At 37.9% G+C, this 60948-nt stretch overlaps 1 protein-coding gene, 2 long non-coding RNA genes and 1 pseudogene across 4 annotated transcripts; 2 read left to right on the top strand and 2 right to left on the bottom strand.

The window, feature by feature from the left end:
* Positions 1–3534: 3534 nt before the first annotated feature.
* Positions 3535–5192, top strand: LOC118240134 (annotated as a pseudogene).
* An 18466-nt stretch (positions 5193–23658) lies between these two features.
* On the top strand, positions 23659–24562 carry LOC118243046. Of its 2 annotated transcripts, none has more exons than XR_004777160.1 (3): positions 23659–23734; positions 23888–23929; positions 24399–24562. It is a non-coding gene; the product is annotated as an uncharacterized LOC118243046 (long non-coding RNA). The 2 variants fall into 2 exon arrangements; XR_004777161.1 differs by lacking the exon at positions 24399–24562 and adding an exon at positions 24218–24283.
* Positions 24563–27817: 3255 nt separating this feature from the next.
* On the bottom strand, positions 27818–30703 carry LOC118240141. Its single transcript, XR_004775306.1, has 3 exons — positions 30596–30703; positions 29719–30036; positions 27818–27983 (listed from the first exon to the last, which is right to left on the bottom strand). It is a non-coding gene; the product is annotated as an uncharacterized LOC118240141 (long non-coding RNA).
* Positions 30704–39771: 9068 nt separating this feature from the next.
* On the bottom strand, positions 39772–51763 carry LOC113568758 (Fc receptor-like protein 5). The gene is made up of 9 exons (XM_035519997.1): positions 51733–51763; positions 45770–46042; positions 45227–45505; positions 43667–43945; positions 43260–43505; positions 43052–43159; positions 42590–42685; positions 39957–40031; positions 39772–39872 (listed from the first exon to the last, which is right to left on the bottom strand). Exons 1-9 carry the CDS (start codon positions 51761–51763, stop codon positions 39772–39774), a joined length of 1488 nt encoding a protein of 495 aa, XP_035375890.1.
* Between the last annotated feature and the right edge of the window lie 9185 nt (positions 51764–60948).

Below are 60948 nucleotides of genomic sequence, written 5' to 3'. Positions count from 1 at the left end.
AATATAATGATTGTGACAGTCTCTGAAGAAGGAACTTCAGAATATAATTGCAGAGCAGGAAGGGGACAATACTACACACATTACAGTGACGTAGTCAAGATAACAGCAGCTGGTAAGTCATGTTTTACATTTTCATCTGCATAGTGATTTATGTTTCTGCACTTTTGCCTCTACAAGCCCCTCTGCCACTCTCTTCTTCATTTTGTATTTCTCCTGTCCTGTATTTATTATTGTTTATTTAATGTTTATTTAATGACATTTTTGCACTACATTGGAGTGTTTGCACTTGTGTAGCATGTTGTCTGTTGCACTGTTGTTTTGTGTTGCACCATGGTCCTGGAGGAACATTGTCTCATTTTTGTTGTGTACTTGTATATAGCTGAAATGACAATAAAACCTCTTTGAACTTTGAACTTTGAAGTCACACACATGCATCAGTGTTGAGATTTCATAAATAAGCAAAGGCAGTATTCTGATATTTGATGTTGTAAATTGACGGAGATATAAATGTAACTGTTAAATGTAGACCACGTGTACCTAATAATGGGTATATTATTTAACCCCATACACTACACTGTGAGATACAGAATAGCAGTACTATAAGTTAAGGAATAATAAAGCAATCTATGTTCTATGAGATCTATGAGATATTAACACTTTCATAAATTGTCCATCCAAAGTGATAAGAATTTGGCACCACCCTGATTACCAGGGAAAATGAAATCATTTAAATTAATGTATTAATGATTATTAATTCAGTCTCAACCCATAAAGGTCACCACTTCGATAACATGATGTCTCATCTACCAAAAAGTAGAATACCACTCTTTACTCACAAGAGTTATTTCTAAGGGTATATTTATTGGATAAACAGAGATAGGAGAACATGCATATAAATCATTGATTAAGATTCTACTAATGACCAGAGGTACTGAGTTCACTAAAATCGCTGTAGTACAAAATACGTAACAAACACTGTAATGGAAACAAATTAACCCAAAGTAGATTCATGTGGACTGAAGTGGCTAACTGATAAATAAAGAAAAAGAATGGAAAGAAAATCAAATCTGTTTAAGTAACCTGTGAGAGTGGTTAACTGGGCAGAGCATGCTTATCAAACAATACCAAACAACATTCGTTTTGAGAGAGCGTGACAAAGTATAACTGGAAGACTTAGAAGAGTTAGACAACTTATTGAGACAACCTGAGAGAGAACTAATTAGGACTGAAGAGGCTGCTTAGCAGATGAAAGGAAGGAGTTAACTGACCAGTTTTGATGTATAAACAGTTAAATTAACTATTTATATCAGCTGGTAACATAAAAAGGAAATGTCTGTCCTTATGAGTCATTAGGCTCGACAATGTCAAACCATCTGGATAGCACTGAGAGAGAGAGTCCATTTTCCGTTATATCATCTGGATGGCCTTTAGAGAGAGTCTGTTTTCTAGTGCATTGACCCTGCATGAGTGATATAGGCCACTGACAATGAAATGACCAGGTTTTCTTGACCCATGGGATTGGAGTTAGGAGCTGGTTCAGTTAGAGTCAGAGGCCTTTTAGGTTAGGCCTTTCAGAAACAGGAGCTTTGGTATCAGTGGTTATGTGACCCATCCTTGCTCTTAATGACTGTTATAGAGGTTATTGGCTTAGTTTAAAAAGAAAAGTTTAACTCTTGATTTCTTCTTTGTTACATGCTCCTGGTTGATGGCAAGACAACAGGTTGTAACAGTCCTATGAGGTGTGTGTGTGTGTGTGTGTGTGTGTGTGTGTGTGTGTGTGTGTGTGTGTGTGTGTGTGTTCGTCAATTTGGCACGCCCAAATTGGCAGACATCAATGGTGAGAGCACATGGTTTAAGGAATGAGAGAAAATCTTGAGTGGTCAAGAAGTACAGGTGAACATTGTGGACGGTGCCAAAGAAACAAAAATAATAAAAGATCTTCCCTGCCTACCATATACCTTTCCAGTATTGGGTTATTTTGGCCTTGTTCCCAACAGGTTCCCAAGAGGTTTTCTCTAAACCTCTCTAAAAAGATTTTTTTTTTTTAATTAAAAAAAAAGATCTATCTATGTAGATCTATCTATGAGTTCACACTGTATATTTTTTATAGAAAGACACCAAATGCATTATTTGTGTACAGATGCAAATAAGGTAGGTACTATACTAGGTTGCTAGGTAGATAGCTAATGTTATTGTTAACATAGATATATAGCTAGCTAGCTAATATTAATTCTGTATTAATATTAATACAGAAAACACCTTAGTTAATTGTGTTAACATTAGAAAAATCCTCCATCATGATTCACAAACATTTAAATAATAAAGCAGTGCTAACTATAGCCAAAAAATAAAGGTGCACTTCATAGTTTAGCGAAATGTAGCGAGGTAGCTAGTTTGTAGATTGTAAAGCGCCTTTTGGTATTAGAAAGGCACTATATATGTGTAAATAATATTAATGATAATATCAAATTAAGACTCACATATCATGTGTTACCATCCATGGAAGTGAAAGAATGACAGTTTGCTGCCCATCACTCGTATCATAATATGCATTGATAAATAAAGCCCACTCTATAGATGATTTTAAAAAAAGATATTCACAAATACATTTTGGAAGGAAACCTTTGATTTATTTCAGTACTGAAGCTGGAAAGGTTTACATAAAACTGTGTGGAAAAGTGTAACATAAAACAAGCAGATAATTTGTATTGTAACCATTATAAACACATCACATATTTCTCATGTTTGCACAACCAAAACATTATTTTCTGTGTTTTTCAAAATACACATGTGTTTAATGTGTAGAAAATTTTAGATTTTTTCTTGAAAGGTATTTCATTATGTTTTTCATATAAAAGCACAACATTGAAAATAAAACAGTTTTAAAACTCCTTTGGCTGTGAATTAAGTTGCATGGCAGTAATGACATGGTGTTCTGATAATGAAAATGTTTTGGTGATGATATCAGTGAAAAACTGGCAATTTAAAATACAATAAAAACACACCAAATCAAATGTAACCAACATCATACTAAAACAGCAGAAAATGTAATTATTGCACATTTCTCTAAGGAGAAAAAATGGTAGTCCATATAGTTGGCATGTTTGGGTTAATACTTTAGCTAAACAATACTCAGCAATGTAACGGCTCGAATGCCGCAGGTCAAGCAGCAGGTCGCTCAGACTCCCTCGACGGTAATAGACATTTATTGAGAAACACAGAAGACAAGGGCACTCAAACTGTGAGAACGAAGCACATGAAACATCATGAACACTAACACTAACGAGCGACGACAAACGTACTTATACATGTTCAACGACTGACAAAACTGCATGTGCCAACATCAGTTTAAATATACACAACCGATACACACTAAACCATGTGCAGGTGTGTGCAGACACCAGAGGTGAGGCTCCAAACAAGAACAATAACAGGGAATTCCCACTGCAGGCTGCGGGCTGAACCATGTGACCAGTGCAAAGAGCAGCAGTCTGTGATAAGCAACTCACATCTAGCCGTCAAGGAGCTGCACTGATGGGAAACCCAGTGACTCTGTACTGTAAGCTGGAGCAGTCTGCTGGATGGAGGTTTTACTGGTCCAAACACACACAGAACCCTGAGAATGAGAACGACACTGCAACACGCTCCTACACCATCAGTGCAGAGGTGGCACAAGGCTGGTTTTGGCTCAGAGGCTGATATCTGCACACTCTTAGTAAACTACATAGACAGTGTGAGAGGCTTCACTGAATTCCAGCTACAGAAACAAGCAGGATCTCCCAGTGACATCATGTACGAGGTAGCACCTGCATGAGTGAGGGAGGACTGCTGCTTTTACACTGGAACAATAGAGTTAAGAAGACAATACAGTTAACATTACAGTGTTAGGAAGACAATACAGCTAACATTACACTGTATGAAGACAATGCAGTTAACAATACAGTGTTAAGAAGATAATACAGTTAACAATACAGTGTTAAGAAGAGAATACAGTTAACATTACACTGTATGAAGAGAATGCAGTTAACATTACAGTGTTAAGAAGACAATACAGCTAACATTACAGTGTTAAGAAGACAATACAGCTAACATTACAGTGTTAAGAAGAGAATACAGTTAACATTACAGTGTTAAGAAGAGAATACAGTTAACATTACACTATGAAGAGAATGCAGTTAACATTACAGTGTTAAGAAGAGAATACAGTTAACATTACACTGTATGAAGAGAATGCAGTTAACAATACAGGGTTATGAAAAAGATGAAGAACTAAGGACTGAGCTCAGGTGTGTACTGGGTTTGTTTAGGAGTAAGGTGGTTAAATACAGAAATAGCATCATTTAGTTATTTTTAAAGTACTGTAGAGTATGAATGTGAGTATTTTCTATCAGTTAAACCATCAGTTTTCCTGTAGTACAGTGAACAGTTCATGTATGTGGCATTAGTTTAACAGTATTGTGCAACATTTGATTTGTCTCATTTGGCAGATGTGTCTTCGCTAGTCTCTCTGATCATCATTCCTAACAGAACTCAACACTTCAGTGGTCACTCTCTCTCACTGAGCTGTGAGGACCAGAGGAACTCTACTACATGGAGTGTCATGCAATACACACAAGATAGGAGTGTGTCAGACTGTCCATCAGACAGGAGATCAGTTACAAGCTCTACATGCAACATCAGCTCTCTCTCCACAGCCCATACTGGAGTGTACTGGTGTCAGTCTAAGTCTTTAGGGAGCAGTAAACCTGTCAACATCACAGTGCATGGTGGGTCTCCAGTCATTTTATCACAGGAACCATAGGACTATTGATAGAATATAATAACTCTACTACTATATTTGTTTGTAGTATTAGATGAATAATATTTCATGCATGTGAAAATGCCTGTGTGTGTTTTCCCCATTTGATGTTTTCTGCATCTCTTTTTTACAGATGGTGATGTGATCCTAGACAGTCCTGTATATCCTGTGACTGAGGGAGATTCTCTGACTCTATGATGTTTATTGAACAAAACATCTTCTAATCTCATATCCTACTTCTATAAAGATGGATCACTCTGTTGGAACCAGACCACAGGACAGATAATCATCCATACCATCTCAAAATCAGATGAGGATCTCTACCACTGTGAATACCCAGAGAGTGTCACCACAGAGCTGGGTCTCAGTCAGAAATGAGAAATACATTTCATAAGATTTGATTTATTTTACATTATTTCAGTAAACAAAGTGCTCTGAATGTAAATTCAAACTTATGTCACTGCTTCCACAGTCTTAAGTCCTGGATCCAATGGTGTAATAGTTGGACCAGCTGTGGGAATCAGTTTAACCTTGTTGCTCATTATTATACTTATCCTGTTCCTGAGCTACAAGAAGAACAAAGGTTTGAAAGCATCCATTTATCTGTAGCATATGACAGTTATACACAATATAAAGACAATTTACTTATGTACACCATGGTGATTGTGCTCTTGCTGCCAGAAACATTGTCAATTTACAGCATAAAAAGTATTTTTATCCCTTTTCCATGAACTGTTAAATGAAAATGAAAAGTGATCCTATTAACGTTGCAACTGCTTTACTGTGAGAGGAGGTACAGGACCTCTGTCTCCCCCTACTGGACGTCAGGAGAACACTAGCCAGACCACGGGCCAGAGGCAGAGTTGGACTGGCCCTGGGAGCTCTCTTTCAGGAACCTCACTGCTGCAAGCAGGTTGGTCTGTTTCCGCTGAACCCACCAGCTTTTTGTTCAAATAAACACTTTTATTTACACGGCCTTCTTTCCTCTTTAATAGGAGGTGATCTGATTTATGCCAATGTTGGTAACAGGATTACAGGTAGAGTTCATCTCAAATACATTTACTACTTTAATGGCTGCCCTGTTATGTTTGTAATGATTTTACTGCTTCATCCAACAATGACACGTATGCATATGCTGTAAATAATAAAACAAAACACATAGGAAATAGTAAGAACTCTGCATATGTGCAGTAAGAACACTGACCTTTTGCTTTTCTGCTTATCTAAACTGACTTCTAAATATCTGACATCTGATGTTAATGTCAGATAATACATTAACAGGCCCAACCGATGGAACTTACTCAAATAAAAAAGCTGAAAAACTCGAAACTTCACAGTAAAGGTACATACCACCTAATACAAATTATTTTAAAAGAACACAAGACTGAATGGAGGGACACTTAACACTGTCTCTTTTTTCCATACAGTACCACCCTAAATTATGAACTCTATTATTATTATTATTATTATTATTATTATTATTATTATTATTATTTTAATCAGATGATACTATGTACGGGTCAAGTGTTGTGGTTTACTCAAAGGTTTAAAGCAAAAAACCCAAAAACAAAGGAATAAAGACCAATATCAACAAATACTACAATCGTGTGTGTGTGTGTGTGCGTGTGTGTGTGTGTGTGTGTAAGTGAGAGAGTTGGAGAGAAACTAACAGACTGTATCTTGCAGACTTACAGATACAAATATACAATCAGTTCTTGAATGTTTGGAATTTTTGCCCTTGTTTTTTTATGAGCTATAAGGCTGGCATGACTACTGTAACCTTAAGACATGTTGTTTACCACCATCAATAACTGTAACCCAGGGTTATAGTTCATTTAACGATTGCTGACAGATCATTCGCAGTAATATCAGTTGGACACCGGTAGCAGTCACAGTTGATGTACAGTATCTGTTTGGACACACCTACCGAAAATTAAATAATTTTCTTTCATATAGTAATTTTAACCTAATTATATACGTACAAATGCATAGACAACAGTTTATGAGAAAACAAAGATAACAGAAATGCTATAAATTATTCTCAAAACATACCCTAGTCTAAATACCTGAGATAATTATTTATATTTAGCAAGGTAGAGTAGATACCAAGGGATTTATATCAGTTAGGAAAATAGCAAAAGCTCTGAAAGTTGTTTTTGTTTGTTTGTTTGTTTGTTTGTTTTTTGTTTTTTTGGTTACAAATGCAGTGGCCAAAACCACCAGTTGCTGCAATGAAACTGGCTCCTATGCAGATACCCCAGGAAAGGAAGGTACCTCTACTGAAAAGGACAAACATATTAACGTCATTAGCCTAATAAATCACCAGTTAACAGCAACACAGATTTCATCTGAAATACATGCTTTACTGATCTCTAGCAGCTAGCAGGTCTTGGGCAAAAGAACGCAGCCAATGCACACTAGAACACTGGAAATCTGCTCTTTGGTCAGATGGCAGCATGTGTGGTCTGCATTGTGAAACATTATGGAGGGATGTAATTGTGTTTGTGGTGCTATGACAAAAGGTACCCCACAATCACCTGATCAGAACCCTATAGTGTTGGTTTGGGATGAGTTTGGCCATAAACATTTGGCCTGTAGTGTTGGAAATCAATGTATAAATATTACGTGATCCTCTTTGTTAGTATATTTGTCACTATAAATTTCAGAATAAAATGTGCTGTTTTTAGTCGGACTCAAAGATGGACTTTCAAACATGTGTAAAGAAAGCAACCTCTCACTCAAGCAAACCTTTCATCCCTCCAGTTCAAGCAATTTACTCCTTTCACATCCTCTCTCTGAAATATTTTACTTCTCTCACTGAAACCTCTCACTCCTCTTACTGAAACCTCTCACTCCTCTTACTGAAACCTCTCACTCCTCACACTCAAACCTCACATTCTTCTCACTCAAAGCTGTCAGTACACAGCATGTGCATGTAATATGAGCCAAATAATTCCCACCAAATCTGATCTGACTGCTATGACTTTGGAATATTTTAGGCTTTACAGTGTAGCTTGCAGGTGCACAAAGATACTTTAGCATATTTATTTCTCCCCTGGACTCAGTAATTCCACTAATTTACATGTTGCAGCTTTAAAAGATTATGAAATTAGAATGAAAATGAGGGAAAGCAGTTTGTTTCCTCTTTAACAGATGCTGGTGCAGGATCCAGTGATGTGACTTATGCTCAAATTAAAATGAAACCCAAGAAGAAACCAAAACAAACAGGTGGGGCGATGGGCTTGTGTATGAAATATATATACCTTGTTTTTTTGTGGTGAAAGCTAATGCATGTGTGTTCTGTACTGTTAGAGAAGACCAGGGAGGGCACTGATGTGATGTACTCAGAACTGAAACAGAAGTCAGAAAAGGGTAAGCAGTAGAACATCACAACTCCACTTCATAAATGCCAGATAAAGCAAGAAACTGGTTTTATTAAACACTAATTTACTTTTGCTCTTTATTTTGCATCTTGGAAATGTGTAAATTTGTCAGTGTTTCTAACAACATTAGTGACAAACGTGGCAACAAAAGTAGTGAAAATGTTCTTTTATATACTAAGTGATAAGATGCCAATGGAATCTGGACAATATAGAAATTCCTCGGGAAGACATAATCCGTGTTTTCTCTGGCCTCTGGGAAATTATAGACCACACAAAACACATCATTGTAATTGGTTGAGGACAGTAGTTTGTATTGGGTTAAGCTTTATAGTTAATGAGAGTAGTCTGTGTGGAGTTAAGCAGTGGAGTGTCTGCCTGATGGAAGACTACAGGGTGTGACTGGAGGCCTGTAGTGTGGGATGTCTGAGTAATGCCCTGCAGAGTTCTTTAAAAGGATTATGATGGTAAATGACTGTGGGGAAAGAATGAGGTTATTTTCTCTCTTTCACAGATGGTGCAGAACCCAGGGATGTGACTTATGCTGAAATTGAAATGAAAACAACGAAGAAACCAAAACAAACAGGTGAGACTGAGATTGAAAAATTGTATCTGAATATACTCTGTTGTGAATCATAGATTCATTTTTGCATTTAATAGACCGAATGCTTCCAGCTCCTGTGGTGTTAAAAAAGTCACTGTGGTAGTTGTTCTATAAGATGTTACTTTATTGTGTGAAAGCTAATTCATGTCTGTTGTGCACTGCTAGAGAAGACCAGGGAGGGCACTGATATGATGTACTCAGAACTAAAACAGAAGTCAGAAAATGGTATGCTTAGAACATGAGTGATAGAGGGCAGTGGTAGCTCAATGGTTAAGGTCCTTGACTTGTAATGGTATGGTTGACCAGTTGCCACTGTTGGGCCTCTGAGCAAAGCCTTTAGCCCTCAGTTGCTCAAGTTGTACTCAGTCATAATTGTAAGTCGCTTTGGATAAAAGCGTCAGCTAAATGCCATAAATGTAAACAGCTCTGCTTCATAAATGCTGGAATGTGGTGGTGGGCAATTGAACACTGAGCACCATTTAAAATGTATTTATTTACTTAATTTTCACTTTTGAAGAGAAAAGTACAATAGTCACAATAGTAGCAACAAAACTAGTTAAACTAAATAAATGAATGTAAACTCACTGCTAGGTGATGGGGGTTAGAATGTACACTGCTGGGTGATGGGGGGTAGAATGTACACTGCTGGGTGATGGGGGTAGTGAGCATGAGGGGAAAAAGATGAGACTGTCAGTGTGTGTGCTAATATACTGATATGTCTATATACATATGAATGTCTGTTCTGTAGGTGTGTGTGTGTGGAAGCAAGAGAACAAGTATGCATGTGTGTGTTGAGATGCCTGTGAATAGATGTTGCATGGTGCTGCTCAAGGATGTACTGCACCATAATAAGCTCTACACCACTGTACAGCTGTATGATCTTATCGAGCTGTGCCCACTTTCTGAAAACTCCAAAGTGTCTCTCTTTGCCCTGTGCTACTGCTGCTAGGGTAGCCAGCATTTCTGCTTTCTGTGTGGGGGCCATGGCAGGGCCCATGCCAGTAATGTTAAGTGGCCCCTAATAAACCTGGATGGGCTTCATGGGATGGTGGAGCAAGAAGGAAACTGGCATTTATTGGTGACTTCTTGCCAAGAGTGTTTAATGGGTGTTTAAATAATATAATACATAAGATGTTTGTTATATTAATACTATATCAGAGAATACCTAAGGACAAACAAGAAAGCAGACAATAGAAACAGGGTTGTGGAGAGCAGGTAAGATTAGTTTGGTGGTAAGTTTTAAGTTTTGAGATTTGTTTTGAATGTGCAGAGAATTGGATTGACAGACCTGTAGGAGGAGCAGCCTGGAGATGAGGAGTTAATCTGGAGGATGCTTGATCACCAAATTTATGGAGGTTGGAAGAAGGAACAGTTAGCAGATCAGCTGAAAATGAGCAGAGAGTACAGCTGGGTTTGTGAGGAAGGAGAAGGTCAGACAATCAGGAAGGAATGAAGTTATTAAGAGCTTTGCAAGTGAGCATAAGGATTTTGAATTGGATGCAATATTTTACAGGAAGTCAGTGAAAATCTTAGAGAACAGGTGTAATATGGTTGTGACAGCGAGTGTGAGTCAGAAGGTGCAACAACATTCTTGACCATTTGGACTGTTACCTACAAGAAGAGAAATACAATACTCCAAGTGACTAAAAACAAAGTCATGCACAAGAGACACAGCAGCAGGGTTAGAGATATTACGATATTGGCTATATTACAAAGATGAAAGTAGGAGGTTTTAACAACAGAACTGACATGTGTATTAAATGAGAAAGCTGAGGTGAGGGTGACACACAAATTGTTACCAGGATTGCATTATGTGGAATATGAACAAATTTCAGAGTCGTATATCCCATTTCAACAATGTTTTGCTCACTAGGGGGTATTCTGCAGTGTTTTTAGACATTGAGTCAGTGTAAAAGGCTTTGCATTCTACCTCTTTTCCAGGTGATTCCACTAAACCCACCGATTCAACATATGCTCAGGTTAGCAAAAGACACAGCAAAAAGAATAACAGGTAAGAATGATTCATTACAGACATGTTGATAAGACAGTTCACTAGCAATTCCTTAACATTTCCTAGATGAGAATGTAGGGTATTCTTAAAGATGTGCCTTATAGGGCATATCAAATTAACATTTGATCATTATCATTTATTATTGTATGTTAATGTTTGTTTGCTGTCATAAAAAACATTGCTATTAAAAACCCATTATTATTCCAAAAATGGAACTTTATAGGACACAACATTTCTTAACATATACTGTATATTTATAAGTTTGTAGGACAGGTCTATTGGTCCTGTCACGGAACGCTCGGCTCCCGCGAGGCACGTGGTTTGGCCAGCTATATGCAGTAGCAGGACCTTCGTATGTGGCCACGCCTGCACACACCTGTACCTCGTTTGTCTGTGTATTTAAACCCACATCAGGGAATGCACCATCGTTAGTCATTGTGGATGTAACGTAATAAATGTTTGATGTACTGTTCTTTTTGTCAAAGTTAAACGTATCTCTGTTTCTTGTCCATGTTTAATGTTAATTGTTGAATTCATTTTTTTAGTTGATTTTTATCTTGTAACTAATTTACTTAAGCAGTGCAAAGTAAAAATGTAATGCTTGAGGGCTAAGGCACTGAATTAATGCAAAAATATATATTTTTCCAAACACAAAAGTATTCATGTTCTGTTCTTCTTCACACGAATGGTAAAATTCTGCTCGTTGGCCAAGCAGATATTTGGTTTATTCATATTCCACACTAGCTCAGTATCTAATCAAATGCTGCACTTTGTTAAGAAATAGCACTTCGGTGTCTTCAGCACATGGGTCTGGGTATGTGTGAATGGTCATGATCAGCACTTAGAAACTGCATTCAGAGAATTTTAAAAGCCAGTATGGTTTATGTGAAAAGTCAAATATATTTAAATGATTAAATGAAAATCCTCATTTTAACCACAGGATGGTGTAATAAATTTAGCAAATCCTTTGTAGAGGGCCTTCAGTGTCAAACTTTATTAGAAAGTATAACTGCAGTCCAGGAGATCTGCTGCCTTGCAGAGTTTAGTTCCAGCACATATGATTGAGCTAATCATGCCTTTTAGTATTATCTGATTAACTGATTAGTAGAGCCAAATGTGTTGGATCCAAACTTCATTTTCCTAACATATAAGAGCATGCTGTGTAGGTGCAGCACTATGTGGTAGCTGCACCATCAAGGACAGAAGACCCTACAGTGGTCAGTGAAGACAGCAAAGAGTATCATCAGCATGTTTTTGTCCTCAGTCAGTATACATTAAACACTGCAGAGCCACCAGCATTGTAGAGGACCCCTCCCACCCCTCCCATGGACTATTCACCCTATCATCTGGTAGAAGGTACGGGAGTATCCGAGCTATCTCCACTAGAATGTGTAAGAGCTCAAACACCCATTGGACTATTGTTCAGTAACATTCAGCTGCTACTGTACACTGCATACAGCAAATCAAGCCACATTGCTCAGACTCTATTAGAATATTTTCTTTAAACCAGTCTGTGCCATGTTGCTACAAGTGATATTTACAGTAATTATGTAGTCAGTACTGTGTTTTTGCACTGTCCTGTATCCTGCACTGTGATGTGTCTTTCTACTTGTGTTTATTGTTTTGTCTCTGAACTTTATGTTGCATGTTGAACAATGAGTCCTGGAGGAATGATATTCATCCTATGGTATACTGCAAATAACTTAGACGACAGTAAAGGCCAACTTGACTATATGCTTACATAAGACTCTAACACTGCATGTATGAATGTAATTCTTCACCAGTGGTCATGTTAAATTACATTGAAAAAATACACATCTCTTCCACAGGAGTAAGTGTGAAGTTTGTGGTTGACCACTGTATGTGCATAAAATAGGTCAGAGCAGCTTGCGGTAACAGTAGACCACTGTACACTGATCACTGAGATCACTGAAATCAGATTTAACCATTTATTTTACAATAGGAAGGAGAAAAAGGCAGATCAGTGTGTGGAGAGTCAAAGAGACCCACATTAACTTATTTTCAAAGAGTATCATCTATGCCCCACATCCTCATTAGCAGCTGTTGCTACTTATTGTGAACTTTGAACATGCATGCATAAATAGTTACACACTGTTGCATGCACTAGAACAGCAAGAATGCCTCAGTCTTTTTTCATTTATTTAAGTACAATAAAAGGCATAAACTCTTGCAGCAAACCATCTCATTTTGGGGTCAGCCAAACACCACAACCAAGACTGAACAGAAAATGTAATGTCCAGTCTGCAGTGTGATAGTGTGGGAACAGTCACTGTTTTTAAGCCTCCCTGAGTGTATCTGAGTGCTTTAGTAGTGCTTTCTGGATGCCAGCAGCTGAAAAAGAGTGTGTCCTGGCTGTCTGTTGTACGTTGTATTTTTTGGTGCTTATTCTGGCCCTGTGAAGAGGAAGGTTTCATGCATAGGCAGGTAATCCTTGTCATGTGCACACACCCATTAGGCTTTACAAGGTTCGGGGTCCTATTATGGTGTATCTGTGTTGAATGACAGGCAGATTAAAGGACAGCCAGGGTCCTACAAGTGGGGGTTCACATTTAAGTGCGTGCTATAAGTTGGTGCTAGCAGTAGATGCCATTTGGATATGGTGCTACGAGGGGGTCGTGGGGGCCTCGTGTATGCTGAACATGATGGGTGAGCACTATTAGGGCATCTTTCCCTTTGGTAGCAAGGAGTGTATACTGCTTTGAGGCTTTGGAGTAATTCACATGTGTATTTTACTTTGGTCCTATTATCAGTCCCTGGAAGTTTGTAGTAGTTGAGTAGCTTGTGTCCTATGAATTCTCAGTCATGTGACCTTATTGCATTGTGATATGTATTTAATAAACTTTGCATATGCTTTTGCTCTTTGGAAATTGTTTTCTCTCAGTCTTTTTGAGCAATATGCCACCAACCACTACATGTGCCTGTGAAGAGGTCACGTGACCTCACCACTCTTTGTAAGTTCCTGTGGTTGAGATCATGATGACCACTGCACCAGGAACCCATGCAGCTGTACAGGATTCTCTCCATGGTGAATCTGTACAAGTCAGTGAAACCACACACATATTTAGGCAATGCATGCAAAAATATTTGTTGCATACATGTGCTTGATAAACATTCTCATTTATGTTGCTGATATTTGTCTTCTCATCCACCAACAGCAAATATTTATAAATCAGAACATAAGACACACAGTAAATGTGGAAAATGTTTTGTCACTTTGTCCCATACAAGCAGAAGTCCTGACGAAGAAAAACAGTGATAAAGGACAAGTAAGTCCCTTTCAGGAAATTGATTCAGGAAATTAATCTGTGGAGGTCTGTCTCTTCTTCATCACGTGGAGGACTGCCTCTTCTTCTTCAGGTTTCATACCTATATGCTTACAATACATAATGTACATAGTAGCACTTGCATAAATTATATCACAATAATATACTCCCCTTATTAATGTTTTAATACATTAATAAATGATCAAACTGTTCTATTAGCATATGGGAGTTGTGCAATATAATTGTAACCGTTTGCTCATACAATTTCTATCAAGAGAAAATGAGGAATTTGGTTTAGGATGCCCCAGTTTTTATTTGTGCAAAATATGGTCATTTGTGTCAAATAAACATATGGGTATTTAATACCTTTGAAGCCTGCTTTGATATGTTTAGAATTAACTTATTATTTTACAAGATGCAGTTGTGGTGTCACTATGATGCTGTAGTGTGTGAGAGACCATCTGATCTAAAAAATCAAACTTAGGTCTCTTACCCCAAGATAATCAATACAGTATATTGATCCACGTGTACAAACATTATAATCAACATTTCAGTGTGACAGCACAGCTATACATGTGTCCTTAGAATAACCATTCCAGCTTTTACTTGATAGATAGCGTTGGCTTTTACTAGATAAATAGCTATATAGGTTGCTCTGACTCTCTTTTTATCTATGCTGTTCCATAGGCTACTTGTCAAAGTTTCAGTCTTACCACTCAGATGTCTAAAAGAAACTGACACATTTGCAAATTGGAAATTCAATAAAAATGTGATTGCTTTGTATAGCAAGGCAGAGGTTCATGAAATTTGAAAAGCCAGTTTAAAGGAAGATTAAATATAGATACTGTTAACAACAATTGAATTTTCAAGATCCTTGAGTCCAACAACAATACTATGTGCTGTAGTATTCTCTTTATTCTCTGCCTTTGATTGTTTCACTCATTTGGTTTAAGCTCATTTTGACACATTGTGATACTGATACACCTGTGAGAAGTTGTTGCATTTGCATGGGGTTGTGTTGTGAGGGCTGTCGTACAGATGTTCTCACCTCTCAGCCTCTTCATATCTATTAGTGTCCTTCATTCTGGAGCTCACATGCTACAGAGATTTATGTTGTCTATAAAAGGAGCTGATCGCTCTAAATAAAATAATAATAATGACATTTTAAAAATGTAATAATTACTAATGTGTTTGTGATTTTCAACTCATCCCAATGAAAAAGACAGATATTGCAACAAAGACATTTTCTTAAAACTATTCATATTTATTTAAAATGTTTAACCTCTTAATAAATATGTTAATAAGAACACTTTTTTGTATAGATAGATACATTTAAAAAATGAAAAATGCATGAAATATTTGTTTCATAACTGTGAATAAAATATTAGAACAAATTAGGACAAAATGTATTAATTCTCTATAAATCATAGATTGCGGGGGTTTAGACAGTATGGGTTTAGATCGTGCTGCTATTTGTACCTTTTCAAATACCTACAGGAAACAAGTATATATTATTACACAGCAGATCCACGGTGAGTGAGCAAATTAGGTTTTTTTTTACCCAAGCTGAAGCATGAGAAAATGGTCATCTGCTAGCCACAAACAGCAATGAGAGCCCTTCATGGTGCTTCTTAGTCTGGTACACTGCTTCAGGACATGTGCCTTTACGTATGCTGTACATCAGCTAAGGCACATAATGACTTTCTGAAAGGACAAGGCTTTGTACAAAGTCTATAAAAGCTTCTCAGACAAAAAAAATTACTCATTTGTACAAAGTGATACATAAATTGTATCATTAAGTAGGCTTGTTTTTAGATCAAATGATAGCATTCAGTATACTGGCCATATCAGTAGGTTTCAATTCAGCTTTTATAAGTATCTATGTACTGTATAGAATTTAGAATATGTATAGAATAAGAAGATTGACGGACACACTAACTGGAACAGGCACAGAAACCAAAGGGGACAAAATGACTGGTCCAAACAACGTGACAGGGATAGACACAGTGACTGGGACGGGTACAACATTATTTAAAAAATTAACGTGTCCAGGTACGCCGGCGAGAGCTCTGGGCCCCAGTTGTTGGCTGGCCTGCAGTCCAACCCGCCTGTGGGAACTCGCCCCTCGTCGATTTGGGGGCCGGCTACCTTTGCTGTCCTGCCTCAGGAGGCGCTCCAACCACCTTTCCCGTCTCTGGGGTGGGCACTGGTGCTGCCTCCTTCCTGCCTCTACGAGAATTCGGGACGGGCGCACGAGTTCCGTGGTGTGACGAGTCGCATAAACAGAAACACGTTTTATTTTCACATATAACATACACGACGTAGCACGCAGGCTAATGGGGTCAAACACCGACAACAGAGACACATAAACTAATGACAATGAGGAGCAGGTGTGAGACACAGGGAGGGCGTGCCAAATTGACGAACACACACACACACACACACACACACACACACACGAGGAGATGTTCGAGGGGACGGGCCGTACCGTGATACATATGGGGTAATGTTTTTAATGTGTTTTATTCTGAGCTCATTTGGGAGGGCCTTATACCCTCAGCAGTCCAGAGTAAGACAAACCATATGCTAAGACAAAGCATAAATTCTAGAATGAATGGACCCATACATATTTGGAAACTCACTAAGCTGTGCAGGTTAATGTCACCTGCAAAAGCCATACAACCATATCCACTGCATCACTGCATCACCTGTCTGTGTCAAAAACCTTTAATTAAATTTTTGGATTCTATAACTTTTTTAAAAAAATGATCATGATTTTTCATCTTATTTTATCTTGAAGTAGGCTGGATGATGTTAGAAAAATGTAAATAAATCATTTTCCAGACCTGTAATGTTACTCCTTTTTTCTTGAGGACAGCTTCCTCAATAATGACATGCACACAGGGATGTTTAAAACAAGCAGTGCTTTAATCAGTTAATTGCCAGATACATAAAAGAAAGAGCAGTAATCTAGCACTGCTGTGATAATGTGATCATATCAGTTCATAATATAGAAAATTGTCTTGAACTGATAAAGCTGCAGCATCTCAAGAGAAGCCTCTTTTTCTCTCTGTACATTACTAACACTAGCTAGTGAACTACAAGCAAAATATTTAGAACAGAGAAACAGAATTAATAGAAATGAAGCATTCCTGGTATATTAAAACCAATAGTACCTTAGTAAGAGCTCTCCAACCCTGTACATTAAAAGCAGAAAATAATTAGGCCTACCATAGCTCATACTTAGCATGTGGTCATACACACAAACTAACTCAGCAGTGCGCAGACAGCATTGCTATTTTTGATAAAGTGAAGAAGATAATTGTAACGTCTGTGACGTTGGCGGCTCAGAGGACGCGAGAGGCGGGGTTGCGAAAAAGTGCTATTTATTCTCCATCAGGCTTTCAACGATGGATGCACTTAACAAAGCACAAAACAGAAATAGTAATCTTCTTCAGTGGAAATGCAGAGACTCTTCTTGACTGACGTGTCGTAGGACCACTAATGTGCAGCCCCATCTCCTGGGATCTGTAGGTTTAAATAAAGGTGGAAGCAATAAGGGAACAGGTGAACACTAATCCATATTCTGGAGATTGTGTGCGGGGCAGGTAAGAGGTTTGATCCCTAGCAGGAGTTGGCGTGTCCCTCCTGCTAGCCGGCCAACCAACCGTGACACTTGACTGACCAAACGTAATCGCTTGAAATGACTCAAACAGTGTCTATGTGCAAATGATTCACATTTGTAAATCAGTATATATGAACAAATTACTTTGTGTAGTGATTAGAACTAGTGGTGGATGAAAAAAAAACCAACTACAGATATTTGTGGTAAAATATTACTGCCAATTAAATACTACGTAGGCAGTTGTCTGTTATGGACCTCTGTTCCATTTCCCCTCATTAATAGTGATATATACAGCTAATAATAGGTATCATTACTCATAGCTAGCTAATTAAACATACCTGTGGCTTAATCTGATGGTGAAGTCTTAAAGGTTGAAAACATGCCTTATTGAGGCAAGCAAAATGGAGGAATAGCTTGCTTCTTTTGTTCCAGAAATGTAATAAATCAGGATATGAGGAAGATGACGAATCGTGTGACACTTTCAAGATTTTTTGAAGATTTTTCCAAACATACTTAGCTTGAGTGAGTTCTTGTGTGTCCAAGCAGTTGGGCTGCTGCTGAACATGTGAAAGCAAATTAGTTAAATAAAATGTGAGGAGTGGATGAATTAATATTTAGGCAATTCACTAAAACTCTTCATCTTGAGAGAACAAATGGACTGCAAAGCAGTAAGCATATTTTCATACCTAAAGACTCTCTCTGTGTGTCCCTCTGTTTCTCCCAGCATCTCTCTCTCTCTCTCTCTCTCTCTCTCTCTCTCTCTCTCTCTCTCTGTGTGTGTGTGTGTGTGTGAGTGTGTGTCCACACATGTACTGCCAGTCATCAGACAACCAGCAGGCACAGTAAGCCCAAAAATGCTAACTAGTGAACTACAAGCAAAATGGCTAACTGCCCTCAAGGTCAAGGTCAGAAAACTCCTCACACTGCATGCAGTGATCCATCCATCCAAAATCCAAAGATTACAACCTTTCTACAACCTGAAAGACAGGGAAGGACCCTACAAAGTGTAAAATGCATTGTCCAAGTTGACACATGAAACATCTATGAATACATAGAAACATTGAACCCCAAATGTGAGCTGATGAGAAAGTGCCTCAAACACACAGGGGACATGTATATCATATATGTATATCTTAGAATGTACCACTTACAGATAACACAGGTGAATGATATAAGACAATCCTACCAATGGCTGGAAGAGGCAGGACTGAAGGACATGCTGGTAAGAACAGAATACAGTAAGAAACTCAACCAAGTGATGGGGATCATATACAGCAATAGATGCAAGACATATGAGCTGGACAGCCCAAGTCCTAATAGTAAGATCCACAGAGAACGGAAGGAAACAACCAAGATCCAGTGGAATCTCTAGCCAAGAACTCATTTTAATAAAGAGATCTAAAAATGTCTTGATCCTTTAAAGCAGTGGTTGAAAAACTCATCATTAAAAGGCCAGAGTAGCTACAGGTTATATATCATCTAAGAGGGTGGGACCTTTGTATATATGACTTCCACAGTGACACACTGTGAGCTTGTGTAAAGCTTTGTGGTTGACTAGTGCACTGTGTATTGCTCAGTGTGCACAAAGAGCCCTCAGATCAGTCTGAATGGTTGATCATCCCTGCAGTAGCGTAAGAGGAAACAAAGACATCAGCATGTAGAGGGTCAGCCTGCCACATTGCAGTTTGGAGAACCACATCGATAAACCACTTCCTATTCTGCAGCTCGTACCACTTCTGGACTTTGAATATGCATGAACAAAAAGGTCAAATCATCCAAACTGGAACAGTAGAAATGCATTTTTACACAGAAGTATAACAATGTATAAAGGGTCTCATTAGCTCTTGCAGCAGGTCTTAGTAGGTAGGTAGGTAGTAATTAAAAGTAGGATATGTACAAAAAACATAATGAATACATAATCCATATTTGACAATTTTATTAGTACAATTACTTATCAAACAAAACTTTAGTTTGACACAATTATAGATTCTGGCTAATGAGAACAAAGTGTATGTGTCCAGACAACATCCACACAGCACACTAAAGTAAATGCTTTAGTTCTTCCCAAACATTACACTACACTGCAATGTCCTTATTTTGCAATAAAACTGTTGCCACTCTCATATCACCTTTCCATTACTGCATAAACTTCTATATTGCAGTGTCTTAGAGCTTGACTGTATACTACACATAATGTTTTATTCAGTGTAGATTTGTAGTGTTATTGAACTGTACATTGTTATTCAAGGTAAAGCACTGAACTCACACACCTGTGGGGTATAAATAGTCGTGCTAATAATGAGGTACAGGTGAGGGTGGTCATTGAAATGTGTACTGTGTGTGCTGTGTGGATCTGGGATGGTATCAGCCAAGGCATGACATCTCTTTAGAATCATAGCAGTGTCTTTTACCATGATGTATCATTTATCTTACCATTCTTAACATGGATGATATTGGAAAATATCATATATAAGATTTGTTTTCACTATAGCACTTCTATTCTAATATACCACCAAATTCAAACACATAATTGAAGTTGATTAATATTAAGGCTACATGCTGATTCTTGATCTGATACTACAGAGACACAACAGTGCAGAACCTAAACTAAGTCACCAAAATACAAACTGAAGTTTTTACACACTATAGATACAGATCACCTTTAACAACACAAGTTCAGGTGAGGGTCTGGTGTAGAGTTTTTATTACTACTTATCTGAGTCTTTGGCTACATAATAGTATTGGTTTATGCGGGGGCTCCTAATTTCAGTTAAGGCTTCTCCACATTCTGTTTCTCTGTTCATTAAACACTTAGATTCTTCCACTTGTGGCTGTGACCAACAAGCTGCAGGAGTGGCTCTAACAGATCTCAGAACTGACAACATCGATTTGATGTTGCACAATCCTAGGAACAGAAAAAATACACCAAAAAGCAAACATTTGTTTAGTTTAATTAATGTTGTTCTTATGACTAAACAAATTCAAATATTTATAAACAAGTGATGGTTCTCATAACGCACATACAGCATGTTACTCATTACTTAATGGATTTATATTATTGAGCCATAATCTTGTAATGAAACGATGCTAATTTTTGTTTAATCGTTTAATCACCTTTAAATAACAGTCAATGCAATGCACTGTGGGTACAGCCCAAAAAAAGTTATACTGTAGTTATTGGGCAACTTGCATGTTGCTGCTTTGCATCACTGCATGCTACTATGCTTAACAAAATGAATTCCCAAATTCAGCCAGACAGTGGTGCGCTGAAACTATTTAAGGTGGTTATAACATTGGTTCACAGTGCACATGTTTGCACTGTCTAGTAAATGACACCTGGACAGGAGGGAGCTCCGCCCCCTGGATCAGACGGGTTTACCAGAACAGAGAAAGAGAGAGGAAGTGAGCAAGGACAAGCCATAGGTAGTAAAGGAGGCTAGTCTGGTTTCACACTGTATATGACATGAACCTACGCGTTTATAGCACCATATAAAAGTACCCAAAGCAACTTTTACACCAAGTCAACACACCGGTGAGAAGCAGAAGCCAATTACACACAGTGTACTCTCAACCACAGCCCTGGGGGGACTGAATCAGGCACAGGAAGAGGAGAGAGGACAACAGCCAGGATCAAACACCATCTGAGCATACAGGCATACAGTTATACACACACACACACACACACACACACACACACACACACACACACACACACACACACAATAACTCATTGCACTGGTATGTAACTAATCAAGCTCTTCAGTAGCCTCTGTATAGAAATGTCTGTAATAAATTCTACTAGGTAGTACATCTCCAGGACCAATAATTTTAATCACTTTTTTCATTTTATACTTGACCTATTTATAATTACTCTAATTATTATAATAATGTCGTGGTGTTGCTATGCTGCCTGATAACACTGTGCAAAGTCATGAGAAGAGCACAGTGCTTCAGTAGAAGCTGTTTTACGGTTTCAGGAAATGTGTGGTCCTCCTGCTCTGAAACACGTCTCTTTCAGTGTGTAGCTACAGACTCTGAAGATGCCCCCTTGATGACAGTGCGTGTAGATGAAGACCCTGAAGATGCCCCCTTGAGGTGTCTGTTTTGTCTATGTTGACTAATATTCTTGTCTCGTGTATTTACCTTTATGTATATTTGCACATCGGAGTTTGGAGAAATGTAATCTCGTTCAGCTGTGCACTACTTGTATCGTCAAAGTCAGTCAACTTAAACTGATGTCTGAATGACAGTAAATTTATCATTAATCCATTTGAACGTGCTGTAGTACTTGATTCCATTCCTTTAGCACTAATCCAAGCTGTATTTACATATTTCCAATATTACTTTCTTAAAAATATTGAAAGTGCCTTTGTAACATCCATTGAAGGGAGCATCACACCTTGCTCTGTTAAAACAAATGATTGAGTAGAAATAAATCTAGAAAAGGGGTGATCATCAAGTTTCAACTTGGACCTCTTCCTATATTTGAGATATTTAGCTGTTTGTCAAGTGCACTTCATAGAATTCATTTTGAATTTACACTTCTGCATATAGTCACACAAGCATTCTGTAAGTCTTGCTTGTTTTTGGAGAGATGGTGCCAACTTCCTCTGAACTGTGTAAAAAAATAAAATAAAATCCTGGATCATATGACCAGCCAGTGAGTTATGATGGACGTCCAATTACTGAACTTTTGACCTCTGTTGTTTCTTATCTCTAAAAATATATGACAATATCTTGAAGTTTGTTTTTGACTCCTGTAGGTCTAAAGTCATTTTTCTTCTTAGTCACACTAAGAGACCTTTTGAAATATTTTTCGTCATACCATAACTCGAATTCAGTCCATCTATTGGAATGTGTGGCTGCCTGATTTGCGACTACACAAGGATGTTAAACCATTTGTATTGTGCGTGGTTATTTGCACATGGAGGCAGTTTACAAAGGTGGACACTAGAGGGCGCTAAAAGCCCACAGTAGTTGCTTACTATATCTCGGCACAATAAATTAAACTGCGGAAACTCCAACACCGTGTCTATTCAATTGCTGTGGCTAGTTACTCTGTCATGTACCTTAATGTGGCCTTACAGGCTATAGATGTAATACTTACATTTACCTGATGCTTTTATCCAAAGAGACTTACATTAGGCCTAAGTACAACTTGAGCAGTTGCGGGTTAAGGGGCCCAACACTGGCAACCTTCCGATTACAAGTCAAGTACCTTAACCACTGAACTACCACCGCCCTAATTACGTATATAGACCTACAATTATGACGTAGACCGATTCAAAGACCTTACATAGACAAACTACATGTACTCAGTTATTGTATTAATAGCCTGTATGCCAATTACAGATCATAAAGTGAAAGTTTTTCTGTTGACTAGATAAGGCCATAATTTTCAAACAACCACTTCAGTCCTGAATGATCACGTCTATGTAATGTCCATGTTTGTTAGATATGCATTTCCTGGCAATCGACCAAGTAATGCAATAACTAGTTAGGTTGCTGTGTGTTAGTTGGGAATTTGCTATAGCAATGATGTAATGCAGCCAGAACGTGTGCTGTGATCTTCTCTCTTACAGTGGCCTGTAGTGAGATGAAATTCCTAAACATTTTAACATGTACTGCTAATGTGATGCATATTTAAGGCTGGTTCAGCTCTATCAGCTGAACAAAGTATAATGTGCTGTTGAATGTGTGCTGTTTAACAGAGTTCTGTGTTCCCTCTTTTCTAGTTCTTCCTTCTGAGTCAGCTACAGTGACAGTGAAGTGTCATGATGCTGCTACTATCCCCTGCAGTCAGATGTGTTCTGGTCTGGTTTCATGGACTTTGTTCCATAAACCACATGACCTTCTGGCTCACTGTGACCAGACATCCTGCCAGTCAGAGCAGGGATTTCACATGTCTCATGAGCAGTACCTGAAGGGAGATCTCTCACTCACCATCACTGATGCGGATTTCACTAAGAGTGACTTTTACACCTGTGAATGTGATGGTGTAGACATCTGTGATGTGCAACTACAGGTTGAGGGTAAGTGTCCTCCTTTATTGCCCCAAATAAAATATTTGCAATTGGAGAATAAAAAATGGCTCCATTTGGTGGTTCTGTCTGTATCCATTTCATTTTGTTAGTAATGATTCTATCCATGTGATTTGTTTGCTAATAAGTCTGGTGTCATTGTAGGAACCAACACAAACACCACAACAACGTTGCCTCCAGTAAACGGTGAGTATTTATTATAATCTGCTGTTTTACATGTTCTTTATATAGAACTATATACATTAAGACAACTAATGGTGTGAATAATTTTTAAAGCTCATTACCTGAACAGTAATGTGACCTTTCCTATAGTTAGTTTTTCTCTCACATATGCTTATTTATTTATATGCCTACCAGATAACAGTGAAACCACATAAATAGAATTTGCTGTAACACATTAATATTTTGCTGCATGTGTAGTCTGAGGTTTAGTATTTAAATGTAAAATGCTGAGGGATCTGTTTCTCTGTTCAGGTGTAAATGAGAGCTGGGTGTACAGAGACTACATCTGGCTCATGGGGATGTTTGGGATTGTTGTGGTGTTGCTATGCTGCCTGATAAAACACTGGGGGGGGGGGGGGGAGTCAGGAGAGGAGCACAGTGCTTTAGCAGAAGCTGTTGTACGGTTGAGGGAAAGTGTGATCCTCCTGCCCAGGAACACACCTTTCAGTGTGCAGCTGCAGACTCTGAAGACGCCGCCTTGACGACAGCGCTTTAAGGTTTTATACCATTTGAAGGACGTGAACACATGGTTCATTCCTCACTTAGTGACACGTAATGATCTGTTGTTTCTTGGACCATCGTGGAGCCTCGCCACAAACCAACCGATCAGAGCAGAGCTCATTCAATTATAACAATTTTATAAGTTCATTTTTAAAAAGTCATAAAGACAAATGTTTAATGTACAATTACTGTTTGATTCTTAAAAATACTAATAAATCGTTTTAATATAATGACTTGCAGTTTTATGTTGAATTTTTAATACTGAACAGAATCTTATGAATATGTAAAGCAATCTAACATAAATTGTAAATATTTCTAAATGATTAACTTATTGTTCTTTCATTTTAGCATTTTAGCAAGACCAAGTCCAGCTCAACTTGGTATGTGGAAATGTCAAAGATGCTGCGTCAAGTTGAAATAAAATGCAGCCTGTGTAGGGATGGTACCCAAAGCAGGACCTGACAGCTCCTGTGGGACCTTCTTAGCATCTCACATCTGTGGTTATGCAACGGGCTGAAACGAAGGGATTATATTATATGGTCATCATACAACTCCAACAGTTTTGCTCAAAACATTCTCAGTGTAGTATCAGTAGGAACATTGCATTAAAAGATGAATATTTTTAAACTACATTTATTTACAAACATTTTGTAGGTTTTTTAATTTAGTTCACAATCAATAATTAAATTAAAGGCAGGGCCTGGGATGGCAGAGAACTTCCTGAAATACATGGAAGTCTAGTGGTCACAAAAGAAACTAGACAAAAGCTTGTTTTTATCACTTTTTTCATTTTATATTTGACCTGTTTATAATTACTATAATTATTATAATAATGTTCAGGTGTAAATCAGAGCTGGGTGTACAGAAACTACATCTGGCTCATTGGGATTGTTGTGGTTGTCGTGGTGTTGCTATGCTGCCTGATAACACACTGTGCAAAGTCATGAGAACCGCACAGTGCTTCAGCAGAGGCTGTTTTACAGTTTCAGGAAATGTCATCTTCCTACTCTGGACCACACCTCTTTCAAAACGCTGTGTAGCTGCAGACTCTGAAGGGGGTGTAGCTGAAGTCAGGGTGAAGTACTGGCAGCCAGTCCAGAGGCGAGAGAACTAATATGGTGACTGTAATATTCTAACTGGTCTCTGTACTTTGTCTCTATATTGCCTTACCATGATATCTAACCACCTCCTGGGCAGATACAAAGCGACATTTTGTTTGTTACCTCACTTGCTCATTCTCTGTGCAGGGGAAAAATTCATACTAGTTTTTCATGATTAACTGATTTGGTAAAATGTTCTATCTACCTATCTATGTTTGTCATTTGTCATTAAAAATAATCTTATGCTTGGTCTGGTTGTGTGTAATTGCTAAGCTTTGGTGGAGCTAGCACGTTCTAGCAGAACAACTGTCTACTCTGGTCTATATGCAGTTGTTAAAGTAACCATCACTTTTTAGGGGAACTGGTTCAAACAATTCTGTGGATGTACAAATGCAATAAAAGTATAATTCTATATGGAAAAGAATACCATCACCACCAGAAATGGATGTTTAATTTTAGTGGAGATCCAAACTGTGAAGGTGCTGCATTCCTCTTGTACTTATTTAAATTTGATTGCAAGGAGTGAAACTCAGTTACTGTGTGACTTCACTCAGTTCATCACTTTGAGATATTAAAAAAAAAAAAAAAAACTTTCTAGGACTTTTTTTTTTTTTTAATCAATACAACTTTTGTCATCATAAATAGGTTTTTAGTTCAGTACAGCTAATTTGTGTTACTTTAACAACAGTGTTGCTGCTGATCACTTTCACTGAGAAGTTTCAAGTTTGGTTTACTGTGTATGACTATGTATGTGACAAATAAACCAAACTTGAAACTTCTCAGTGAAAGTGATCAGCAGCAAGACTGTTATTAAAGTAACAAAGTAGCACCAATGATGACTCTGACATTCCTGTTTCAAACTGAAGACAAGCCATTCAAGTGCTCCAAGCCCTGCACTGAGTAGTGTACGGATCATTTGTATGTTGCTGAATTAATGTCAAATGTATTGTTTATAACCAACCTTCCAAGGCCTTTACAATAAAATACATGATGGGTCACCATGTGCTAGTAAAGAGAACAGTAATGCAGAGGCAGATATGATTTAAAGATTATTATAAAGGTGTTCTGTATTCGTTGCCCTGTAATTTCTTTTGGTGAAGTACTGGTTTATGGTATTTGGTGTTTAGCATGTTTGCCTCTCTGTGCTGTTGTCTTGGGTTTAAGTCCCTGTCTGAGTAGAGTTCCCACATTCTCCCTGTGCATGTGTGGGATTCTTTATCATTCCCTGGTTTCCTCCCACAGTCCAAAAACAAGAAGGTTGGATTGACTGGATATTCTAAATTGTCCTCCTGTGTGTGTGTATGTATGCGTATGCATGTATGCTTGTATGCGTATGTGTGCATGCATATGCATGCGTATGTGTGCATGCATGCATTGTTTTGTGGAACGTAACATCTGCATACACTGTATTCCCACAATCATGGAGTGCTGCATCTGATTAAAGTAAAATATAAACAATATGTTTTACCAGTTCATCTGTTGGGAGATGCACATTAAAGTGTACTAGTTCATGAGATAAATGTTAGTTAGTGGGAAACGGATCCTAAAATAGTTTATTCTATGGAACAACCTATAAACACAATGCTACATGATTACCTCTCTGTTTGGATGTGTGAGACATGTCAGACTTCACACCTCCATGAGATCTCCACCAGCAGCTCAGTGCAATGGATCTAGTAATTATAGTAGTAATAGCCATAATAGAATGAGCAGTGATTATAAGGTCATCGGTGGGATTTGGGAGTTGCTACGGGAAGACTAATGCTCCACCCACCAAAATGAGAATCTTTGATGTCCTGAGTTAAGAAGTATTGTATTCACCATTCTATGAGGCTATTTTATATCAAGAGTTGCATTAATAATAATAACAATAAATAATAAGTTATTATTGTTTCTTGTTGGTATTCTTTTTTTTAATTAGTAATATTATTAATTAGTTTAAATGATCAGTTTTACTAACATGCCTTTTAAAAATAAGAATTTAAATTATAAATGCTATTATAAGCTTTTTATATCTGTTGTACATTACAGAAAATATAATTCAATTATTACACACTCGAGTGATGATAGTAGTAGCAGCAGTAGTAGTACATTCAGACTTTATTTCAGTAAGCAGAACAGCAACAGGCACAGCTTACCTGTTGTTGGCTGCTCTTTGCATTTAAGTGGTTTGCTAGCAGTCTGATTGCTGAAATTGTTTGCTGCTTTGAAATTGTTTGCTGCTTTGTTTGCTGCTTTGTCGTCATCTTCAGGTGAGAAAGTGAAGTGCAGAAAAGCATCACTTCCATTCTGGTACCCTCTCCATGTGTAAGACGCACTTGGATCTTCAGAAGTTTGGCACCAAAGATGAACATCACAGGCCTTTATAGAATCCAGCCAGGTCTGGTTACTCTGAATAGTAAGGTTTTCAATCCAGGCTGCATATGAAGAGATTATTCAATGAAATGTTTTTGTGTGGTAGGACATATTAGGTGTTTGTAAAATATACAGTGATGCTTGAAAGTTTGTGAACCCCTTAGAAGTTTCTAGATTTCTGCATGACTTTGAGCCAAAAACCTCATCATATTGTCACTCAAGTCCTACAACGACCAAATCAAACAAATAAGACAAAAATATTAGTCAATGTAATTTATTTATTGAGGAGAATTAAACAATATTACATATCTGTGAGTAGCAAAAGTATGTAAACCTTTGCTTTCAGTATCTGGTGTGACCCCCTTATGCAGCAATAAATGAAAGTTTAATGTTTCTGATAATTGTTGATTAGTCCTGCACATGGGCTTGTTAGCACATTCCATAACATTTCTATTGGATTAAGGTCAGGACATTGACTTGGCCATTCCAAAACCTTAACTTTGCTTTTCTTTAAGCATTCTTAATAACTTGTGTGCTTAAGGTTGGTGCCTTCATGCAGGACCCATTGAAATTCTCTTGAGCTTCAGTTCACGAAGAGAGGGCCTGACATTTTGCTTTAGAATTTGTATAATTCAGAATTCATTCATTATTCATTCAAAGACCTTGCTTAGAAGTTTCTTTGGATTCCTTTGTGACCTAATGGACTATTACACACTTGCTCTTGGTGTGATCTTTGTTGGCCGACCACTCCTGGAAGGGTAAATTCCTTGAATTTTTCTTCCATTTGGACACAGTCTGTCTGTATGTGGATTGAAGGAGTCCACATGAAACCAACTCTTTAAGGTTTGGTTTTGTAACCTTTTCCAGCCTGATGAGCACCAACAACTCTTCTTCTGAGGTCCTCAGAAATCTCCTTTATTCATGCCATGATACACATGCAGAAACGTGTTGTGAAGGTCAGACTTTGCTAGATGCCTGTTCTTTAAAAAATAGGGTGCCCACATAATATTGGATAATTTTTCTCAATAAATAAATGTTTAATAAGTCTAATATTTTTGTGTCATTTGTTTGATTTGGTTCTCTAACTTTAGGAACTGTGACAATCTGATGAGGTTGTAGGTCCAAAAATATGCAGAAATATAGAAACTTGTAAAGGGTTCACAAACTTCAAGCATCACTGTAGGAGTATGATATACCTTCATAAATGAGAGCAGATCATTTCTAAAGCACAAAAGAATGACATAAGGGTTAAGGGCATGAGGGCCTCCAAAACCCATAGACCGAAATCAGAATAAAAAACACACATAGCCATGGCTTAATCATAACCATACATGCTTAACGATAGCCATACATGCTTAACCATAACCATACATGCTTAACCACAGACAAACATGCTTAACCATAGCCATACATGCTTACCCATAACCAAACATGCTTAACCATAGCCATACATGCTTAACCATAGCCATACATGCTTAACCATAGACAAACATGCTTAACCATAGACAAACATGCATAACCATAACCATACATGCTTAACCATAGCCATACATGCTTAACCATAACCATACATGCTTAACCATAGACAAACATGCTTAAGCATAGACAAACATATTTTGCTTACATTGCATGGTTTGTATGTAACAGTGTCATAAAAATAAAATGTCTAGAAATAAGTAAGTAATAAGTCCTGCAATAGTCTATGCAATAAAATCCAAAATGCCTCTATAAACTGTAGCTTTAAAAGCAGCCTGAAGGTCAAGAGATGACAGATAAAACATATACAGGTGTACTCACCATAGACTATCAAACTGGTAAACTTTGTTGGAAACTGTGAAGTCTCATCTGCAATAATAGAGAAGGTTCCAGAGTCTTGAACTTGAAGGGCTTCCACTTCTACAGTAAGATTAACATTGTCCACCTTTAATCTTCCCGTGAACTGGGGATTCAAACTAATATGGATTTGCTTATTGTCATAGGTAGCAATTCAATGCTCTTTAAATTTCCACAGTGTATATTTTACAGATTCTTTTTGGAGTGCAGGTGGTAACAGGAGGGAGCTCCCGGTAGCCCTGCGTACTGTCTCTGTGTTCTCATCAGCCAGAACACACAAACCTGCAGCAAGAAGCAAATTTATTAAAACCAAACATGATGAAGAGTCTCAGTCTCACTTCATAGCTTTATTAGAATAATGACACCAGTAAAATGGTGACTGAAAATTGCTGTCATCACTAATAATGGTGATTACTGTTTTCTTTTTTTTGTCTCTGCCACACAAACACATTTTCTTGAGGTTTGTAGAGCCTCAGAGATGGAAGTTACCAAAACAGGCGATACAGCATCAATATGTCAATCATGCTGCACAATACTCTTCTTCTACTAGTGTAGTCATGGAGGTCTTCACACATTTCAGTTCAAAACAAACCTAATTGCACTTTTAATAAAAATGTATGTATTTGTTTATTTATTTGTAGTACACAGTTTACTAAATGTTGGAGTGCATCTTCATAGAGCAGTTTGAATGTTTTATAATGCAAGTGTCTGAGTAGACAGTTTTTAAACTCCTTGTGTAACTATTTGTTTTCCAGGCTAAGAATAAGGAAGTTGACTTTTATGTGAATCAATAAAACAGAAAATCACTCAGTGTGTTAACTGTACACATACATGTACATACCCTGAATAATCCCAAGCAGCAATATTCCAGAGTATGAAACACAATATCCATGAAAAGCTTTCATTACTGTTTAAGCAAAGTTGACGACTGTTTCCTTCTGCTGCAGCTTGTCAGAAACGGTTTACTCAACACTACGGAAAAGGGCCAAGGAAAAAAATACACACGCACACACACACACACACACACACACACACACACACACACACACACACACACACACACACACACACACACTTCCTCACTCTCTGCAGGTGTGATAGATATTTTAAGGAGAAAGCCAAAAATGAAGTGCGTCAGCCACGTGCACTGAAACAACTGATACTTCTCATATATATTGTCTGAAAGGTAACATATTAGGAGTTTGTAAAATATACTGTGATGCTTAAAAGTTTGTGAACCCTTTAGAAGTGTCTAGATTTCTTCATGAATTTGATCCTAAAACTTCATCAGCTCACACACGTCTAAAAAAGTCCCAAAAGTACCAAATGAAACAAATGAGACAAAAAAGTATTTATTGAGGAAAAGTATCTAATATTACATATCTGTGAGTAGCAAAAGTATGTGAACCTTTGCTTTCAGTATCTGCTGTGACCCCCTTGTGCAGCAATAGCTGAAAATAAATGTTTCTTGTAATTGTTGATTAGTCCTGCACATCGTCTTGGAGGAATGTTAGCTCATTCCACAACATTTCTATTGGATTAAGGTCAGGATTTGCATAATATGCATAATATGCATTATACTGCAATGTGCAAGATACAAAGTGCAAATACAATATGCATTAACTGCTTCAGAGCATTTTTATACATGAAAAGCATTAATATTACATGTAATTTTGCAAACATACATGTTGCAAACGTGGTGAAGGCCTATTATAAAAGGAAAGAGTTTTGCTAAGCTTCCTGTGCCATCTTCTGGTTAACCTCCTTAATCCAGTGTTTTACAGCATCAGTCCCATGGGACTGTATGTTCAGCACATTTTATTTATCTAACAATGCTAGTTCATCTGCTAAGTGTTTCATGAACAGAGGAACAGAATATGGACAAGCCTTAACTGAGATTAGGAACCCCCGCATAAATCAGTGCTATTATGTAGTCAAAGACATCAGATGGGTATTAATAAACTCTACACCAGACCCTCACCTGAACTTGTGTTGCTAAAGGTGATCTGTATCTATAGTGTGTAAAAACTTCAGTTTGATCATTTTAGGTTCTGCACTGTTGTGTCTCTGTAGTATCAGATCAAGAATCAGCATGTAGCCTTAATATTAATCAACTTCAATTATGTGTTTGAATTTGGTGGTATATTAGAATAGAAGTGCTATAGTGAAAACAAATCTTATATATGATATTTTCCAATATCATCCATGTTAAGAATGGTAAGATAAATGATACATCATGGTAAAAGACACTGCTATGATTCTAAAGAGATGTCATGCCTTGGCTGATACCATCCCAGATCCACACAGCACACACAGTACACATTTCAATGACCACCCTCACCTGTACCTCATTATTAGCACGACTATTTATACCCCACAGGTGTGTGAGTTCAGTGCTTTACCTTGAATAACAATGTACAGTTCAAATAACACTACAAATCTACACTGAATAAAACATTATGTGTAGTATACAGTCAAGCTCTAAGACACTGCAATATAGAAGTTTATGCAGTAATGGAAAGGTGATATGAGAGTGGCAACAGTTTTATTGCAAAATAAGGACATTGCAGTGTAGTGTAATGTTTGGGAAGAACTAAAGCATTTACTTTAGTGTGCTGTGTGGATGTTGTCTGGACACATACACTTTGTTCTCATTAGCCAGAATCTATAATTGTGTCAAACTAAAGTTTTGTTTGATAAGTAATTGTACTAATAAAATTGTCAAAATATGGATTATGTATTCATTATGTTTTTTGTACATATCCTACTTTTAATTACTACCTACCTACCTACTAAGACCTGCTGCAAGAGCTAATGAGACCCTTTATACATTGTTATACTTCTGTGTAAAAATGCATTTCTACTGTTCCAGTTTGGATGATTTGACCTTTTTGTTCATGCATATTCAAAGTCCAGAAGTGGTACGAGCTGCAGAATAGGAAGTGGTTTATCGATGTGGTTCTCCAAACTGCAATGTGGCAGGCTGACCCTCTACATGCTGATGTCTTTGTTTCCTCTTACGCTACTGCAGGGATGATCAACCATTCAGACTGATCTGAGGGCTCTTTGTGCACACTGAGCAATACACAGTGCACTAGTCAACCACAAAGCTTTACACAAGCTCACAGTGTGTCACTGTGGAAGTCATATATACAAAGGTCCCACCCTCTTAGATGATATATAACCTGTAGCTACTCTGGCCTTTTAATGATGAGTTTTTCAACCACTGCTTTAAAGGATCAAGACATTTTTAGATCTCTTTATTAAAATGAGTTCTTGGCTAGAGATTCCACTGGATCTTGGTTGTTTCCTTCCGTTCTCTGTGGATCTTACTATTAGGACTTGGGCTGTCCAGCTCATATGTCTTGCATCTATTGCTGTATATGATCCCCATCACTTGGTTGAGTTTCTTACTGTATTCTGTTCTTACCAGCATGTCCTTCAGTCCTGCCTCTTCCAGCCATTGGTAGGATTGTCTTATATCATTCACCTGTGTTATCTGTAAGTGGTACATTCTAAGATATACATATATGATATACATGTCCCCTGTGTGTTTGAGGCACTTTCTCATCAGCTCACATTTGGGGTTCAATGTTTCTATGTATTCATAGATGTTTCATGTGTCAACTTGAACAATGCATTTTACACTTTGTAGCGTCCTTCCCTGTCTTTCACGTTGTAGTATAATCTTTGGATTTTGGATCTTGGATGGATCACTGCATGCAGTGTGAGGAGTTTTCTGACCTTGACCTTGAGGGCAGTTAGCCATTTTGCTTGTACTTCACTAGTTAGCATTTTTGGGCTTACTGTGCCCAGAGAGAGAGAGAGAGAGAGAGAGAGAGAGAGAGAGAGAGAGAGAGAGAGAGAGAGAGAGAGTATATATATATATATATATATACTGGGAGAAACAGAGGGACACACAGAGAGAGTCTTTAGGTATGAAAATATGCTTACTGCTTTGCAGTCCATTTGTTCTCTCAATATGAAGAGTTTTAGTGAGTTGCCTAAATATTAATTCATCCACTCCACACATTTTATTTAACTAATTTGCTTTGACATGTTCAGCAGCAGCCCAACTGCTTGGACACACAAGAACTCACTGAAGCTAAGTATGTTTGGAAAAATCTTCAAAAAATCTTGAAAGTGTCACACGATTCGTCATCTTCCTCATGTCCTGATTTATTACATTTCTGGAACAAAAGAAGCAAGCTATTCCTCCATTTTGCTTGCCTCAATAAAGGCATGTTTTCAACCTTTAAGACTTCACCATCAGATTAAGCCACAGGTATGTTTAATTAGCTAGCTATGAGTAATGATACCTATTATTAGCTGTACATATCACTATTAATGAGGGGAAATGGAACAGAGGTCCATAACAGACAACTGCCTACGTAGTATTTAATTGGCAGTAATATTTTACCACAAATATCTGTAGTTGGTTTTTATTTTCATCCACCACTAGTTCTAATCAGTACACAAAGTAATTTGTTCATATATACTGATTTACAAATGTGAATCATTTGCACATAGACACTGTTTGAGTCATTTCAAGCGATTACATTTGGTCAGTCAAGTGTCACGGCTGGTTGGCTGGCTAGCAGGAGGGACACGCCCACTCCTGCTAGGGATCAAACCTCTTACCTGCCCCGCACACAATCTCTAGAATACGGATTAGTGTTCACCTGTTCCCTTATTGCTTCCACCTTTATTTAAACCTACAGATCCCAGGAGATGGGGCTGCACATTAGTGGTCCTACGACACTTCAGTCAAGAAGAGTCTCTGCATTTCCACTGAAGAAGATTACTATTTCTGTTTTGTGTTTTGTTAAGTGCATCCATCGTTGAAAGCCTGATGGAGAATAAAGAGCACTTTTTCGCAACCCTGCCTCTCGCGTCCTCTGAGCCGCCAACGTCACAGACGTTACAATTATCTTCTTCACTTTATCAAAAATAGCAATGCTGTCTGCGCACTGCTCAGTTAGTTTGTGTGTATGACCACATGCTAAGTATGAGCTATGGTAGGCCTAATTATTTTCTGCTTTTAATGTACAGGGTTGGAGAGCTCTTACTAAGGTACTATTGGTTTTAATATACCAGGAATTCTTCATTTCTATTAATTCTGTTTCTCTGTTCTAGATATTTTGCTTGTAGTTCACTAGCTAGCATTAATAATGTACAGAGAGAAAAAGAGGCTTCTCTTGAGATGCTGCAGCTTTATCAGTTCAAGACAATTTTCTATATTATGAACTGATATGATCACATTATCACAGCAGTGCTAGATTACTGCTCTTTCTTTTATGTATCTGGCAATTAACTGATTAAAGCACTGCTTGTTTTAAACATCCCTGTGTGCATGTCATTATTGAGGAAGCAGTCCTCAAGAAAAAAGGAGTAACATTACAGGTCTGGAAAATGTCTCCCTTTGCTGGTGAGAGACACATTGCAGCCAAACTCTACAGTATTTCTATGTTCTCAGTTAAAGTATAAGCATGTAGCTTCAATAACCATAAATTTAGTTGAATTCTATGTTTCAAACGTAAAGACCTACAGAATATAAGGGTGGCACTGTACTGTATGGTGATTATTGAAATATGATTTATTTATATTTTTTTTAACATCATCCAGCCTACTTCAAGATAAAATAGCTCATGAAAAATCATGATTATTTTTTTTTTTAAAGTTATAGAATCCAAAAATTTAATTAAAGGTTTTTGACACAGACAGGTGATGCAGTGATGCAGTGGATATGGTTGTATGGCTTTTGCAGGTGACATTAACCTGCACAGCTTAGTGAGTTATCAAATATGTATGGGTCCATTCATTCTAGAATTTATGCTTCATACAGAAACGTGTTAGAGAAACCAAACCGGTTTGTCTTACTCTGGACTGCTGAGGGTATAAGGCCCTCCCAAATGAGCTCAGAATAAAACACATTAAAAACATTACCCCATATGTATCACGGTACGGCCCGTCCCCTCGAACATCTCCTCGTGTGTGTGTGTGTGTGTGTGTGTGTGTGTGTGTTCGTCAATTTGGCACGCCCTCCCTGTGTCTCACACCTGCTCCTCATTGTCATTAGTTTACGTGTCTCTGTTGTCGGTGTTTGACCCCATTAGCCTGCGTGCTACGTCGTGTATGTTATATGTGAAAATAAAACGTGTGTTTCTGTTTATGCGACTCGTCACACCACGGAACTTGTGCGCCCGTCCCGAAGCCTCGTAGAGGCAGGAAGGAGGCAGCACCAGTGCCCACCCCAGAGACGGGAAAGGTGGCTGGAGCGCCTCCTGAGGCAGGACAGCAAAGGTAGCCGGCCCCCAAATCGACGAGGGGCGAGTCCCCACAGGCGGGTTGGACTGCAGGCCAGCCAACAACTGGGGCCCAGAGCTCTCGCTGGCGTACCTGGACGCGTTAATTTAAATAACGTTGTACCCGTCCCAGTCACTGTGTCTATCCTGTCATGTTGTTTGTACCAGTCATTTTGTCCCCTTTGGTTTCTGTGCCTGTTCCAGTTAGTGTGTCCGTCAATCTTCTTATTCTATACATATTCTAAATTCTATACAGTACATAGATACTTATAAAAGCTGAATTGAAACCTACTGATATGGCCAGTATACTGAATGCTATCATTTGAACTAAAAACTTAGAATTTTTGTTAAGTATCTTCAATCTATGTATCATTTTGTAGAAATTAGTACAAGAACATTTTTTCTGAAGTTTTCAAAGACTTTGTACAAAGCCTTGTCCTTTCAGAAAGTCATTATGTGCCTTAGCTGATGTACAGCATACATAAAGTCACATGTTGTGAAGCAGTGTACCAGACTAAGAAGCACCATGAAGGGCTCTCATTGCTGTTTGTGGCTAGCAGATGACCATTTTCTCATGCTTCAGCTTGGGTAAAAAAAACCTAATTTGCTCACTCACCGTGGATCTGCTGTGTAATAATATATGCTTGTTTCCTGTAGGTATTTGAAAAGGCACAAATAGCAGAACTATAAAAACCCATACTGTCCAAACCCCCGCAATCTATGAATACATTTTGTCCTAATTTGTTCTAATATTTTATTCACTATTATGAAATAAATATTTCATGCATTTTTCATTTTTATCTATCTATACAACAAACGTTTTCTTATTAACATATTTATTAAGAGGCTAAACATTTTTAAATAAGTATGAATAGTTATAGGAAAATGTCTTTTTTGCCGTATCTGTCTTTTTCATTGGGATGAGTTGAAAATCACAACCACATGAATAATTATTACATTTTTAAAAATGTTATTATTTTTTTATTTAGAGCAATCAATTCCTTTTATAGATAACATCATTCTCTGTAGCATGTGAGCTCCAGAATGAAGGACACTAACAGATATGAAGAGGCTGAGAGGTGAGAACATCTGTACGACAGCCCTCACAACACAACCCCATGCAAATGCAAGAACAACTTCTCACAGGTGTATCAGTATCACAATGTCTCAAAATGAGCTAAAACCAAATGAGTGAAACAATCAAAGGCAGAGAATAAAGAGAATATTACAGCACATAGTATTGTTGGACTCAAGGATCTTGAAAATTCAATTGTTTGTTACTAGTATCTACATGTAATCTTCCTTTAAACTGGCTTTTCAAATTTCATGAACTTCTGCCTTGCTATACAAAGCAATCACATTTTTATTGAATTTCCACTTTGCAAATGTCTCAGATTCCTTTAGACATCTGAGTGGTAAGACTAAAACTTTGACAAGTAGCCTATGGAACAACATAGATAAAAGTTCTGGTTAAAATTTTGGATAGAGTAGAGTATTACTTCTTCTGTAAAGAATTTCATATTCCTTCATTGTCTGAAACTTTAATACCAATGTTTGCTTAAAGACCAAGGAACCCTCAATCTCTTATCTTCTGCTAATTAAATTAATTTTACACTTCCATGTATGCAATATGAATACTGTTCCAAAGTCCAATAAATGACAAATTTTGTTCCAGCAAAATTTCATACCTTTCCTTGTAAAATGGGTGGCGCTTTTGTAAGGATTCTATAAGCTTTACTCTCAACAGCCGGAAAGTTGCTGCCCCTCTCATATTCTCTGCCTTCCTGCTTTCAAACCCTCTTTGAGTCTGAGCAACCTATACAGCTATCTATCTAGTAAAAGCCAAAGCTATCTAGCTATCAAGTAAAAGATGGAATGGTTATTCTAAGGACACACACATAGCTGTCCTGTTACACTTAAATGTTGATTTTAATGTTTGTACATGTGGATCAATATACCGTATTGATTATCTTGGGATAACAGACCTAAGTTTGATTTTATAGATTTTATAGATCAGATGATCCTTCACACGTTAGAGCATCATAGTTACACCACATCTGCATCTTGTCGAATAACAAGTTAATTCTAAATGTATCAAAGCAGGCTTCACTGACCTTTTAAAGATACTAAATACCCATATGTTTATTTGACACAAATGACCATATTTTGCACAAATAAAAACTGTGGCATCCTAAACCAAAGTCCTCATTTTTTCTTGATGGAAATTGTATGAGGAGACTGTTTCAGTTATATTGCACAACTCACAAATACTAATAGAACATAATTAAAACATTAATAACAGGAGTATATTATTGTGATATAATTTATGCAAGTGCCACTATGTCACTATGTACATTTAAGTACTGTAAGCATATAGCTAGGAAACCTGAAGAAGAAGAGACAGACCTCCACAGATGAATTTCCTGAAAGGTACTCACTTGTCTTTTATCACTGTTTTTCTTCAACAGGACTTCTGCTTGTATGGAACAAAGTGACAAACACTTTCCACATTCACTGTGTGTCTTATGTTCTGATCTATAATTATTTGCTGTTGGTGGATGAGAAGACAAATATCTGCAACATAAATGAGAATGTTTATCAAGCACATGTATGCAACAAATATTTTTGCATGCATTGCCTAAATATGTGTGTAGTTTCACTGACTTGTACCGATTCACCATGGAGAGAATCCTGTACAGCTGCATGGGTTCCTGGTGCAGTGGTCTCAACCACATGATCTCAACCACAGGAACTTACAAAGAGTGGTGAGGTCACGTGACCTCTTCACAGGCAAATGTAGTGGTTGGTGACATATTGCTCAAAAAGGACTGAGAGAAAACAATAAGCATATGCAAAATTTATTAAATACACATCACAATGCAATAAGGCCACTTGACTGAGAATTCATAGGACACAAGCTACTCAACTACTACAAACTTCCAGGGACTGATAATAGGACCAAAGCAAAATACACCATGCAAATTACTCCAAAGTCTCAAAGCAGTATACACTCCATACTACCAAAGGGAAAGATGCCCTAATAGTGCTCACCCATCATGTTCAGCATACACGAGGCCCCCACGACCCCCTCGTAGCACCATATCCACACAGCATGTACTGCTAGCACCAACTTATAGCACGCACTTAAATGTGAACCCCCACTTGTAGGACCCTGCCTGCTGTTCAACACAGATACAGCAAGACAGGACCCTATCTGACACTTTACCTGCCAAACCTTGTAAAGCCTAATGGGTGCGTGCACATGACAAGGATTACCCGTCTATGCATGAAACTTCACACTTACTCATGTGGAAGAGATGCGTATTTTTCATTTTACTGTAACATTACATTAATGTAACATCTTCCATCAGGCAGACACTTCACTGCTTAACCCCACACAGACTACTCTCATTAACTATAAAGCTTAACCCAATACAAACTACTGTCCTCAACCAATTACAATGATGTGTTTTATGCGGTCTATAATTTCCCAGAGGCCAGAGAAAACACGAATTATGTCTTCCTGAGGAATTTCTATATTGTCCAGATTCCATTGGCATCTTATCACTTAGTATATAAAAGAACATTTTCACTACTTTTGTTGCCACGTTTGTCACTAATGTTGTTAGAAACACTGACAAATTTACACATTTCCAAGATGCAAAATAAAGAGCAAAAGTAAATTAGTGTTTAATAAAACCATTTTCTTGCTTTATCTGGCATTTATGAAGTGGAGCTGTGATGTTCTACTACTGTTTTCTGACTTCTGTTTCAGTTCTGAGAACATCACATCAGTGCCCTCCCTGGTCTTCTCTAACAGAGCACAACACACATGCATTAGCTTTCACCACAAAAAAACAAGGTATATATATTTCATACACAAGCCCATCGCCCCACCTGTTTGTTTTGGTTTCTTCTTGGATTTCATTTTAATTTGAGCATAAGTCACATCACTGGGTCCTGCACCAGCATCTATTAAAGAGAAAACAAACTTCTTTCCCTCATTTTCATTCTAATTTCATAATCTTTTAAAGCTGCAACATGTAAATTAGTGGAATTACTGAGTCCAGAGGAGAAATAAATACACTGTAAAGCTTAAAATATTCCAAAGTCATAGCAGTCAGATCAGATTTGGTGGGAATCTTTTGGTCCTTATCACATGCACATGCTGTGTACTGACAGCTTTGAGTGAGAAAAATGAGAGGCTTGAGTGAGAGGAGTGAGATGTTTTAGTGAGAGAAGTGAGAGGAGTGAGATGTTTTAGTGAGAGAAGTGAGAGGAGTGAGATGTTTTAGTGAGAGGAGTGAGATGTTTTAGTGAGAGAAGTGAGAGGAGTGAGATGTTTTAGTGAGAGGAGTGAGATGTTTTAGTGAGAGAGGTGAGAGGAGTGAGATGTTTTAGTGAGAGGAGTGAGATGTTTTAGTGAGAGAGGTGAGAGGAGTGAGATGTTTTAGTGAGAGGAGTGAGAGGAGTGAGAGGTTTTAGTGAGAGGAGTGAGATGTTTTAGTGAGAGAAGTGAGAGGAGTGAGATGTTTTAGTGAGAGAAGTGAGAGGAGTGAGATGTTTTAGTGAGAGGAGTGAGATGTTTTAGTGAGAGAAGTGAGAGGAGTGAGATGTTTTAGTGAGAGGAGTGAGATGTTTTAGTGAGAGAGGTGAGAGGAGTGAGATGTTTTAGTGAGAGGAGTGAGATGTTTTAGTGAGAAAAGTGAGAGGAGTGAGATGTTTTAGTGAGAGGAGTGAGAGGTTTTAGTGAGAGGAGTGAAATATATTTCAGAGAGAGGATGTGAAAGGAGTAAATTGCTTGAATGGGAGGGATGAAAGGTTTGCTTTGGTGAAAGGTTACTTTCTTTACAAATGTTTGCAAAGTCCATGTTTGAGTTTCAGACTAAAACAGCACATTTTAGTCTGAAATGTATAGTGACAAATATACTAACAAAGAGGATCACGTAATATTTATACATTGATTTCCAACACTACAGGACAAATGTTTATGGTCAAACTCATCCCAAACCAACACTATAGGGTTCTGATCAGGTGATTGTGGGGTACCTTTTGTCATAGCACCACAAACACAATTACATCATCTCCCAAATGTTTCACAATGCAGACCACACATGCTGCCATCTGACCAAAGAGCAGATTTCCAGTGTTCTAGTGTGCATTGGCTGCGTTCTTTTGCCCAAGACCTGCTAGCTGCTAGAGATCAGTAAAGCATGTATTTCAGATGAAATCTGTGTTGCTGTTAACTGGTGATTTATTAGGCTAATGATTTTAATATGCTTGTCCTTTTCAGTAGAGGTACCTTCCTTTCCTGGGGTATCTGCATAGGAGGCAGTTTCATTGCAGCAATTGGTGGTTTTGGCCACTGCATTTATTAAAAAAAAAACAAAAAACAAAAAAACAAACAAACAAAAAAAAAAAACAAAACAAAAAAACTTTCAGAGGTTTTGCTATTTTCCTAACTGACTAGCCATTACTTTTTAGATTAATTATGGTTTGACTTTGTCTTTGCTTAGTTCAATGTAAGATTTTGGCCAAATAAATACCTTGGTATCTACTTTACCTTGCTAAATATAAATAATTATCTCTGGTATTTAGACTAAGGACGGTTTTGAGAATTTAGAGCATTTCTGTTACCTTTGTATTCTTATAAACTGTTGTATTTTTGGTAGGTGTGTACAAACAGATACTGTACATCAAGTGTGACTGATACCGGCATCAAACAGACATTACGGCAAATAATCTGTCAACAATCATTAAATGAACTATAACCTTGGGTTACAGTTATTGATGATGGTCAAAAACATGTATTAACATTATAGTAGTCATGTGAACCTTATAGCTCATAAAACAAGGACAAATTCCAAACATCCAACAACTGATGGTATATTTGTATCTTTAAGTCTGCAAGATACAATCTGTTAGTTTCTGTCCAACTCTCTCTCTTACACACACACACACACACACACACACACACACACACACACACACACACACACACACACACACACACACACACACAAGATTGTAGTAAAATTGTTGATATTGGTCTTTATTCCTTTATTTTGGGTTTTTTTTGCTTTAAACCTTTGAGTAAACCACAACACTTGACCCATACCTAGTATCATCTGTTTATAATAATAATAATAATAATAATAATAATAATAATAATAATAATAATAATAATAATAGAGTTCATAATTTAGGGTGGTACTGTATGGAAAAAAGAGACAGTGTTAAGTGTCTCTCCATTCAGTCTTGTGTTCTTTTAAAATAATTTGTATTAAGTGGTATGTACCTTTACTGTGAAGTTTCAAGTTTTTCAGTTCTTTTTTTGAAAAAGTTCCATCAGTTGGGTCTGTTAATGTATTATCTGACATTAACATCAGATGTTCTTACCATTTCCTATGTGTTTTATTTTATTATTCACAGCATATACATACGTGTCATTGTTGGATGAAGCAGTAAAATCATTACAATCATTAAAATCATTACATTAAAGTAGTAAATCTATTTGAGATGAACTATACCTGTAATCCTGTTACCAACATTGGCATAAATCAGATCACCTCCTATTAAAGAGGAAAGAAGGCCGTGTAAATAAAAGTGTTCATTTGAACAAAAAGCTGGTGGGTTCAGCGAAAACAGACCAATCTGCTTGCAGCAGTGAGGTTCCTGAAAGAGAGCTCCCAGGCCCAGTCCAACTCTGCGGACCTCTGGCCCGTGGTCTGGCTAGTGTTCTCCTGACGTCCAGTAGGGGCAGACAGAGATCTTGTACCTCCTCACACAGTAAAGCAGTTGCAACGTTAATAGGATCACTTTTCACTTTCATTTAACAGTTCATGGAAAAGGGATAAAAATACTTTTTATGCTGTAAATTGACAATGTTTCTGGCAGCAAGAGCACAATCACCATGGTGTACATAAGTACTTTGTCTTTAAATAGTCTGTGTATAACTGTCATATGCTACAGATAAATGGATGCTTTCAAACCTTTGTTCTTGTAGCTCAGGAACAGGATAAGTATGATAATGAGCAACAAGGTTAAACTGATTCCCACAGCTGGTCCAACTATTACACCATTGGATCCAGGACTTAAGACTGTGGAAGCAGTGACATAAGTTTGAATTTACATTCAGAGCACTTTATGCTTACTGAAATAATGTAAAATAAATCAAAACTCATGAAATTTATTTCTCACCTCTGACTGAGACCCAGCTCTGCGGTGATGCTCTTCTTTCTGGGTATTCACAGCAGTAGAGACCCTCATCTGATTTTGAGATGACATGGATGGTTATCTGTCCTGTGGTCTGGTTCCAAAAGAGTGATCCATCTTTATAGAAGTAAGATATGAGGTTAGAAGATGTTTTGTTCAATAAACATCGTAGAGTCAGAGAATCTCCCTCAGTCACAGGATGTACAGGACTGTCTAGGATCACATCACCATCTGTAAAAGAGACGCAGAAAACACAAAACGTGGAAAATACACACAAGTATTTTCACATGCATGAAATATTATTCATCTAATTCTACAAACAAATATAGTAGAATTATTATATTCTATCACTAATCTTATATTTCATGAGGAAAAATTTACTGGAGACCCACCATGCACTGTGATGTTGACAGGTTTACTGCTCCCTCCAGATTTAGACTGACACCAGTACACTCCAGTATGGGCTGTGGAGAGAGAGCTGATGTTGCATGTAGAGCTTGTAACTGATCTCCTGTCTGATGGACAGTCTGACACACTCCTATCTTGTGAGTACTGCATGACTCTCCATGTAGTAGAGTTCCTCTGGTCCTCACAGCTCAGTGAGAGAGAGTGACCACTGAAGTGTTGAGTTCTGTTAGGAATGATGATCAGAGAGACTAGAGAAGACACACCTGCCAAATCAGACAAATCAAATGTTGCACAATACTGTTAAACTAATGCCACATACATGAACTGTTCACTGTACTACAGGAAAACTGATAGTTTAACTGAAAGAAAATACTCAGACATTCATACTCTACAGTACTTTAAAATAACAAAATGATGGTATTTCTGTATTTAACCACCTTACCCCTAAACAAACCCTGTACACACCTGAGCTCAGTTCTCATCTCCTCACACACTCTCTATTCACTCTGAGCCTTTTTGCAGTCCTTAATTCTACAGCTTTTTCTTAACACTGTAATGTTAACTGCATTGTCTTCTTAACACTGTATTGTTAACTGCATTGTCTTCTCAACACTGTATTGTTAACTGCATTGTCTTCATACACTGTATTGTTAACTGCATTGTCTTCATACAGTGCAATGTTAGCTGTATTGTATTCTTATGACTGTAATGTTAACTGCATTGTCTTCTTAACACTGTAATGTTAGCTGTATTGTCTTCTTAACACTGTAATGTTAGCTGTATTGTCTTCTTAACACTGTAATGTTAACTGTATTCTCTTCTTAATACTGTAATGTTAGCTGTATTGTATTCTTAACACTGTAATGTTAACTGCATTGTCTTCATACAGTGTAATGTTAGCTGTATTGTCTTCTTATGACTGTAATGTTAACTGTATTGTCTTCTTAACACTGTAATGTTAACTGTATTGTCTTCTTATGACTGTAATGTTAACTGTATTGTCTTCTTAACACTGTAATGTTAGCTGTATTGTATTCTTAACACTGTAATGTTAGCTGTATTGTCTTCTTAACACTGTAATGTTAACTGTATTGTATTCTTAACACTGTGATGTTAGCTGTATTGTCTTCTTAACACTGTAATGTTAACTGTATTGTATTCTTAACACTGTAATGTTAGCTGTATTGTCTTCTTAACACTGTAATGTTAACTGTATTGTCTTCTTAACACTGTAATGTTAGCTGTATTGTCTTCTTAACACTGTAATGTTAACTGCATTGTCTTCTTAACTCTATTGTTCCAGTGTAAAAGCAGCAGTCCTCCCTCACTCATGCAGGTGCTGCCTTGTACATGATGTCACTGGGAGATCCTGCTTGTTTCTGTAGCTGGAATTCAGTGAAGCCTCTCACACTGTCTATGTAGTTTACTAAGAGTGTGCAGATATCAGCCTTTGAGCCAAAACCAGCCTTGTGCCACCTCTGTTATCTGCATGTTGTTTATATGTTCAGCTGTATATAGTATCACTATCGCAGAAACTCCCTTACCAGTAATGTTTACCCAGAGCGCATCACTGTAGTGTGTGTAGTAGACTGGATTTCCTCTGCCAGCTCTACACCAGTACTGGCCTCCATCAGAAAGCTTCACTGCACTGATGGTGTAGGAGCGTGTTGCAGTGTTGGTCTCATTCTCAGGGTTCTGTGTGTGTTTGGACCAGTAAAACCTCCATCCAGCAGACTGCTCCAGCTTACAGTACAGAGTCACTGGGTTTCCCATCACTGCAGCTCCTTGAGGGCTAGATGTGAGTTCAGGTTTAGGTTTCACTGCTGATGGAAATGAAACAAACGGTTCAGGTCATAAATTAAGTTCACATGCTGCTTCCAGACGCTTTACCACAGTCATTATATAACAGAGTGACACAATCTATTAGGATGTAACATCTCAGCCAAAGTGCTGATACAGATCTGATCTCATGGTGACCTGAGGCTGATAGTGGAGGTAACTCAGACTGATGGACTGCAGATATTTGGTGTCATCTGTAGTCATATTATGTTGTGGTTAATAATAACTAAAGAGTTGAACACACTCACCTGGTACAGTCAGTCTAACAGCATCACTGGTGTGGGAGTAGCGGGATCCTCCTGCCTCTGTTCCTCTACAGGTGTAGTTACCTGTATGAGACTCTTCAGCACCACTGATTGTGTACACCTGTTCTCTGCTGACAGGACTGAGTGAACCCTCTTCATTCCAGCTGTACCGCCACATAGAGACACCTCTTCTCTGTATGTTACATCTGAGAGTGACAGTCTCTCCCTCAAATACCTGTGGATCAGGCTTTATGGAGGCCACAGCTTTTGGTCTTGCTGTGGAAAGATCATCAAATCCACTGAATAATTGCTTCTTTTAATGAAGTTGTTTTTATGTATATGCACAGAAAGAAGGTTATTTCTAAACTGTTACTAAAACAAATAATATGTAACAGTAGATAAGCATGAATATTTTCTCAAATTGTGAAAATGACAAATAAATGTTGTAAATAACCTCCCCAAATTGCATTAGGCACTACTAATATAAACAAGAGGGGGTGTTGATTTCCAGTAAAATTATTCATCTCAAATTTCAGCCAATGATATTATTCATCTAATATCTAAGCACAATGGTTAACATGGAAATGTTAAGGCCACATCAAGATCTGTTTACAAATGTGACAAAGGTGGGGCAGATGGTGGAGAAAGTTTTTGGGGTGCGTGATAAAATGAAATACAGCATATAGGAATTTCAGGTACACAAGTTAATACAATCTGATATTGTAAGGGTTGGCAGCAGGCCGAGGCCCCCTCCGGCCACCAGAGGGAGGCCTCGAGTCAGGCACACTACTAATCAGGCTGGGCTACACCTATATAAACTCAGTGACCCAGTCACTCAGTGTGGGGTCTTTGCTAAAGTGTTGAGCCAAGCTCCTAGCCGGTAACCTTTGTGTATTGAGGTCTGTGAGCCCTTGTGCTGCACCTCTCTTCAGCTCTGCGAGGGTGTCTTTGTTATTACACGTCCCCTCCCCTCTCCAGTTTTCCCTCTCAAGTCTGTCTCTCTCCCAGGGCTCTCCTTAGCCATTAAAGTTCCTCCCTGTTTTCTGGTTTTGTTTGGGAAGGTTAAGTTTTGTTTTCCCCAGGTCATCGAGGTTGCCGTTCTTCCCGTGTTGTGCTTTGTTCTCCCTTATTCCATGCTTGGAGTGGTGTTTAGTTTTTCCTCTCATTTTGCCTGTTCTAAGATCTAACTGTTTTGCACACGGGCCACCATCATTAAAGCGTGGTAGCTCACCCAGTAGACTGTTGGTGTCATCTGATCTGGGTCTGAGCCCCATTATAGATATTCACTTGAGAATAACTAAGGAGTCATTAACTGACCTCTCAAATGGCATTTTCAGTTGCTTTTAACTTTCACAAGCTGAATGCAACCTGACCCAAAAGAATGGTACTAGTAAATAATGAAAGGTTTTATGTCAATTTATGTTTCACATTCTGTGCCCCTCTGTACTCATCTCTGTACTGTGCTTATCTCTGTACTTATTCTAAAAAGTGCCAGTGGAGCAGCAAGGGATGCAGATAAATAAACTCTGTAGTAAATCATCATCATAAATTACCAAGCATTACTAAACAAGTATTTATGTCTGATGAGGGGGGATGAATCTGGCCTAAAACTCCACAAACACTGTAGCAGGAAAGGAAAACTAGCAGGTTTTATCACAGTGTGATGATAAATGGAATGGATGAGCCCTTCACAATTAAATCATTTATAAAGAAATAAAGTTTATAAAGTTTGCTCACTTTACCTATTATAAGATGAAAATTAAAATGATTAAAACCAACAACTGTAAATAAGATATTTTCTCAGTTTGATCACATTAAGGTTAATAGAGTGACTCCATTGTAAGGAAGTGTGTGTCTAATCACTCTCTCACTACAAAGGTACTGACTGCATGGTGAGATGAGGCTGAGTATTGATTTACTGAATATTGATCACACTCATTCCTCTAATGCCATTGCTCTCATTTAAATAATTTATGAAGAAATATTTAGGTTTGTGAATTGTTTGGTGTTTTTTTATTTTTTGCCTATAATACAGGAAATATTAAAATAATTAAAACAAAGCTTAAAAAGTTAAGAGAGTGACTCCATTGTACGAACGTGTGTGTCTATGTAACGGCCCGAGTGCCGCAGGATGAACATATCGGCACTAAGAGAAAACCAGGTAGGTGTCCACAGACAACAGGTTACAAACAATAATGTAGTTGAACATAATCAAACATGAACATGATCAACGACGGGCAACCCTGCACTCTCCTGCAACAGTTTAAATACACGCAGACATTAGACACGGAAGCCGGTAGAGGTGTGCGAACATGGTCATGGAGAATAAAGACTTTCACTCCAACTTTCACTAGCTAATTGCCCCTACATCACATGTTCATTAGTCAGTATTAACCTCTCTGATCAACTATTTACTATGTTTCAGGCAGTCAGTAAAATAATCATAAATTATGTTTATTTTAAATGTATATATTCTATGAAGTTTCAATATTAAATGAATTTTAGTAATAAAGTCTAATGTTATTTAAAATATATTTGGAATGAAGGTTTTTAAAACACAAAGACCTTCATGACTGTACTGTGAATTCCCTTTCGTAGACAAAGAGTTAAAATGCTAATCTTATGCTCACTGAAAATACTCTTCTTATTTTAACTTCAGAACAAATGAGAAACATTGAGCTCAGAATGTCACTGCCAGAATGCTTACATATACCAGGATGAGAGATCACATATACATCATGTATGTTTAAAACATGTCAATATTGCATTATTATTACTGGAGAATTTTAAGAATCTTATTCATCTGCATATTTGGAAGTTGTTCCCGGTTTCAGTCCACCCTCTTTGTGTATCTGTGCATGTGATTACCTGTCTCTGAGTCTACAACTTCACTTTCAGTTGTTTGGTCACTACTGACGAGAGGTTTCGGATCTGAAACCAAGAGACAATGGAGGAAAGCTGAAGTGTGCTAAGTTGCGAACTCTGGTGAGGAAGGCGGACCCCGACTCTCATGCATGAGTTCTGAGTGGCTCCCACCTGGCACCTGTATATTATGAGGTGAGAGTTCATTCTACCTGTATATTATGGGATGTGAGTTCATTCTACCTGTATATTATGGGGTGAGAGTTCATTCTACCTGTATATTATGGGGTGAGAGTTCATTCTACCTGTATATTATGGGGTGAGAGTTCATTCTACCTGTATATTATGGGATGTGAGTTCATTCTACCTGTATATTATGGGGTGAGAGTTCATTCTACCTGTATATTATGGGGTGAGAGTTCATTCTACCTGTATATTATGGGGTGAGAGTTCATTCTACCTGTATATTATGGGATGTGAGTTCATTCTACCTGTATATTATGGGATGTGAGTTCATTCTACCTGTATATTATGGGGTGAGAGTTCATTCTACCTGTATATTATGGGGTGAGAGTTCATTCTACCTGTATATTATGGGATGTGAGTTCATTCTACCTGTATATTATGGGATGTGAGTTCATTCTACCTGTATATTATGGGATGTGAGTTCATTCTACCTGTATATTATGGGGTGAGAGTTCATTCTACCTGTATATTATGGGGTGAGAGTTCATTCTACCTGTATATTATGGGATGTGAGTTCATTCTACCTGTATATTATGAGGTGAGAGTTCATTCTACCTGTATATTATGGGATGTGAGTTCATTCTACCTGTATATTATGGGGTGAGAGTTCATTCTACCTGTATATTATGGGGTGAGAGTTCATTCTACCTGTATATTATGGGATGTGAGTTCATTCTACCTGTATATTATGGGATGTGAGTTCATTCTACCTGTATATTATGGGATGTGAGTTCATTCTACCTGTATATTATGGGGTGAGAGTTCATTCTACCTGTATATTATGGGGTGAGAGTTCATTCTACCTGTATATTATGGGGTGAGAGTTCATTCTACCTGTATATTATGGGATGTGAGTTCATTCTACCTGTATATTATGGGATGTGAGTTCATTCTACCTGTATATTATGGGGTGAGAGTTCATTCTACCTGTATATTATGGGGTGAGAGTTCATTCTACCTGTATATTATGGGATATGAGTTCATTCTACCTGTATATTATGGGGTGAGAGTTCATTCTACCTGTATGTTATTGGGTGAAAGTTCCTTCTACCTGTATATTATGGGATGTGAGTTCATTCTACCTGTATATTATGGGATGTGAGTTAATTCTACCTGTATATTATGGGGTGAGAGTTCATTCTACCTGTATATTATGGGATATGAGTTCATTCTACCTGTATATTATTGGGTGAAAGTTCCTTCTACCTGTGCTGAAAGAACATCTTAGAGAAGTGGTGAGAGAGCTGCTCTGACAGATCTGTGAGGGCTGTAGGAAACAGACCAGCAGAACGAGCTGCTGCTCCTGGGAAACAGGTTTCGCTTCACAACCCTCAGCACCAAAAAGGACTCAAGTTAAGGAGTAAGTGGGAGCTGAGAGTTCAGGTAGGGTGCTTCAGTATGAAGACTGGCTACCAGGGTGCTTCAGTATGAAGACTGGCTACCAGGGTGCTTCAGTATGAAGACTGGCTACCAGGGTGCTTCAGTATGAAGACTGGCTACCAGGGTGCTTCAGTGTCTGTTAGATTAAACCTCAGGCTGTTCTGAGAGGCTGTTACACTTGATATTCAGGGTACATCAAGTCTTGTTTAAATAGCTGATATGCACACATGGATATACTGGTGTGTTAACATTTTGTTATTGTTACTGCTGTTTGTCAGCTGATTCTAAATGGATGAGCTAAACAGACCCAGAAACTCACACTGGCTCATATTATTCTTTTGCACATGTTTTGGAGGATTTTCTGTTCCTGTCTACCCTCTTCATGTATGTCTGTGCCTGGCATTACTTTTGTACTTCTCTTTCAGTTTCTGCCTTAGTATGGAGCTTGTGGCTATTTGCCAGTAAGTGTGAGGTATGTGTAATAAAGAGCAAAGACTCTGTTTCCTGTCTCTGAGTGGGTCTGCTTGCCATATGGCCACTACAACATTGAATGCAACTGCAATATTTCAATATATCTTTGGTGGTTGCAGGTTTTCATTCCAACCAAGGAGCAAACACATTGCTATTACACTCAACCAGCTGGTTTCAGTCTTCATTAAGTGGATTAATCATATTGGGAGTGGTCATTTTAGCTGTGTGCACTACCTTCAATGCACTTAACATCTGCAGACCCACTGGCCCGGGTGAATAAAACTGCCCACCTCTAAACGAAATGAAGATATGAGTATGAATCACCTTGAGCTTGTACAATGCAGATGAGCAGAAGTAGCACTAGAAATGTGGAGGAGTAAACAACAGTATGTATTAATATGAAATATTCACTTCTATCACAAGCTCCAAGTGTCTAGAAAAGCTGAATTTGACGAAGTTTCACAGAATCTGTATTAATGCTGTTTCAAACACTATGCTACATTATTCTCAGGTCCACATGTAAACTTATCCAAATCAATACTTGTTCATTTTGTACCCTGTTTTATCTGTTATCCTGTCAGTCACTCTTGTGAACAGAAATGTCTTCCAGGAACAGACTAAGTAACACCAATTTTTGAATATTTGTCACTAATGCATGATTAAAGTCCTGAAAACATTAACATACAAATGTACCAATATAAAAATATGCCAACAGATAAATCAAACACCTGATATAATCAATAAGTAACATTACAATCCAAATCTTTTCATTCAGCACTAGAACAAATCAGTTGGTCCTTATATTTCTTGAATAAAAACATGTCAAAAGTACCTTAAACTGAAACTCTCTACACTGACTTCAGCATAAAAATAACTTAAAATCCAGCTGAGCTACAAAGCTTGATTTAACCACACAGAACTTGATTACTCAGGATCCTCAGGCTACATATTAACAACATATTAGCATTCACTCTAATAATAACATAATAATGCCATAATTCACTCACAGAGCAGCACAGAGAGAGGACAGAAGTCCATACTGTCCTGCTAGCGACTGACTGACAGAATGAGAAATAATGAGCATTAAAGTCTCAGCACTTCCTGTTTTCTTACAGTTAGAGACAGAGAGGTGCAGATGAAAATTCACACATTTCTCATTTTTAGGAAATCTTATTCAAGTTACATTTGAGTACTGCAACATTAGCATATATAAAATATAAGCAATTGCTACTTCAGCAACTACTTCAATCCTTTCCAATAAATAAATAAGTGGTTCATCTTATTAAATGCAGGGCATACATTTTTGGAGATTATTAAATGAAGTCAGTCATCTACAGTACCTTACAGTCTGATACAGTAACAAAGTCAACTGGTCAATTAAAAACAGAACTGGCAAATTAGGGATTAATATAATTGCATATACTAAATACAAGTCAAGTAATGGCCATCTTCATGCACAGTACTTTGAAATCAGTGCTAAAATGTAGAATCCTAAAACTACATGTCCAAACATGGTGGTGAGGAGCAATAGCAACAGTAAGTTGCAGAGGAAGTACAGAGTGAACTGTTGCTGGCTCTGCATGTGAAGTGAGAAGGTTCTGACACCTCTAGTGACACCTCTAGTGTCGTGTCAGAGTGTGAAATGTCGTAGTATAAAATCAGTGTTTAAATATGTTGTGTTCATGGGGTTAAACTCTAAACTGCTTGTTGCTTTTACCCATAGAATTGTTAAAATGAGGTGTGAAATAAACTTTATCTATCCAGCTCCATCTGTCCTTACTGCGGTGTTCACCATGGAGATGCATGCTGGGACTGAGTGCTGCTGTGTGTCTCTGTTCTCTGTCCTTTACCTGGTGAGTTGGTGCTGAGGACCAGCATGTTGGTAAACTGAGACTGGCCAGTATGTAGGTGACAGTCTGGACTACCAAAACTATTTCAGGGTTGTATCCTTTTATTCCATAATGTGTAACTTTATATACAGGTATCTGAAGTTTAAAAAATAGATCAATTTAAAGAAGTCATTCACTGTGTTTCAGTTCCATCTCTGCTAGACCAAAATAGAACCTAAACCACATCCTCTTATAAAACAGTATGTCTCTGTCCAACATGTGAATGTGGTATGTAAGTTTGGATGATGTGCTTGTAACTTTAACTAAATTGGCCATGGGTGCTTTTTTGTAAAGTTATAAACACAAATATATTAATACACGTATTGGATGGTGGAATGCTTTTGTGTTCATGTCACTGATGACTTCACTGATTATCTCACTTGTGCACATCGGTCATGGTGCACTGAGCTTGCTGTGCTGACCTGCCTCTAATAAGTAAGACACTATAGTGTTCTCAAATATTACTGGTTGAAATAACAACAGGTAAAATTAGTGAGCCATTGGTTGCTCTGCCACTCTGTATGCTTCCCATCCCCAGACCAGAAGCCACAAACTGCTAAATCAAGGTTAACCTCCCCACAAACGACTAGCCACTGGTTTCCAGTCACTTCCCCATTACTGATTTGTAGCCTAGTTCTTTCTGTATCAGTGTTCAGAGAAATACAACTGCACAACAGGAGGCTTTTTAGATGTCTGTTGAAGGCATCATTATGGCTGTAAGAACTGCTTCTGTGTCCTACACATCTGCAGAAACGTTCGTGCCACCACACACTACAAAAAGGGAGCCATTATGCCGACTGCCTCTCCTCCAGTGCACTACATTTTTGTTCTATTACTCCTCTTCCCTGCCCCAGCTCATATCCTTTTATCGCCATCACCTGTGCCTCATTCCCAGACTCATTTACCCGCAGGTATACACTCCTCATTCATCTTCACCAGTTTTACCAAGTCTTTAAAGTAGGGCACTCAGTTACTGAGCTGTATCCAACTATTCTTGCCTGTTGTCTCCCTGGAACGTGGAGGAACATGGAACACAACTAGAGATTCTTTGTCCAGACTCTGTTCTGTGAAGTTCCTCTACAGCGGTAATGCATGTCCATGTCCTGTCAGAGATGAGGGTTATAAAACCACAATGTTCACTGTGGTCCTGCCCCACCACAAATGGTCAACTCTTATTCTGGACTGTATCAATATCAATATTCTACCATATACAAATTGGAAAAATGTGAAGCTCAGCTCCTTATACAGCATTATATAACATAATATCATAATATCATAACATAAATCCTAAATTTGTCCATTTTAAAAGTTAAACCTGACATACCAGGCTGTCTTAGCAATAAAGAAGTTTATAAAATTGGTTATCCACATTCTCATAACTTGCACTGTGGTATACAATAGCTCATTCTCTGCCCAAATGACTTATTTATTACAATTAAGATACATGTTTAACTTTCATCTGCACCTGTTTCTGGTGTTGGCTGCAAGTGGGATTGGGGTAATTAAAAACAGAAACCTCTACATGTGATACTGAAATATGATGCTGCATTAGCTACATGGACATCTGCACAGTCAGTGAAAAGTCCATTCTTTGCCTATTTGCTCATGTATGTGGGTTCAGACACCTTGTTGTGCTGGCAAAATACAGGAGATGTCACAGAAGCTACACATGGTGTGAATGTGCATGTGTAGCTGTTTTAGTTTTGTCTTCAGTGAGAAACTGAATGAAAAAGCAAAACTGCTCCTCCTCTTTTTCAGTGACTAAACCCAGAGAGCTCTCTTAACACTCTCTTTATTAGTAAGTGTAAAACCTTGCCAAAAGAATTACAGCTCTTTGTTCAAGAACACAAATGGCAACATTTCTGTAAGGGTTGGTGCCAGGGGGAGTCTTTGAGTCAGGCACATGACCAATCAGGTTTGATGCCCAACAGCTGTGCTAGGTCTATATAAGCCCAGTGACCCTCTCACTCATCCTTTGCTAAAGTGTTGAGCCAAGGTCCTAGCTGGTAACTGCATATTGAGGTCTGTGCTACACCTTGTTAGACATTGGAGCCTTTCTGTCTTCAGGCACCCAATGAAAGGTCTCTGCTTATCAGCATGCCTCACTTTTCCCGTCATCCCCTAGATTTAGAGAGTAGATTTAGGACATATGTACACTCTGTACTTTCCTCAATAAAGTGGGACTCTCTTGATTCACTACCTTGGTGTCAATGTCTCTTGACTTCCCCAGATTGATCCGGCTAAAGAGGACGGAGGGCAGAGGGTAACTTGGAGATTGAACCTGAAGGACTGGTCACTTTGAACCAGGAACACATGCAGCAATCAAACATAGCACATAACACTTTGCTGAGCTCCACCCCATCACATGTTATTTGGTAATGATTTATGTTTTATAAAGAGTCAAATTCTAGTTGTAATGAGTAAAACTTGACATTACATTACACTGTTTTTTCCCCCGTTTGAGATTCCACCCTATTCCTCACCGGGTTTCCAGGCCAACTGCTTCGGCTATCTAACGGCCCATCCCAGAAGAGGAAAGGAGGAAGAGAAGGGAGACTGGTTTGTTAGTTTGGAGTTTGTTGGGCTGTGATTGAAATTGACTTTTTATGTATGACCTAGAGAGAGATTGTATAAAGAGCATCAGTATTGTTTGTTTGGTACTTTGGTGTTGGATACTGGTGGTAGGGAGTGACTGCCATTTTTGTTGGGTGTGGGTTTTGCCTCTGTTTGTGTTAGGAAGGTCTGTTGTATGTTTCTTTTGTTTGGTAGGATTATTTAGTGTGTGTTTTTCAATAGTGAGGGTTTTGTTTGTTTTGGCCTGGGTCACTCCTGAAGGAATTGCACCAGTAAGGTTATTTGTAAATATCCCCCCAAAAATACACAAAAAAAGGAGACTTCCATTTATGCTTCTGTTTATTTTTTTTGTTGTTCATTTGTTTTTTCTTTTCACTTACATTCCATTAGCTGTTCACATTTTTATTTTTCCTTATGACCTCACAGCCTAGATGGGGTCGTAACAAAAAAAACAAATGCCAGTTCTTACACTGTTAATGAAAACTTACATGCAATGCAAATTTGCAGGCACACAAGATACTGAAAGAGCAGCTCGGTGGAAATGGAGCAGAGGATATAAAACTCAGACAAAGCTAAAAAGAGAGAAAAGACAAAGTAGAATCAGCAACAAGTCAAATAAAAACAAAAGATAAGAGAAACAGAAAATAAAGTCAGAAGGTGAAGAGGCAGTAAGTAATTATGACAAACAGCAACAATGATGTTAAAATTCACAGGATGTGTGAAGGACATATTTGTAAGAGATATAAAGACATGGTGTGTAAGATAAAATAGCAAGAACATGTTTAACATTAACTGAAGCTTCAATCTGGAACTACAGTAACAGCACCACAATCCCATTACTAGAGCTGCAATTAATGCCGGGTTTTTATAAAAGATGACGATCCAGAATGGGAGGTCTTCTTACATGTTTCTCATAGTGTTGTGGGAAAGGAGACCTCGCAGATTGAATGATTCCTATGCAGAGGTTTATAACACACTGGATCCAAATCTTGTTGAAGAAACATTATTCAGCATTATATTGGAAATATAATTTCCAATATAATTTCCTTAAACAGACGTTTCAGCCTCTATCACTTTATAAATTCAGTTATTTTTAGTAGTCAATTTCATTCAATGAACTATTTCTGAAGTTTGGTAAATAGATGTTCAGGATATTGAGAGTTACTTTCAGCTCTGTAGCATTTCACTGCCAAAACAATGGACACTAGCAGATATGGAGAGGTTGCCAGTAGACTAGTGAGGAGTCTGAGGACTGAGAATGGGGCTTCACACACACACAGTTAAATGTAGCATTGTCGCATTGTCAAAAGTGGCCAGCAATCATGAGTGGTGGTCCGTACAACAGTGCTGTGTAAAACATTAGCAGCAGTGCAGCATACATCATGCAATGTAAGCACTACTATGTCAGCATGATGCAGGTGAAGTAGCATGTTAACATGATTAATATTAACATTGCACACATACACTCATTTTACAAGATAATCTTAAATCTTTATAATTTGTGGTGTCCTGGTGGATTGGTTCAGGATGTTATTCACTTTACAGACTGTTTCTATCTATGGGGTCTGAACTTTCTGTAGACTTCAAAGACATTTCAAACCAGTTGTTCCACTAAAGTGGGTAATGAGCTTGTTTTCTGTTCTGGAGACAACAAATCTAAAACATGTCTTATTAAATATTAAAATATTTAAGATGTCAAAATTCTGAATTTGGAAAAAAAAGTATTACTTTATACAGTCACATTTCTAATATAAGGCAACAGACAGTCCAGTTTGTGAAGCATGCAAGGAATCTGTAGCTTGAATAAATTCAAAGAAACTTCCATTGTACATAAATGAAGTCGTTATACAGGTGTATTACATCCATTAATTGCCAAGGTTAGCTAGCTAATGTTATTTGCATATGTAACTTATGTTGGTTTGTTTTAGGTCTGTGGATGCATATATTCTGTGTGCAAGTGTAGATTCAGTTAAATTTGTCAAAGAACTGCACTTTTTTTTAAGTCATCTTAGGGTGTTATAACTATCTAAACCCGCTCTCGTCATCCTGCAGTAATCCTGCTCCTCAGATGTTATCACCGTGCTCTGTATCTAACTGCTTCATGTTCCTATATCATCCTCACAGATTTTTCATCCACAAATATGTATTTAAGAACTAAATGTGTGGAACATTAATTTATAAAGTGCATGTTAAACAGTAAATATAAGATCAACAAATCAACAGTGTAACTAAACAACATTTGCATTTGTTTAAAAGCCTAAGGCTGGAATGTTCTCTATATGTATGAAAGCATTGTTATGACCCTGTCTAGGTGGTGAGGTTGCAACAGCACTGTGAAAAATACTGGTAACAGGATGGTATGTAGAATTGATTAATCACTAGACTGAACTGGCAGATGAGGTGGAATTTTGTGTATTTAAATGGAGAACACACACACACACACACACACACACACACAGAATAACTTCAAGAGTGGCTAACTGCCAACATAAACAAAATCCACACTACCAAAAGAAACACCACAACTAACTATACTTTACAGGACAAAAATTAAATACAATCCTACACCAACTCCCTGACAATAAACAGACAATAACCCCAAACCCAAACAAACAGGCACCACTCCCTACAATCAATAATTATACATATAAACATACACAAAAATCTTTCATCTATCATAGGGATTACAACAATAAACAAAACACAGGGAATACTCACATACAGATCTACACATATACAAGCTAACTAGGGATATCAACAAGACAGCAAAGATTACAAACTCACAAATCATACAGCTGTACACCCATTCAGAAATGAGCTTGAGTAAACCACCGTCTTCTTCCTGCAGGGTCCTTATATAAGTCACAGCAATCACTCAAGGAAAGGTGGGGCCAGCAACGAGGTGCACAGACACTCCGAAATCCCGAACTGGACCAGGAGCATACTGCAGCAGTCCAGGAGTGTAACAGCATGTATCTCAGAACATTGCTGTGGAAAGAATGCATCAGAATGACACAAAATTCCAACCTAAGCATTCCCAAGGGATTGAGTGTGAACAAGGCTTCATGTTTCATACTGTTGAGACACAAGCTGTGCTGTAGCTGGTCATCTGATGAAACTAAGATTGCTTTGTTTCTTGTTTTAAAGGGAGCCATTACCATGCTAAACTAATAAACATTTATATTGGATTTTATTTATAGTTTTTCAGTAATCTAATTCATACCTGTATCTTAAGAAACTGGCTGTTTCTTTAGATTTATGTAGTGCCTTTCTTGTTACAGATGATTTGTGGTGTCTTTCCTACAGTCTTAGCCATGGAATTTCATGGCCGAAACTAATAACAAAAAATTTGTTTAATCTAATTTAATACATTTCATAAATGAATAAATTGAATTTAAACAGTGTATGTCATGTGTTTGTTTGACAAAGTGCTACACCAGAGGTGACAGCCCTTCTTCTAAACTGTTAGATGCATTGATCCTTTAAAAATTTGTCATGGATTTTAAAAACATTCTGTTTTTAGGCAATGCAATCACTTTTTAATTTTTGATAATTGTTCAAAAGTACAAGTACAGCTCTCTCTTTCTCTCTCTCTCTCTCTCTCTCTCTCTCTCTCTCTCTCTCTCTCTCTCTCTCTCTCTCTCTCTATATATATATATATATATATATATATATATATATATATATATATATATATATATATATATATGTATTGATGTAGTATATATATAAATCAGGTCAGTTTTGTATCTTTAGATTTAGAAGGGCATTTCTGTTTCTGACTGTGAAGATGCTGTGCTGGTCTGTCTCCTGCAGTTTTTTGTCTTACTGCATGTTGCTTAATTTATGATGCTGATTTTCATAAAGTTACAGAAACCAAAATGCAAACAAACCCATCTACACAGATTAGTCAGACCAAATAAAATATATGTTTATGATAGAGTTTGCTTTCAGCCCACTCGGTTTATCTGAAATATCTGTGATAAAGTAACAATGAAAAAAATGTATTATCCACATCCAAACTGTCACGGAACTGTCGCCTCTCGCGAGTCACGTGGTTTGGCCCGCCACATGCAGTGGGAGGATCTTCGTTTGTAACCACGCCTGCACACACCTGCACATTATTTGTCTTTGTGTATTTAAATCCGCGTCACTGTGTTGGTCCTTATTGATGTAGCGTGTGTGTATCTAAATTTAACATCCGTAGTTATGTTTGTGTTAATGTTAAACGTTGTTAGTATTAAGTGTGCCTGTGTTCAAAGTTTCTATTTCACATAAGTGCCACTTTAGTCTCTATGTTTTATGTTAACAAATGTTTGTCCGTGTCGAGAGAGTCTGTGCATCCTGCTCCACGCCCTTCGGCACTCGGGTCAGTTGTTACAACGACTTCATCCTTCGCGACTTCAATGTCAAATTAAACCACAGCTGTGGCTAGCTAGCAAACTAAGAGTCATGATCGCTATTATCTTCAGATACGACTGAGGTGCAAAATCGTTAGGGACAGCTGCCTGTAGTATTTAATTAGCAGATATTAACTTAATTATGTGGGATTTATGTATTTTTATATTAATTTGAGAATGTTCCTGAAAACACTATTTCCTCCCTTCACTTGATACCATAATAAAACATAATATTGGACACTGTTAAAAGATTACATGCATAAAATGGCATGGAACGCTTGCCTCTCGTGAGTCACGTGGTTTGGTCCATGGGCGGCTCTTGTCTGTGTGTTGGTAACCACACCTGCACCCGGTTAGTGTTTTGTCTGTGTGTTTAAACCCCTGTCAAAGTGTGTAGGTTGTCGGTCATTGTCGTTGTTCACATTGTCTATGATAACCGTATTTATATTCATGTTCACCTCTTGTATTGTATGTTAAACGTATTCGTATCCGAGATCATCGTTTATGTTATGTGTGAGTGCCATGGTTGTTTTCGTTTTATGTTAATAAACGTTTGTCCGCGGCACGGAAGTCTGTACGTCCTGCGGCACTTGGGCAGTCACATTAAAAACTACTCCTGAAAACACTTTTCAATTAAAATGCACAGAAAAAGGAGCGTTCAAAAGTCATTTTTAAAAATAAGAATTAAAATTTTTTTTTAAAATCAAAATGTTTAGAATTCAAAAATATATAAATGGATGTTGGGGCCTCAATGATTGATGCTAATGAATTGATTTTCTCCCATCCCTATTTATGCTACACTCAGAGTTTTGTAACGCGTGTGGCCCGAGTACCCAAGGGCGAGAGGCAGGACCTACAGGCTCCAGTGACGTGGACGAACATTTATTACCATACAAGCACAACGGCCCTCACACGTATTACAAACAAGGAACATGAAACGGTTAACGTTAAACAGACACGATAAACAAGAATACATCTTAAATTAACACGTTACGCCAACAATAACCGACAACACTGCCCACAACGACTAACACAATACAGGTGTGGCTACGAACTCCTACTGCACGCGGCGGGCCAAACCGCGTGACTCGCGGGAGGCGAGCGTTCCGTGACAAGTTTCCCTTTTAATATTACGTACTTTAACTTAATCAAAAATGTACATGGGGTACCTTTACTTTTACATTTATGTTTTAATTTACAAAATTTAGCAGACACTCTTATCCAGAGCAACATACGTGCTTTGCCATTTACTCATAGAGTGTATCCTAGCCAGTCCCGTAGGTTAGAGTCCAAGATACCAGTGAACTAGAATACTGTTGAAACATGGGGATCAATGCGGATAGCTAGAAGTGCAAAACAT

The sequence above is a fragment of the Electrophorus electricus genome, chromosome 19 (assembly GCF_013358815.1).
Source record: "Electrophorus electricus isolate fEleEle1 chromosome 19, fEleEle1.pri, whole genome shotgun sequence".
Classification (NCBI taxonomy): Eukaryota; Metazoa; Chordata; class Actinopteri; order Gymnotiformes; family Gymnotidae; genus Electrophorus; species Electrophorus electricus.
Note: the sequence above shows the minus strand (reverse complement) of the source record. Positions and strands in the feature narration are given on the sequence as shown.

Bases quoted from the DNA above. Each gene is read 5' to 3' on its own strand.
- LOC113568758 (XM_035519997.1), bottom strand. From the start codon at position 51,763: ATGGACTTCTGTCCTCTCTCTGTGCTGCTCT. The intron at 43,946-45,226 runs GTAAGGGAGTTT...CTGATTTGGCAG, and splicing joins GCTCTGGGTAAACATTACTG to GTGTGTCTTCTCTAGTCTCT. The intron at 43,160-43,259 runs GTGAGAAATAAA...CTGCTTCCACAG, and splicing joins GAGCTGGGTCTCAGTCAGAG to TCTTAAGTCCTGGATCCAAT.